General features: G+C 38.7%; 4 protein-coding genes and 1 non-coding gene across 5 annotated transcripts; 3 read left to right on the top strand and 2 right to left on the bottom strand.

Moving 5' to 3' along the window:
• Positions 1 to 17,609: 17,609 nt before the first annotated feature.
• On the bottom strand, positions 17,610 to 20,598 carry LOC115423354 (galectin-1-like). The gene is made up of 5 exons (XM_030140100.1): positions 20,503 to 20,598; positions 19,591 to 19,666; positions 19,351 to 19,430; positions 18,174 to 18,345; positions 17,610 to 17,955 (listed from the first exon to the last, which is right to left on the bottom strand). The coding sequence occupies exons 2-5, from the start codon at positions 19,597 to 19,599 to the stop codon at positions 17,809 to 17,811; spliced, it is 408 nt and encodes a 135-aa protein (XP_029995960.1). The 5' UTR covers positions 19,600 to 19,666; positions 20,503 to 20,598; the 3' UTR covers positions 17,610 to 17,808.
• Positions 20,599 to 21,949: 1,351 nt separating this feature from the next.
• Positions 21,950 to 33,726, top strand: pick1 (protein interacting with prkca 1). Its single transcript, XM_030140092.1, has 13 exons — positions 21,950 to 22,089; positions 23,495 to 23,559; positions 24,226 to 24,337; positions 24,432 to 24,560; positions 25,040 to 25,106; positions 25,652 to 25,741; positions 25,823 to 25,876; positions 27,449 to 27,511; positions 27,710 to 27,843; positions 27,936 to 28,028; positions 30,590 to 30,640; positions 30,819 to 30,963; positions 32,397 to 33,726. Exons 2-13 carry the CDS (start codon positions 23,519 to 23,521, stop codon positions 32,663 to 32,665), a joined length of 1,248 nt encoding a protein of 415 aa, XP_029995952.1. The 5' UTR covers positions 21,950 to 22,089; positions 23,495 to 23,518; the 3' UTR covers positions 32,666 to 33,726.
• A 968-nt stretch (positions 33,727 to 34,694) lies between these two features.
• On the top strand, positions 34,695 to 34,767 carry trnar-ccu (transfer RNA arginine (anticodon CCU)). The gene has a single exon. It is a non-coding gene; the product is annotated as a tRNA-Arg (tRNA).
• A 154-nt stretch (positions 34,768 to 34,921) lies between these two features.
• Positions 34,922 to 42,906, top strand: plbd1a (phospholipase B domain containing 1a). Its single transcript, XM_030140091.1, has 11 exons — positions 34,922 to 35,131; positions 35,682 to 35,904; positions 36,136 to 36,219; positions 36,503 to 36,644; positions 37,237 to 37,377; positions 39,992 to 40,136; positions 40,266 to 40,466; positions 41,449 to 41,589; positions 41,717 to 41,902; positions 41,993 to 42,099; positions 42,185 to 42,906. Exons 1-11 carry the CDS (start codon positions 35,062 to 35,064, stop codon positions 42,359 to 42,361), a joined length of 1,617 nt encoding a protein of 538 aa, XP_029995951.1. The 5' UTR covers positions 34,922 to 35,061; the 3' UTR covers positions 42,362 to 42,906.
• A 4,698-nt stretch (positions 42,907 to 47,604) lies between these two features.
• Positions 47,605 to 65,269, bottom strand: gucy2ca (guanylate cyclase 2Ca). Its single transcript, XM_030142251.1, has 27 exons — positions 65,059 to 65,269; positions 61,988 to 62,100; positions 61,748 to 61,815; positions 61,444 to 61,668; positions 61,239 to 61,357; positions 60,625 to 60,724; positions 60,204 to 60,309; positions 59,949 to 60,090; positions 57,925 to 58,010; positions 56,134 to 56,251; positions 55,883 to 55,964; positions 55,652 to 55,745; positions 55,373 to 55,435; positions 55,202 to 55,273; positions 54,844 to 54,948; positions 53,949 to 54,035; positions 53,664 to 53,796; positions 53,253 to 53,390; positions 52,966 to 53,054; positions 52,786 to 52,877; positions 51,354 to 51,512; positions 51,073 to 51,265; positions 50,767 to 50,941; positions 49,974 to 50,072; positions 49,750 to 49,844; positions 49,594 to 49,670; positions 47,605 to 47,835 (listed from the first exon to the last, which is right to left on the bottom strand). The coding sequence occupies exons 1-27, from the start codon at positions 65,267 to 65,269 to the stop codon at positions 47,628 to 47,630; spliced, it is 3,249 nt and encodes a 1,082-aa protein (XP_029998111.1). The 3' UTR covers positions 47,605 to 47,627.
• Between the last annotated feature and the right edge of the window lie 6,300 nt (positions 65,270 to 71,569).

Here is a 71,569-nt window from a genome sequence, read left to right as displayed (position 1 = left end):
TAAAAATGAGTTTATCTGATACTAAAATGCAAAATTAAGAGATAAATTGAAATTTAGAACTATTTTCTATTCTCAGAAAGCTTGTAAGTCTATGACTTAATTGTCACTCTGTCATATCAGTACTGGACTCTTGTATGTTTTGTCTGTCTTGTGTGTCACTTCCTGTTTTATTTTGTGGTTTCCCTCATGTTTCTCGTATGGTGTCTTTACTTCCTTTTTGTGTTCACCTTTTACCTGATTACCTTACTCCTCCCTGATTGTCTCCACCTGTGTCCAATTGTCTTCCCGCCCTCTTCTGTATTTAAACCCTGTGTTCCCCTCAGTTAGTCGCCAGTTCGTATTCCTTCCTTGTGTTGTGATTACTTACCAGTGATTCTCTGAACCTGTTCGTCTGTCTGTCCGTTCCTGACCCGGTTTGTCCTCGACTTCTGAGCCTGCCTGATCCCTTCCTGTACCTCTGCCTGATTCTGCCTCACTGGTTTTCAACTTTTGCCTGGACTCACGGTTAGTGCTTTGCTTTATCCCCATGTACCGTTGCCTGTTTTTTGGATCCTCTGTGTATGACCTGGTCTGTCCCCTGACTCTCCTCTGTTTCCTCCTAGTCGGGTTACCCTCGTGTGCTCCCGACCCCGGCAGAGAGTTTCCCTTGCTGGTCTCGGACGCCGTGACGAATTCACACAGTCTGACCTGCGAAGACTCCTTAACGAAACCTTTTTGTGAACTGTTAATTTTGTCCGTGTTTAATAAACACTCATTAACTTTATTCCTGTCTGTTGGTTGTGCATTTGGGTCCAAGTCTTGTGTCACTGGTTCTAACACACTCAGTCTACATGTTACACAAAACAAATATAAGAAAAAAAAATTATGACCCTCAGTTGTGCTCATGTGTTGTTTTCTTTTTGCACTTTGACGATGTGACTAAAATATTATGCAGTTAGAAACTCTCACTTTACTGATAGTACTATTTTGAGTAGGCCAATCTTCTGGACTATGGTAAGGCTGCTGTTGCTAGGATGCAAGTCAGTTATTTTTTCCATTCCCTTTTTAATAAGTAATAACACCTTGAGCCTTTTCTGTATTTTTTATTAACCTTTATTGAGAATAAAAATCTCTTTACAAGAGCGTCCTGGCCAAGATAAGCAGCAGCACAATTAAGCAGGTCACAGACAGGACACCAACCACACATACAGTACTGTGTAAAAGTCTAAAGCAGCCTGTAGCTTTGTTGTTTTTACATGACAGCACATATGCATTTCTCAGTCCTTGCAGTAATACAGTTGGAATATAATAATAGTAATAATAATAAATTGTATTTGTATAGCGCTTTTCATAGAACTCAGACACTTTACATGCAGCAGATAAAAACAAAACAGATTAAAAGCAGGTGCAAAAGGCAGGTATATGAAAATAAAACAGTTAAAGATTAAACATTAAGATTAAACATTAAAAGCAATCTTAAATAAATGAGTTTTTAAAAGGGATTTAAAGGTGTTGGGGTCAGAGCAGTGTTGGAGAGAAGGTAGGAGGGAGTTCCAGAGGGTTGGAGCTGCAATGGAGAAAGCTCTGTCCCCCCAGGTTTGGTGCCTGGCTTTTAATGGTGGGGCAAGGAGGTGAGCAGAGGAGGATCGGAGGGTACGGGTAGGGGCATGGGGCTGAAGTACATCGATGGGGTAGGGGGGACATGGTGATGGAGGCCTTTATGGGTGAGGAGGAGGATCTTGAATGTTATTCTGTGTTTGACAGGGAGCCAGTGGAGGTGTTGGAGGACGGGGGTGATGTCTTCGTGTGACCAGGTGTGGGTGAGGAGACGAGCGGCGGAGTTCTGAATGATCTGGAGTTTATTGAGGAGTTTTGAGGGTAAACTATAGAGTAGGTGAGTGATTTGTGTGTGTGCATGTGTGTGTTTCACTACTGTGTACATATTTCCTGCATCTTTCTTGAAATAAGACACACGGCCATTACAACAAAGCTAAAGACTTTTGCACAGTACTGTTAGACATACATACACAGACATATGAAATACAAAGCAAGTATAAAATGAGAAATGCAAAGAACTAGTTTAAATACTAAATATCAATGACTGGATATATGTTTACTGACAGTATCTCTATGGCTTTACTGTATTCATTACTACTTATTTATCTTCTTAATGTTAGCTACCTGTCCACTGTTACTGTGGATGTGCATTTTTCACCGTCATGCTCAGTTAGTGTTTGTGAATCAACTGAGTATACAGGGGGAGCAACCAACGTTTTTAAGAAATCCCACCATTCATAATAGGCCTCAACCACATGAGAAGTCACAAAGTACATGTTCAATTAGTTTGACATGTGCATTAAGTTGAAATATTTATTGATATTTTACTGTAAAAAATAATTTACTTTAAAAATTGAATGACACAGCTGCAAATGTATCCTGGAAAGAAAAACAAATAATTTCACGGGTTTATCATTTCAAAGCTCGATCTAAAAAACTATAACTTAAATCTTAGATTAAATACAAATAAACAGACGGCTAAAAATATATATAACAACTTAATTTAAAGGAGACCAACCACGGGAAAAAGCTATTGCAACCCAAGAGGAACCCCACGTGCATATGCATGTACATCAAGATCAACATGCACTGTAAAATGTACAAGGTAAATCTGCAAAATACTGCAAAGTGGCCCTCCACCATGCATCAGTCCTGAGTGTCCCCTAGACTGGCTAGCAGCAAAAAGAACTGAGATAAAGCTACACAGGGATCACCAAGGGATTCAGATTTACACTGATGATATAAAAGTCCGGCATTAACAACAGGGATAAAATAACCACAATAAGTAAATAATACAATGTGAATGATAAAACCGTTTGTCACAACTACTCACAAACCTGACATCACCACACTACTACTTCTTCCTTACCCTCTCCCATATACTGTGTCACAGCAATCACACAATTTTGTTCCCTTTCCATTTAGTTTTTGTTTTGTTTTTTGACACGTAACTCCTCATGAATACATGGTGTGATTTCAACTATTCACACACTAACACTGCTGCTCATACAGACAGAGGTGGATAGTAGCCAGCTGGTGAATACCATCACCTTCCAACCATAATGTCCAGGCTTTGATCCAAGCCAGTGGGCAGTCCACCATGGTCAGCTCTTCAGCTAAATGAATAATAAGGCCACTTTAGCTAAACTCAGCTGCATTTCAGCAATTGTTGGGCTCACATGCCATCTCTTCAGAGATTGTAACTTCTCCTGGAATTTTATTGTTGATCACAAAACCACTTAAGTATGAGAGCAGATGAAACTATTACATTGTCTTAAGTAGTTTAAAAGTCTGTCACACATACCTTCAACAGTAAATATTAACCTGTTACTAAACCTTAAAGTTTCCTCCTACAACCAGTTGTAGCAAGAATAGGATACCAAATCATTTATTAATTGAGTGTTGATTTATTGATTAATTTAATTATAGATTTATAACTAAAATTAAACTTAAATCAACCCAAAACAATAATTTGGAAATCTTGCAAAGGCTGATAGTTCGTTGACTGCACAGTGAACCCAAGTGTGAAAATATACAGTACACAAGCACAACTGAGGCAATGGATTTATACACATATAAATAATTTATTAACTAAACTAAGACACACAAATAACATAGAGACAAGAGACAAATACGATAAAAGGAGCAGGAGATTATGGACAGGAGAATACGTAGATTAAGTTGGCAGATAGCTATATTCAAGATATTATAATGTTAGTGAGGTTACGTTGAGGTAAACCTACTTAAACTGGAATAACACCAACTCAGATAAATCAGGAGCAAGTTTTCTTACAAGTTAGAGGCCTTCTGAAGGATGCAGGCTGGAGAGGCCTTGACAGAGAACGGATGCAGTCTTCTGACGGAGTTCGAAGCAGGAACAGGCTGTGAAGTGATGTGCTTGCACTGGAGGCCTGAAGGTCTGGAGGTCTGAAGTTCTGCTGGCTGGAGGAGGTGCACAGCTGGCTCTGGCGGCTGGTTCTGGAAAGCTCGCCAGGAGAAGTGGAGAACAGCGAAGATGGTAAAGCTCTTGGAGAGCTCAGAAGGTGGAACAGCTCTTAGAGCCAAGGAGATGGTCAAGCTCTGTGAGAACCCAGAAGATGGACAAGACTCTGTCACTGAAGTTGAGAGCAGCGAAAGTGGAAAAGCTCAGCTCTGATGAAAAGTTGGTTTCATTTACTTTTATAGTTCTGTCCAAAAACCAACTCGGCACACCTCCCTTGTGCATATTGATGAGTCATCGATGCCTTTGGGCGTTGCCTTCTTTGTCTGTTTCGGCGGGAATCCAACGTCCTTGTGCATATTCACGAGTCGTTTGCATATCTCAGTATCACGTTTCTCTTCCCTCTTGGGAAGACAGAGGGGGAGAGGACAGCGTGCAGACTTGTAAGAAAACTTTGCATCCTTAAATAAGATCCTTAAAAAAGATCACTTAAACTTTATACATCACCTGTAACCTCACTTCAGCCTAAGTAAGACAACAGCATGATTCTCAGACATATTACAATCAGTAATACTCTTACTTTCAGTATAGTTCACTGTGAACATGATCAGGACACATATATATGAAACCACAGGTCAGGCAAATGGCTTAAGTATTACGTGCATAAAAGAGTTAACGTGCTGAGTTAATCAACATTAACACATAATGTAATACATTATTAACATGGTACATATAGTGATTTTGGTTATTCAGTCTATTTCTTCTTCTGGGTTCATCTTCACCTCTGGATAAACAACATAATAAAACACAGATGTTGAGAGGACAAAGTCAGCTAAGTGTAAACACAAGTTCCGGGGTGCTCTCAATTACCATGACGGGAAATGGCTCTTGATGAAGAACAGAAGACAATGGCTGAGGAAGTATTTTTTAAGTCCATTAGGCTCATTCCTTAAGATCATCTGTCTTCGTAAATGTCATTTGCAGAGGATGTCCGTGCATTGACCTGATAACCAACCAATCAGCATGGTTGTTCAGGAATTTGGTTTGACCCAGAGAGGAAGATAATATAATTTATAATTCTGTTTTCGACTCTGTTCACTCACTCCACCGTCGTGAGGCTACATTCCCCCCTTTTCAACACGATGGTCCCGCGTCCGTGGAGTGTCGTGGTGAAGTCCAAAGTCTGACGGGAGTTGAGGTGAACAGGTGCACTTGGGTCCAGATGTAGTGGAGACATGAAGGGTCGACGCAGACGCACCACGGGGCAGGTGCACCTGAAACAGTGGAAAACAGACACCACAGGACAGGAGCAGGTGTCCTCTGAGACAGCAGGAACCAGGAGTCCGGTGAGCCGGGAACTGGCGGGTCTGGAACCACAGCACACTCGACAACCATGCTTCTGACAGTACCTGAGTTGGTGTGTTTTCCTGTACTATTGGTACATAATTCTGGACGTCTGAATTAGTAGGTTAGCGTCACAGACAGAAAGAAAAGCATACACCTCCGGTGACAGAACACACACACATGCAGTACACTCTAATTTACCTAAGTAATTAGTAATGTCAGAGAAAGCAAAAAAACGAAGGTGTCTTGGTTGGACACGCGAGGGTGAGATTTTGGAATAAGGAACAGAGGTTTGGTTAAAATATAGATACATGGGTTAAATTTTGAGTGTTATTTCCTCTGTTCCTTGACTTAATTATTTGATTTATACAAGATTGTCTTCTAAGTCAAAAATATCATGGACTGGTTTCCTCGTGGCTGGGGACTCAGATGTCCCTTTTGTTTTACGGCAGAAGATTCGGGGGTACCATACTTTGAGCTTGGTTATGCTTTGTTTAAGTTGATAAGTTTTCCTATGAAGAAGATAAGCTAATTCGAAGGACAGTAAATATCCTAGGCTGATAAGCATGTGAGAGGAATTTCAGATATGTTAGTATCGGTATTAATTACATGCAGGGTAGCGTCTACGGTGGTAAGGTCAATGGTCTGAGTTCCCTTGGACTGAAGCTGTTGTTGAAATTTTGGGTCCACTTTGAATTTATATTGACTGAAGAATTGGGACACTTCAGTTTTGTTCTCATAAGCTTCAGATGGTAGATGATACCTGGGCGGAGCTTCAGCTCTACACCGAGCATTATCTGACATGGGTTTTTAAACCGCAAATCCCCTCCGTAACATCTCTAATGAACGGCTTGCTGGGGCACAGATAATGAATGTCTCTTGTCAAAGTACACATATGTAGGTTAGGAGCCAAATACGGCTAGGGTTGCTATCATGGTATGCAACCACCAATGGGATATTAATCCACACATAGGTGTCTTTCCTGCCAAGTGCCAACATTTACCACATCTTTTAAGCGGTAAAGGTTGTGGAAATTGATGAGAGGCAGGGTGACTAAAAAGCTACTTAACGGAACTCAGAGTTAACATATAACATCGTAGCGCTAACAAGAGAATAAGCCAAGAGGGCTTGGATAGGAACGATTGATTGGGCCTGATAGGGCATTTTCAGAATACCCTCGACCATGTAGAGAGGTACTAGGTAAGGGGAATTCTCCCATAGTTAGACTGTCTACTGTAAAGCTGATTTCACGCAGCATGTCGTTCATGAGCATGGAGACGACCTGGTTGTGAGTGTAGTCATTTTGTACTACGGAAAGAAAAGCATTCACAGGGTGCCTGGTTTGATTAAGGGTTGCACTGTGGGTGTTAACCAGATAGATAGTGCCTCTAAGGGTTTCGGGTCTTAATGATTAATAGTTTGTTTTAGCATGCCTTGGCGGATGAGTGAAATTTCAGCTTGTTATTCAGTTATTTGTTGTTTAACAGTATTAAGGCTAACAGCGTTAACAGTTGATGCTAAATAGGAAGCCTAAGGCAGCGGTAGCACCATCATTCTTTGAGGGCACAATACAGAGCATGATTAATTTTGTAAGTGGGTTACGAGTTACCCGTGGTTGAGGCTAACTCTGTAACGAACATTTTATGAGAACTTGAATCATAATTGTATTAGGATTAGTTTTAAGCTGTCGTATATTTTGTGGAAAGGGAAAAAAAACTGACAGTTACATGATACAGGTTATTTTGGATGACATTCGCTTCACCCCCCTTTAGTTACACTGACTAGTTTTGTGTAGTCGTGATGTCTTTTGATTTGGTTCTGGTCATATGCCACCACATCATTGTGTATGTGTGGCCAGTAAACGACTGCCGCAGGGTGTCAGATGTCGCTTTGACACCTCGGTGTCACGCGCAAGGTGCGTCATGAGCATATGCTACCATTACCCCCCTTTGGCTACGAGGAACCACGGACCGAGAAGGGGTGTGGTTCTCGGAGACACACACGAGCTGGTCTTTGACCAGACGCAGCTTGTGGTGAAGTGACCTGAAGTCTTTGAGGTCCGGGTCAGATGTCAGACAGTCAGGTGAAACCGGATTGGCTGTAGCATCAGAGAGCAACCGGATGACCCTGGAAAGGGTGGGTTGGGAGGGAAGTTACAAATCATTAAATTGTCATATCTAGGCCAGGGGTGCGTGGATGGCCCTGGACCTTTTTTTTTTTTGTGGTAGACAAAAGTCAAAGTTGCTTTGGAAGCATCAAGAAGAGGCGTGGCCTCTAAGGACAACCCAAGATTGCAAAACTCTGGTGAGGGTTGGAAAAAGGCAGGAATGCGTTGCCACCCGGTGTGATTGAATGTTGAGCCAGATGGGAATGTTTTTAGTTGATACTGGAGGAACAACATTATCTTCACTTATGATACCGCATGCATCAGGGACTGTTTGGCCTGACGTCGGGTTTTTTGGGTCTAGGGGGCATACATGGGTTTTAGCCCCTGCAAAGGACCAAGGTGCGATGGTTCCATCGAAGATTCAAGTTGCACACGCCTCTGGCGGTGCTAAAGTAGGAGACTCAGTGTTTAATGGAAAACGGAACGACTTAAGGATTAGCTGAAGGTCGTTTTGTGTCCGTTGAATGGTCTCAAAGAAGGTAAAACTGATAGCTGACTTGTCAGCCTAAAGTGTGAGGACGGCGTCCTCAGTTGTCACATTTTGGAGTAGGACTCCCCCCTTCGACCAGTGGATCATCTGGTGAACGGTGGGAGTGACAGATTAATTTGGTTCAGGGTGTAACCCTGAACCGAAGACTGTGAAGACGAAAGTGCTGGGAGAGGTCGTCGGACCTGTGCCCAGATGTGGAGCCACTGATAAACGATCACTGGCTTGAAACAGTTTAGTAGGTCTTGGCCTATAAGGAGCGGAATTAACTCAACAGAGGATATGTAAACTGGATGGACCAGTTGCATGGGACCGATGGTCCAATGTAGTAAAGCCATTGAATTTAAGGAAGTGGGCATAAGGGAGAAAACCTGTACGTCCAAAGAATAGCGTTGCAAGTGAAGCGTGCAACCAGCTTCCTAGGTCAAGGTTTGAAGCTGAATGAACAATGTTCTTGACATGACTGAAATGTCTGTTGTGGTGTCAACCATGGCTTCATAGGTTAACATACTTGGCAGTGAATGCGCCAAGAAGTTGTTGAGAAGAAGGACAATTATTAATGGCAGAAATGCCAATGCAGGTAGGTAAAGTGTTGGGATTTTCCCGAACTACTAAGACAGTGCTGTCGGGCACCGACAAAGGCTGTCAATTAATGTTGTTCTGGTCTAGAGTGGTCATTGCGTAAGTCATTTGTCTGGGCCTTGCCTAGTCATAATGATGGCTTCGGCCTTTTTTGTCATAGCCATGGTCACGAAGGACTTGGGCAAATATATTGAGTAGTTCATCGTCTCTTCTGGAGGAAACGTCTGGAGTGGTTGATTTTGTCCGAGGTTTCTCCGTGGGAGAGAATTTGTTCTTATGTTTGTCAGGTCGGTTAAAAGAATTTGGGTAGTCCCGACGCTGGTTAGTCTTTTGGTTAGACCGTGGTCGTAACCTTGGTTGGTTGTCTCGATAGAGTCCGTTCTGAAATGGCCGTCTTTGGTTAGACGGAAAAGAAGTCTGTCCCTTGTTTTTAGGGAAAGGTGTGGACTCTAGTCGTTGACCGTTGTCTAGACATGTTCGTGGACCCCCCTTTGGCTCTATGGCTGCATGGTGGGTCAAGTTAAACACAGCCAGATCGGAAGGTCGGTGTGCGGACTTTTTCAGTTTAGCAAAACCTTTGGCCGCTAACTCACACAGTTGTGAGCTGTTTAGCGTTTTGGGACAGGCCGCTACACCTAATTGATGGCTTGTGTTTGGATGGAGGTTCTCCACAAACAAGGCTTTAAAGGTTGGGTCTTCCTCCATTTCAGGCTCATTGCGAGCTCTGAAATATGTTTTCCTCAAACGTGTATAATACACTTGAGGAGGTTCTTGTCTGCCCTGTTTAATGGCCAAAGCTGCAGATAAACCAGTAGCTGCCTCTGGGTCCTCAAACTCCTTTGTCAGGGCTTGACAGAGGGCCTGGAAGTTTGATTGGACATGGGCAGGCTGGCGGTCTATGAAATTCTTCACTTCGCGACTAGATGTGATTTTAATTAAGTAAATTCTGTCTTGTAGTGTCGCGTTTGGGTACCTTTCAAGGTGGAAATCAATGTCTTTTAAGTATGCAGCTGTATCGTGAGACCTGTTGGGTCTGGGTTCAAAGCGTGAGATAATGCGAGCAATTGTGTCCAAGTCTTTTACAGACATGCTGGACTGAAGCTTGGGCTCGGTGAGAGCACTGACCCCTTGTGGAGTCGGGCTCGTGGGCGCATATGCAGCCTGGACCGTGGGGTTGACGGTCACAGGTAAGGAAGGCGGGGCTTCCCAGGAAGGTCCCGATTGGGACAGCCTACTAGGCTTGATTGTTTCGAGTGAGTCCACTAAAGCTGGACTAGGAGGGCTCCTAAGAGGAGTGTGGCTAGACTCTTCTAGCTTTAGCTGGCGGACTAATAGAAGCTCTTTTTGAGTTTTATTTAACTCATCTGCTTGTTGTTGGTTTTGTTGTTGCAACTGGTTGATGCTATCTTGAGCTGCTAACAACTGGGATTTGAGACTTACTATTTGGCTCAAATCTTGGGTTCGCTGTTGGTGGAATTGACTTACTTTATCATTGAGTCTTTGGATTTTAGTGTGAGCTTGTTCCAGTAGGGAGTTTGCTCTGTTGTGATCAAATTGGAGTTTAAGAAACTCTTCCAGAGGCGGTCGCTCAGCGACGTCAGCTAAGGTTATTTCTAGTTCAGCTATTTTTAGAGCGGCTGCTCGTAATTCCACATCCTTGTTGAGGATGGCTTCCTGACTTGCTTTGAGGGCTGTTATTAGTTTATGGATTTCTCCACTGGTTGCAATACCATGTTGGGAAGGAGTGAAACTCCTTAAGTCTGGTCCAGACTGGGCAGAGGAAGGTCTTGCTTCTTCTCCAGGCAGTTGAACTGACAGACCTCTCAGTCGTGACTCAGCGTCGGTGCGCTGAGCTTGGGCATTGAGCAGTTGTGCTTCCACTATTTGGAGACACTCAGTTACTTGAGTTAGCTGAGCTTTCAGTTGTGCTTGGTTGCTTTGTTCAGTGATTAGTTGTGCTTTCACCCAATCATAATCTTGGTCTATGATCTTTAATTGGGCAACCACATTGAAAAACATAGGTAGGAAATCTTCAGTTAGGGTATTGATGACTTGGGTCAAAGTACCAATATTGCCATACTGGCTTAGACTCTCGGCGTATTTTGCCGTTTTGAGAATTGAAGGCTTATTTGATTTTATTATATGCTGGATAGCTTTTGGAAAGTATAAGTAGTTAATGCGAAAAGGACAAAAAACAATAAAACACAAAAATAAAAAATTTAAAAGGATTAAAAACATTTTTTCTTTTTTTTATAAAAAAAAAATTCATTTTATAAAATAACTACTTACAAATTATTGTTATACCTAAAGGACTTGTTTATAAAGCGTATTATTGATAATCTAAACCTTTTGTTTTAGTTGAGTTGGTTTTATTTTGGGATTTAGATTTTAATTGTAATTAAGTTTAATTGAATTAAGCTATTGTTGTAAGCCCTATAAAATATGATTAAAATTGAAAATGTTAAATAAAGTTGTTAATGCATTTGTAAATAAAGGTGAAAGCACAAAAGTCCAAATTGTTTTAATTTTGATTTTCAATTTAAAAGAAAATTGTGTAAATTTGTAAAAAGAAGTGAATTAATTAATGAATCAATTAATTAATTTTGTTTTAATGTTGATTAAAGAGATTAAATGCATTGAGTTGCAGCTCATTAATGACTGTTAATCTGTTTGGTTCACTGCAGACTGTCGTTTATTTTTGTTATTCCACTTTGCGAACACTAGGGGCGCTGTTAAATTGTGACCACAGAGAAGAGCTTTGGCTACTTTGTTAGCCAAAGGAAGTTAGCATTACTGGGGTTCCAGAGGCTTTGCCCCAACCAAGATGGCGGGGGTACGTCACCAGAAATGACGAGGCTCTAGGTCAGTGATTACGTCACTAACAAGGTGGCAGATTACGCCCAACAAAGTTCACGCTAACGCTTTTAGCTTCAACAAACACATTTGAAACAGTGTTTAACAATGCACAAAAGTACGGTCAGGGTCTCGACACGTTACTTTACCACTCAGCACACAAGTACACGCCCTGTCTTGTGCCGCGGACACAAAGACACGCGTTTTACATGCACAACAAAGGAGTAGCTCAAGGCTACCAGTTAGCAAGAGCTAAAAACAAACCCTACTTTACTTCAGGCTTTACAAAGGAATCTCACAGTTTGTACAACTATTCCAACACTAGCGTACAGTGACTGGGATTCATTCCAATGCAATATTTAGCATGCGTGGATATTTTAATCAACCTCCGTTGTGTTGGACAACGTTTGAAACTTTCCCGTTAGCTACTCCGAAAGTTCAGAAGCGGTTATGTCAAAAGTTAGTTTCCAACTAGAATTCGTAGTCTGGATTAACTTTGACTTTAAGGCCTTTAACAAATGTGATGCGGAGAGATTCATCCACCACCACGCATGCAAAAACAAACATCAGCTTGTTCCCTTTAGATACAAGCTATTACACACACGGTCAGAGCCGTGAATATGTCAACATACAATTATCTAACGTTAACTCCGGCTAGAATTCGTAGCACGGGCTAACTTTAGACTTCAGGATCCTTAGACACATACGGTACAGAGAATTCGTCTGTTACCCAGTGTAATGCAACAACAAATAGCAGCTTTTCAGCAAAGGCACAAGCGCTATTACACACACGGTCGGAACCGTGGATAGGTCAACACACTCCTATTTAAACTCCGGTTACAACCGGGGTGTTACAAACTTCGTAAAATGAGTTACAGATCTGTTTAACTGTGTAGAAGTGTGTATCAGCTGTTCAGTAGCCTAGCAACGGCACCTCAAACGAAGAACCACGTGGTCAGAGCACACGCACACACAGACTCACAGCAGCGTCAGACAGAGAGAGAGAGAGAGAGAGAGCAGCTTCGAACGATCGTCAGAGAAAACAACAATAAACCTTAATACTTGTGTACTGTTTTTCACCACAGGTTATGAATTGTCAGCCTACCCAGGGACGCCAAATAACTGTAGCAAGAATAGGATACCAAATTATTTATTAATTGAGTGTTGATTTATTGATTAATTTAATTATAGATTTATAACTAAGATTAAACTTAAATCAACCCAAAACAATAATTTGGAAATCTTGCAAAGGCTGATAGTTCGTTGACTGCACAGTGAACCCAAGTGTGAAAATATACAGTACACAAGCACAACTGAGGCAATGGATTTATACACATATAAATAATTTATTAACTGAACTAAGACACACAAATAACATAGAGACAAGAGACAAATATGATAAAAGGAGCAGGAGATTATGGACAGGAGAATACGTAGATTAAGTTGGCAGATAGCTATATTCAAGATATTATAATGTTAGTGAGGTTACGTTGAGGTAAACCTACTTAAACTGGAATAACACCAACTCAGATAAATCAGGAGCAAGTTTTCTTACAAGTTAGAGGCCTTCTGAAGGATGCAGGCTGGAGAGGCCTTGACAGAGAACGGATGCAGTCTTCTGACGGAGTTCGAAGCAGGAACAGGCTGTGAAGTGATGTGCTTGCGCTGGAGGCCTGAAGGTCTGGAGGTCTGAAGTTCTGCTGGCTGGAGGAGGTGCACAGCTGGCTCTGGCGGCTGGTTCTGGAAAGCTCGCCAGGAGAAGTGGAGAACAGCGAAGATGGTAAAGCTCTTGGAGAGCTCAGAAGGTGGAACAGCTCTGAGAGCCAAGGAGATGGTCAAGCTCTGTGAGAACCCAGAAGATGGACAAGACTCATGTCGCTGAAGTTGAGAGCAGCGAGAGTAGAAAAGCTCAGCTCTGATGAAAAGTTGGTTTCATTTACTTTTATAGTTTTGCCAAAAACCAACTCGGCACACCTCCCTTGTGCATATTGATGAGTCATCGATGCCTTTGGGCGTTGCCTTCTTTGTCTGTTTCGGCGGGAATCCAACGTCCTCGTGCATATTCACGAGTCGTTTGCATATCTCAGTATCACGTTTCTCTTCCCTCTTGGGAAGACAGAGGGGGAGAGGACAGCGTGCAGACTTGTAAGAAAACTTTGCATCCTTAAATAAGATCCTTAAAAAAGATCACTTAAACTTTATACATCACCTGTAACCTCACTTCAGCCTAAGTAAGACAACAGCATGATTCTCAGACATATTACAATCAGTAATACTCTTACTTTCAGTATAGTTCACTGTGAACATGATCAGGACACATATATATGAAACCACAGGTCAGGCAAATGGCTTAAGTATTACGTGCATAAAAGAGTTAACGTGCTGAGTTAATCAACATTAACACATAATGTAATACATTATTAACATGGTACATATAGTGATTTTGGTTATTCAGTCTATTTCTTCTTCTGGGTTCATCTTCACCTCTGGATAACAACATAATAAAACACAGATGTTGAGAGGACAAAGTCGGCTCAGTGTAAACACAAGTTCCGGGGTGCTCTCAATTACCACGACGGGAAATGACTCTTGATGAAGAACAGAAGACAATGGCTGAGGAAGTATTTTTTAAGTCCATTAGGCTCATTCCTTAAGATCATCTGTCTTCGTAAATGTCATTTGCAGAGGATGTCCGTGCATTGACCTGATAACCAACCAATCAGCATGGTTGTTCAGGAATTTGGTTTGACCCAGAGAGGAAGATAATATAATTTATAATTCTGTTTTCGACTCTGTTCACTCACTCCACCGTCGTGAGGCTACACAGCCATCTTCTGTGTTGCCCTTTGGACCACCTTCATGGAGATACTGTGATAATGTACATGTTTTCTGAACTTGCCCAGACACGTGGGTAGAGGAGAGATCTTGTAGGTTTAAAGCAGGGGTCAGCCACCCTGGTCCTGGAGAGCCACTATCCTGCATTTTTTAGACGTTTCCCTCTTCCAGCACACCTGACGGTTGTTATCAGGCTTCTGCAGAGCTTGATGATAGGCTGATCATTTGAATCAGGTGTGTTGGAAGAAGGATACATCTAAAACATACAGGATAGTGGCTCTCCAGGACCAGGGCTGCTGACCTCTGGCTTAAAGGATAACTCACTTTATTTTCCCTGTAGGAAGTTCAGGCTCTGCATTTCAACCATCTTAACATACACACAGTACAATTAGCATTAGCATTAGCACACATTATAGAAGCAGTGAGCTGCCATTGAAGGTTCAGGGACCATCTCCAGCTCTTCTTCAGAACTGTGGTCAGGACCAGCGACAGGACAATTAACCAAGACTCATGGCAAAAAGTTTTGGGAATGACAGGTTTTGGTTCTGCAAAACGTACTTCCAAAATTTTTTCTGTTTTTTATTTTCTACATTAAAGGTCCCGTATTATGCTATTTTTCAGTCACGTCATATAGGTCTCAGAAGCCCAAAAACATAGTATTTAAGTTTGTTTGCCCCAAAATCATCCTTTTTTCGGAGTTTCAGCGGTCGAAAAAGTCCCTCTCACCAGCCCTCCTAAGAACAGTCTGTTTCTGGGCCTGCTTCCGGGTATGCAAATGAATGCATCTGTCCACGCCCACTCCCCCTCCCCTCTCTGGGAGAGGACGCGGCTTCCGCTAGCGGTACTACGCGCTAATGTTGACTGTGAAGCCATGGCTCTCTCGTCTACAATACACGTCTCAGACAGAACGTCTTTCCAAACACTGGCTTTCTTTGCCTTGAGGCGTGATTGAGCCCCGACGGAAAACGGCGGTGTTGTGTCGGGTTCGTGGACCTGACACGGAAAGACGCCTGCCGCTACTAATGCAGGCAGCTACTAACAAGCTTGATGCTAACTATACTGATGCCAACCACAAAAGGCCCGTGTTCAAAGTAGTTCTGTTGAATGTCTCTTGATATTATCAGCTCTTGCATGTTATCGGGGACGCAAACGTTAGCAGCAGTAACCGAGCTATGTTAGCTGCCATGCTAACGTTAGACGTACACATCAACACCCACCAGCTTATCCGTAATGTAGGGTTATGCAGTAAAGATACAAAAAAATGATAAGAACTTACATCTCCCACACTTGTACTTGGGTCACGAAGCGTTGGTACTGCGTCCTTCTGGATTCGGAGTCTTTGTGCTAAGCCGGAGCTGTATGGGCCCATGTTAAAAAACACTTGTCCGTGAAATGCCGGGGACACACATACAAGTGTTTGGGAATGTTGTTTGGTCCATGAGCATCACAGATAGAATCCAGCCACTTTTTACGGAGAGGCTCGGAAGTGGGGAGCAAAAATAAACTATGGTGTTGGTGTGTGCAGCCAACAACACCACAACTTGCGTGTCTCGCCTTCGCCATGTTTGTTGTCCAAGAGGTACTTTGCCAGGGCGGGGCTCGCTTTGCGAGGGTGGGGGCACAGTCAGGGGGAGGAGTTAAATCCGCTTATGTCGTCATAAACGGAGCCAACTCAAACTCGGCCGTTTGAGCAGGCATTTTAACAACATGTGGTGTTGCAAGGCAGGGAGGAAACAGACAGTTTTCAAATTCTAACCTCATAATGAGGCTACTGCAACACACACTACTGTAAGAAAACTGTCACAAAGTCAGATTTGCATAATACGGGACCTTTAATTGGTTTATTTACTTACTTTCGTCACATCCAGTGAAAAGGGGGAAACTGATGGAAGAAGATCGACTTTAATTTAACTAATAGTGTTTACACCAAAAAACTCTTCTTCAGTGGAACAGTTTAGACTCATTCATTGGTATCTGCACAGATTTTTTCATCACCTAAAATAAAGTTTTACATGTACCGCATTATGACAAATGACTCATGTGTTGTCTGCTGCCCTCGTGTGGTCATATTTGGAAACTGTATTTTTATTTAAATAAAGTTGGCGTTAATACTCATGACTCTGTACTTCCGGTTATTACTTTCAAAATAAAGGTTAATAATTTTGTGGCGAGTTGAGCACTACAATGAAAAACTTCATACTGTCAGCAAATGAATGAATTAGTTTCAAAGAAATTTAATGACAAATAAATCACATTTAAAAATTCATTGGTGTCATTCTCAAAACCTTTGGCCACGACTGTATGCGTATTTGTATTTTTCCTGGAGCATCAAAAAAAAACCTGCATGGTGTGGAGAGAATAGAAAAGGATCCAGTCCAGCTGAGAGCTGACCCCTAAACCTTCCTCCTGTGAGGTGGAAGAGCCAACCACTGCCACCAGCAGTGACACTCTGAACCCAAGCTGGAAAAAAAAAACTAAGCTATCAAGTTAACCTCATAAAGCACCGCAGTTTTAAAATGCAAGAAGTACTGTACTGATGTAGTTACCAGCATAATTCAGTCAACACAACTCACAACACCAGGTTTGTGACTTAAATAGGTTACGTTTTTCATTAGATTAGAGTTTTTGTCGTCAACCTCTCATTTAACTGAGTGATGGTAATGGGTCTTCTCTTACTTTTATTGAACTCTCAGAGGTCAGAGTTGACATCACAAGGTGAGACTTTGTTGTGTTACCATTTTTTTTTTCTACTGTAAAAAACAGTAATTCTGATTGAGGTTCTTGTGGTTTTAACTGTTCACATTGATGAACATAATTTACAGTTACAGTACATGGATTTCTTATATTATTTCATAAAATAAACCTTTTTCTAGCTTCAGTGGTAATTTGCATTTAAAAATCATGTAAAATCTCAGTTTTAAGATCAATCTGCTCAATTTTATTTGAAACAAGGCTTTGAGAATATGTTTGTAAAATATACACAGATTTACACTGTTTACACTGTGTCGTCTTCCCTCTCTTACTAATTCTCCAACTTCAATGCAAAAGAAATCTACAAACTCAGATCTTGATAGGGAAGAAAAAGTGAAAATCCAGCACACCAGAACATCTCATGAATCCTCAAAGCATTTCCTTAAAGTTTTCTTCATCTTTTGCACACATGCAGCTGTAGATCTTCACTGTAGAACTTGATCCACTGTTGTGGTTTCTGGTGGATGGAAGGTAAGGTTTGGTCCTGCTAAACTTCTCCCAAAAATGGTGTCATTTCAAAAGTTATATTTATTCACTTTGAGCACAATCTTATGTAGTACTGAAGGCATGTTTTAATGGACCAAACAAAGACATTGACTAAAAAATTTGCTTTTCGTCAACATATTTATTATTTTTTCAAGCATTGAAATCCAGTTCTAGTCTGTTTTTAATAGAGGCCGTTAAGGCTACAGATGATTCAGGTCCAACAACTGTTTAAGACTAATTTTTTTAACAGTCATAGTTAATATCATTAATACTTCTGACACTGATTTTAATCAAACTGATGAACACAGTACGAGTCCAGAAAGTCTCTCAGCAGATCTTGAAGGATGTGAGCTTTAAGTCTCCTTTAACTCTGATGTAGTTGATAACATCCATGTCTGCCCGGTTTGGGAATCTGACTTCTTGTCCATCAGGAAGCTCCACCTCAAACATGTCTCCAGTTAGTTTTAATACAATCTGACAGAGAAAAGGAAAGATGATTTGAGATAACATAGATGATACATAAACCTATAGAACATGAGCTACTGATACTTATGGGTGTGAGTATAAACTATTATATCCAGTATATACTAGTGAAGGCAGGTCTCTAAGCCTCTGGTCCTTTAGTCAAACCCTCCACATCACTTTTCACAGACTGTGTAACATCTTTTCTTCCTTCAGACAAGTTTTCTCACCTTGACATCAGTGCCTTTGTGTAGGGGGTTGTGTATTTCTCTTTTCTCGTCACCCCAGCAGCCTGCGGTCTTTGAGTTGCACACGAGAACAGTTCCATCAATGTCATCATTAAAACGAGGGTTGAAGTGCAGAGCCAGGTCCTCTGGGTCACAGCCGAGGTCGATCTGGAATCTGAGTGGATCACATATTAATAAGCCTGAGTGTGACTGCAAGCTCTTCTACGTCTCATACATTTCACTGCAGCAATAAACTACAAAGTACAGTCTACTCTCGTTAAACCGCCCGCCGTTATACCGCCATTTCCGCTTATCGCCATCCGCCAGCCCAGTTCCATGCACAAACAGCACTTACACAGTCTACTGTCGTTATACCGCCAACTTCCGTTCACGGCCAAATTGGCGGTATAGCGAAAATGGCGTTACAACGGGTTGCGTCCATAATGTGCATGTCTTTACTATATGATGTCTATGCTGCCTCCGTTAACCCGTTCTAATTGCGTTTCTAAATAAATCTTGATTCTGTTATGTTGTAAGGCAGGGATCGGCAACCTTTAACACTCAAAGAGCCATTTCGACCCGGTTTCCACGGAAAAGACAACACTGGGAGCCGCACCTCGGAGGTGCCACGGTGGCGCACCTCGGAGGTGCCGCGCCGCGCCGCTGGCGGTATAACGGTCGGGAAATCAATGGTATAAGTGTTGTTTGTGCATGGAACTGGGCTGGCGGATGGCGATAAGCGGAAATGGCGGTATAACGGCGGGCGGTTTAACGAGAGTAGACTGTACCATTGATTTCCCGACTGTTATACCGCCAGCGTCGCGGCGCGGCACCTCCGAGGTGCGGCTCCCAGTGTTGTCTTTTCCGTGGAAACCGGGTCGAAATGGCTCTTTGAGTGTTAAAGGTTGCCGATCCCTGCTTTACAACATAACAGAATCAAGATTTATTTAGAAACGCAATTAGAACGGGTTAACGGAGGCAGCATAGACATCATATAGTAAAGACATGCACATTATGGACGCAACCCGTTGTAACGCCATTTTCGCTATACCGCCAATTTGGCCGTGAACGGAAGTTGGCGGTATAACGAGAGTAGACTGTACCTACATTTATATCAGAACATAAATTGTCTTCACTGAATAAATTAAACAAACTAAATATGAGCTTTTGATTATTTTACCTCTCAGCATCATGCAGAATAATGCCCTTTACTTTGAGCTGATCTCCAGCTCTCAGAGCCACATTCTTCAGTTCAAGTTCCTGCAAAACAGTCAAGGATCAATCATAAAATTTGCTTTAACTGTTCATTTCAATGGTAACAATCAAATAATTATTTCTGACAGGATTTTTAAACACAAACAATTCGGATTATTAAAATCTATAATCTCTGCAGAGATATAAAACCAAAGGAACACCATACCATGCTCATGTTTGGTGCTGGCTTTGGTGAAAAGTCCTCAAAGTGATGGATGACGGTCCTGACTCAGTCTTCTCTCCTGGGAAGAAAAAAGGAGTACGACAGGGAAGTTTCCTTCAGTTTATAGAAGGACGCAGAATCATTAAGAGGATTTGGCAGTAGTCATATGGTCCTCCTTCCCTCTGTGATCACTGAGTGTGTTTATCAGCTCTGTAGTAATACACTCAAGTGTTAAAATACTTGAATGCATTTAAGGACCTGTTTCAGTCTGTTCATGCTGATCTAATCATTCAGTGTTTTTTATTGACACTTTGAGATGACATTCTTCTGTTTCTGATGTCTTTATCTGTGGATACACATCACTATAGTGTCACCTCTATTTTGATCCACGCAGTGATGATCCTTTATGAGTTTGGATAAGATAAGGTTAACATTGAGACCAATATCTTAAAATAGAGATAGAGACCCTCATTTATCAACCCATGACAGGAACGTGCGCAGAAATCATATTCCAACTACGTTCACGTGCACAAAAAAAATCCGATTTCGCCAATTACATCTGGCGTGTAACAGCTGAAAACAATCATCTTATCATCACGCGCCTGCTCATTCTGCTCCTGCCCCTTGAGTTTACGACAGAGAGATGCGGAATACGACTGACTGAGAAAACTTCTGTGATCTCTAAATAGAAAATATTACATAAAGCTGAACCAATAAGCCTGGAGAATGACATCAAAGTAAGTCAGTAAATTACAGTATGGAAATAAATCATTGCTACTAAACTCCAGCTGAGGTTAGAATATTTATTTTATACACCCGTAGCCTACTCTGCATGTAATAGTAGGTTTAATTTAAGAACCTATTCTGCAGTTCTTCATAAATAGGTGAAGGAAAATGGTCTGACCAGAAACATACCATTAAATAGTGTTTTTTGGAAGAGAGCAGCCGGATCCCAGTCTAGTACTGATTCAGACTAAATATTTAGCCCATTTGTACCTGATCCGCTTCAATAGCGGACATGACGCAGTGTGTTTCAGTTGGATAATGTAAAAAAACTAAAAAGCAGCTGTTATTTTATTTAGACTTTATTCTATCCATATTTACTATAGTTTGAATACTGGACTAAAGTGATGACTTAGATGCTGTTTCTTTGTAAGTTGCTTTGATGGATGCTGATCTCCGCACAGTTGCATGTGGCAAAAGACACAAGTCATAATCATTTACCATATTCAACTATTTTAGGTGATAAACATAGGACTGAATATGTTTTCATGTCAATCAGAATATATCCAACTGGTTTATTTTGTTGCATTCATTCCAAACCTACGTAAATGAACTGAGACGTGACGTGAGATTTGAGTGGAGCCTCCAACTTTGCGTGGAAAGTACCGTGTGCCCACTTTTTTGTGGCACTTTCGTGAGGGTCATAGTGATTAAAATAATAATATCATTAACGTGTGAATAAATACACTTATGTCCGTTAAACAGCTGCCATATAAGGTTAAAAACCACGCCTAATGACAGCCCTGACCCTCCGAGCAAAATATATTACTTTATTTTGAAAGTAACAAAAGGAAGTTTAAATATAGTGTCTGCACCTACTCTAACTTTATCAAATGTGTTGCAGTACCTACATGTTACCGCAGAGAGGCAGCAGACGACATATGAATTGTTTATAATAAATGTAAAACCTTATTTTAGGTAATGAAATGTCTGCGTAGGTACCGACACGGTTACAGAAATAGACTTTGTCCTCTGTTTTCTTTGTTCTCTTTGTGATTTGTGATCTGGAACACTTTCACACTCGTTCAGGTTGGTTTCTCACCAGATTATCTTTGTAAACTCCTACATGCAATAATGTTAATGACTATGGTCAAGTTTGCCGTTTCATTGAGATGTACCGATAGGTTTATTTTCTATTGTATCTATTTTGTGTTTTCATTATGTTGTATTTTAATTAGATTTTTCAGTACTTTTATTCATTCGCTGACAGGATAAAACTAATTCAAAAATAGAAGTTTTTCATTGTGATGCTCGACTCAGTACACAAAATATTTACCTTAATTTTGAAAGTAATAACCTAAAGTTTAATCGTTAAATCTGTATTAACGCCACCTTTAAACATTCAGACATTAGATGCAGTTTCCAAATATGACCACACGAGGGCAGCAGACCATATGAGTCGTTTATCATAATGTGGTAAATGTTGTTAAACTTTATTTTAGGTGGTGAAAAAAATCTGCACAGATGCCGATTCTAGAATAAGTCTAAAATTTGCTATATCTGCCATGTTATTGTGTAAACAGTATTAATGAAATTAAAGTCGATCTTCTTTCATCAACTTCCCCCTTTTCACCGGATGTGACGAAATTAAGTAAATAGAGGAGCAGTGTCCAGAGAATAAGAAAATAGTGATAAAACAGCGATATTAAAATACACATTTTGCGGTTGGTTCATGCTGAAGAACATTTATATGATAACCAGCTCCGGGGTCTAACAAAGGTAAATCAGTATTTTCGTATTAAGTCTTCTTTTTCTCCACTGTTGAATGAATTCGCTGTTCCACCTGCTTCTAGCCTCAGGAGCTAACTGCTAACAATTCAGCGTCAGCTAGCACTTTCCATAATTTTGCTTCCTTTCGTTTATATACGTAAGGGTACGTTTGTATTATAGCACATTTAAAGATAAATGCATTCTTCTTGTCTTTGACTCCTTTAACTGATTCATGTAATTAAAGTATTTCACATGTATGGTGAGTTTCCAGCTGTTGATGTCAGTGTAGTCACTGCATTGACAGTGAAAGAATCAGACGAGGAAGCTGAAACTCATCTTCTCAGGTTATTTGTTGTGTCTGACTCAGTCTTATGAGCCACTGTGTAATACTTTTTCAGATACTTTATTCACAAATCAAGTCTTTACTTCATAACGGATAAAGCAGCTCAGGCTGTCAGATATTTTACTTTTTTCAACAATGAGTTTTAACATAAATGCACAAATAATACAAAGAATTTAAAGTTCAAGGTAAATAAACTACCTGTAATCAGAAGGAAAATTAAAAATGAATACATATACATAAATAAATCGTCGTAACACGTAGGTAATTACAAAATGGAAAATACTGTAGTAAAATTAATGGTTTTAAGGAAAACTTGACACCTAGTAAGAGTTAAACTTACACCACATACAGTATGTACCCCACAAGTGTCACAAGAGGCACAATATGGGTAGTATGTACAGGGCTTGGACAAAATAATGGAAACACCTTCACCTCAAGATGATAATGCCCCAATCCATACAGCTAGAATTGTTAAAGAATGGCATGAGGAACATTCTAATGAAGTTGAGCATCTCGTATGGCCGGCACAGTCCCCAGACCTCAACATTATTGAGCATTTATGGTCAGTTTTAGAGATTCAAGTAAGACGTCGATTTCCACCGCCATCGTCTCTAAAAGAGTTGGAGGGTATTCTAACTGAAGAATGGCTTAAAATTCCTTTGGAAACAATTCACAAGTTGTATGAATCAATACCTCGGAGAATTGAGGCTGTAATTGCCGCAAAAGGCGGACCTACACCATATTAAATTATATTTGTTGATTTTTTAAGGTGTTTCCATTATTTTGTCCAACCCCTGTATGTAGGTAGGTGTGTATAAAGACTCTGGTATATAAGGGGAAAAAAGCACCCACATTCATCCCGCATTTGTGAGGGATCTTTGTCCTGTCAATAGTTTATAAATTGGTGCCAAATACTTTTCTAGTTTATCCTTGAGTCTATATGTAATCCTTTCCAAAGGTAAGCATGGGGACATTTCTTTAATCCATATAGATTTTATTTTTTATTTTAATACATCAGACACTCTGCCACAGTGATCTGGATGATTTGAGTTTTGTTTTTATCACTTACAGGTTTAAAGGTGACACTGTCCTGCAATGTTCACAGACATGGACTACGATCTGGAGGAGGACAAACTGTAAGTGAATGTTTGTAGTAGGGCTGTACAATTAGTCAAATTACAAGGGTATAATCACAAGACGTCCAGATTTAGGAGGATTCCGGCCATTCTAAATGGAGAAATAGGGAATAAATAAATCCTCCTGTATGGTGATTAATTGTATATGGAGTGAGACTGAGATATGTGCTGTGAAAAACATGCTTAAACCACTGCATTTCTGTAGCTTTTTGATTAGTTTAAGGTTTCAATTTTGTGTTGAAAATTAGTCATCTGTGTGGATTTTCCTTAACAAACAAGAAAGTGGAGTCAAATAGAAATTGCAGATTGCAGTTTTGCCCACAATAGTTCCAGTATGACTTTTCCCCCAAATCTAGAGCTTCAAAAAGTAATAGATCAATCAACCATTCAGTTAATATCCAACTATTTTGATACTTGATTTTGATGTGACTTATGATCTCTTTTGGTTTTTGACAGCAATGGATGTCATCCTGGGCATCTGGAAACACTTATTTGACATATTTGACATTCATCATTTCCTTTCATTTTATTAACCAAACACTGAATGCATTAATCAAGAAAATAGCCCACAGATCAGTCGGTAACAACAGTTGTTAGTTGCAGCTTTAAATGTGTAAAGGAACCTAAACACTGCAAATATAGTAAGGTGTTATTTCTCCTCCTCAGGGGGATACCGACAGTACCTGGGACTGTGTGTCTGAAGAAGGATGCTAATAACCTTATTGGAATCAGCATCGGGGGAGGGGCTCAGTACTGCCCTTGCCTCTACATTGTCCAGGTGGGGCTGTGGTCAAAGTGTAGCACTGGTAATAATCATTTAATATTTCAGTCATTGGTGGTACCTTTGAAACGCGTCGGCTGTTATCTTGCAGGTCTTTGACAACACACCAGCGGCTCTGGAGGGGACGCTGGCTGCAGGCGATGAAATCACAGGCGTTAACGGCAAACCAGTGAAGGGAAAGACAAAAGTGGAGGTGGCCAAGATGATTCAGGCTGTCCAGGTACAGAGTTATTTTAGTCCAGATATTTGGAAATTAACACTTACATGCAGACATACAAAGATTCTGAATCAATACTCACAGTTTGTTTCCTGCTGTGGATTTATTGGTGAACCTATAGGTCCAAACCCACCAGTGGACTGTGGTGAATAACTTTAGGGCCAGTCAAGCTTTGTCTCTAAAGAGGTTCAGACAATGGCCTGAAGCATTTGGCATTACGTCACCAATGCAGCGAGGCTGTGTTGTTTTTTTGGATCTTTTGTTCACACCCCAAAAAAATCCCATGACTTCCTGTGCGGTGGATTAAAAATGAGGGTCACTGTTGGAATGAAAGGATTAGATCTTGTTGTTGTTGCCCATTCAGTCCTAAAACTGCATGTGGATGTCACTGCTGGCATCACAAATTCACAAAATAATGCATATAATATGAATGTTGAGATTTTCATCAAAATTTCTTTTGTGGTTTTGGCTGGTTTTTACAGGGAGAAGCAACAATTCACTACAACAAACTACAGGCAGATCCGAAGCAGGGAAAGTCTCTGGATATAGGTTTGTTGACACAGAGTCCTTTTACATGCACACTAATACTCCAATCATTATCCAATTTCTGGCGTTAACAGATTATTCAAATGATCATGTAAACAGCAAAATCTGATATGCTTTATCAGATAACAGCGGTTATCTGATTACCAGAAATCAGATTAACACACCTGGATTTCTCCCCAGTACTCCAATGTCTTCCTGCATGTATATACATCTTAATCTGATTCATTTTGTTGTTTTACATCTGCGCATGTGTAAACACAATTAAAATCATAGAAAATAGAAGTTAAGTAGTAAAGCGTGAGCGGAAGACAACAGGAAGTTTGAGTCTACTATCACTATGTGTGTACATACTCCAAAAGAAATCCAATACTGGACTGGAGCGGCTAAACCAGGGTTTTTTGATTGAATTGTCTGAGTACTGCTAGTTATTGGATTTTATGGTCATGTAAACAAGGTCATTATTATGTGTTTCAGTGTTTTACAATCCATTCCTCCCTCATCACAATAACAACACAACAACAGATGTGTTATAAATGTGTGTGTTTTAGTGCTGAAAAAAGTCAAGCATCGCCTGGTGGAGAACATGAGTTCAGGCACCGCAGATGCTCTTGGACTCAGTCGAGCTATTTTATGCAATGGTAAGGGTCAAAGCAGGTGTCAGAATTGTATTTATATTTTGTAAATATATTCACATTTAAATGAACTGTTTTGTTTTGCAGATGGTCTGGTTAAAAGACTGGAAGAGCTGGAGAAAACAGCAGAGCTTTACAAAGGTAAAGAGTCACTAAAATACTGTACAGTTGAATCACCTGTCTGTATTTTCTAGTGTGAGGTATCTCAATCATCCACCCCTTCTTTTATTACCTTTCACAATAAAAGTCCTAAACAGTTCAGCTGTCCTAGTGAACTTACCCCCTCAGAGTATGTCACTAAGATGTAACTCAGTGAAATCTTAAAGCCTCTAGAGTAATTCACATCATGTTTATTTACATACATTCGCATTTTATATTTCATTCAAGTGAAATAGCAGCAAATATTGTTAAAAATAAGTTTTGTAAAAAAAGAGATGATGCCAGTGTGTGCCCCGTGGGACCTAACTTCAGATAAAATACATACCATACTTAATGGCAAGAGACAAATAATGTTTTGATCCTTTTGGAACTGTATCAACATTGCATATTTTATGTTAGTGAGTTTAAAATATAATTTCATGAGTCAAAAAAGTCATGGCTTGTGGCAAAACTAGTAAAGAAACATCTTTGTATGTGTAACAGCTGAATGGAAGGCACACCTTATCACGTGATACACATCGCCAACACCAAAACAGGTGTTGGTATATTTCCCTGGTACATTTCATCCCAAACATTGAAAGTGAAGTGAAAACGCATTAAAAGAAGTGAAAATTGATTGATTTACTGTTTATTTCAAATATCAACATTTAAAACTAATACACCAAGAAAAATCAATATAAAAAATAAAACATAATGGAAAAGGAGCAGGATGAAGTTCATCTTATATACTCCCGCTCCACTCCTTACCCTATCATTTTACTGACCATAAATTCCCATGTCAGCTCTCATAAGTAAGCTTAATAAATCTCATACATATCAAAATAAATTCTAACTAAGCCTCCACAATCCCGAAACACGACAGTCAGGTCATGCTGAGGCCTCAGAGACAGTTACAGTGTTGTCACTGCTACAACTTTCAGGTGTGTAATCTTTATGTATTTTCACAGTCAGATACTTAAACAGTTTTACCACAAACTGCAATCACACTGAAGATAATGTCACAGTATATTTACATTGTGTCACTATGACAACCAGCCATGTCCCTTACCATACCTGCAGTGGACCTGCAGCGTACTGTTGCAAAAACGAAGTTAAATAATATGCCACATTTCAGCTGAAATGTGGTATATTGTGTAATTAATATCTGTCACTTAAAAAAAAAATATTTACAAAAGTTGCAGTTAAGTATCAATATATATACACTTCACTTTACTTTTTACTTTTTCCCCAAGTACTATCCACATGTAAAACTCTGATTCTGGCATCATTTCTTTTTCAGTATTTTCCAGTAAATATTATTTGTGTTATACTTGTGGAGTAAAGTCAGCCAGTCAAAGTGAACCCACAGTACAAGTCACATCAAAGTGACTGATGACATCTAAAGTTAATACAAGCTTCAACACACTGAGAACACTTGAGAATGTCACAACAGGCTTTGGTGGCTGGGGTATTAATCATTCTACTGAGCTGGACCATGTCAGGATGGATGTTTTGTAGGTTTATTTGTTACTGCAGTGCCGTAAATGTACTGTTTTTGTTTTTTTTTTCACACAGGGCTCATGGAACACACAAAGAGGCTGCTCAGAGCTTTCTTTGAACTTTCTCAAACTCATAGAGGTCAGTTTCTGCCACTCCAACTGATCTGTCAAGTGTTTGACTCATTGAATATTTGGATGTTAAAAATAGTCATAAGAGTACCTCACCAATGGCTCAAAACCAAAAGATCTTTACTGATTGTGAAATTACTTAAAAAGAGAAGATATTTGCATGTTGGATTCTACTACATTGACTAAAAGCCGTGATTTGTCCTCACAGCATTCGGAGACGTCTTTTCAGTCATCGGGGTCCGAGAGCCCCAGGCAGCGGCCAGTGAGGCCTTTGTGAAGTTTGCCGACGCTCACCGCAACATTGAGAAATACGGCATTCAGCTGCTCAAGACTATCAAACCTGTGGGTCCATTTAAACTAAACACTCTGTGTGTGTGTGGATTGAATAACTTATTCCAATCATATGCTTTTTGTTTTTTTCTTTTTTAATGCAGATGCTCCATGACCTGAACACGTACCTCCACAAGGCCATCCCAGACACGAAGCTCACCATCCGAAAGTACCTGGACGTCAAGTTTGAGTATTTGGTGAGGCTGCATCACAGAGCTCTGACAGAAGCTGAGAACCACTTTGCATATAGTTATTTTATTAATGCCATTTTCTCAAGATCACAACTTAATTATGTCAAAATCTCAAGGTAATAGGGCTCATTTTCTTATGTACACTGGCTGATTCATTTTGTTGTCTCAAAATAACAATCAACCAGTTATGGTAAAGCAAATGTCTGTCAGAGATCAGACTCAGTGTGCATAGGTAGTATCTAAGTGATTTAATTGGTAAAATCAAGTAGTAGCCATCACGAATCATCATATCAGACTGTTTTAATCAGTGTCTAACACAGGCAAAAAATTTCATTGTGCCTCTCTGTTAGAGATAATATTCAGATTATTCCTTATTGGCAAGAGTTTATCTCCAGATAGTGACATAATTACCAGAAGATCTCAACATAATGGCATCAAAGATGCATGAATGTGTGCTCATGTGATGGTGCTGGTCCTTTGTGATATTAGGAGTAATGCACAGTGTATATGCTGTAGAGAAGCAGTAGTCAGGTTTGCTGGATGTATGCTCCCAGAGTAAGGATCTGTGTTTCCATCTTGCAGTGACAGGATTATTATTGTCCTAAAGGCTACTTATGCATTATTGGTTTGACAGTCCCTCTCGCTACATAAAAAAACCTCTGAACTGTACCTACACCCCAAAAAAACAAGTTTTAATCCCACAATGCTCCTCAGCATGCACACATATTTCATCATAACAGCTGCTCTCCAAACACCATTTTACAAATGTTCTGTCACTGCATCCAAGATCTAGCAAAACCATCTAGATAACTATTAGACAGTGGCAGAGTTGTCAAAAGTATTCACATTCATTACTCTGTTAGATACTAGGATTTAAAGAGACTTCTGTAGAAGTTGAAGTATCAACTCAAGCTTTTTACTCAAGTAAAAGTGTAAAAGTACTGGTTTCAAAACTACTTAAAGTATGAAAGTAAATGTAAGGGTAAAAAATGCCATTAGGACAAAAGCCCAGGTCACACCACATGGGCCTATAGTGCACTACCCCACCTTCCCAAAAAACATTTTTCTAAAGGCCATAATGACTATAATGTTATATTAAAATGTTAATGTTGAAAAATTTGGGATGCACGAGGCTACCTGTTTCAGCTGCATATGTAAACGCATTTTAGCACAATACAAATTGAACCATGTACAGGGTGGGGAAGCAAAATTTACAATATTTTGAGGCAGGGATTGAAAGACAGTGTATGACCAGTTAGTTTATTGAAAGTCATGAGAATTTATTTGCCACCAGAAAATTTCCATAATAGAAAATGTTTTTATTCTATGTGTCCTCCTTCTTTCTCAATAACTGCCTTCACACGCTTCCTGAAACTTGCGCAAGTGTTCCTCAAATATTCGGGTGACAACTTCTCCCATTCTTCTTTAATAGTATCTTCCAGACTTTCTCGTAATAGTTTTGCTCATAGTCATTCTCTTCTTTACATTATAAACAGCCTTTATGGACACTCCGAAATCTCCTTTGGTGTGACGAGTGCATTCAGCAAATCACACACTCTTTGACGTTTGCTTTCCTGATTACTCATATGGGCAAAAGTTTCTGAAAAGGTATGGATAATAGTGTTAGGTATGATTATGACATCAATATATGTTTGGTTTCAAAACAATTGATGTAGTGCCTGCTGAGAAAAAACAACTAAATGTTCATTGTAAATTTTGCTTCCCCACCCTGTATGTGCCCTACTGAGCATTAACATGGAGCAGAAGATATGATGACTAGTTGCCTATAAGTATTATAATGGTGCAAAAAGTCAGGTGCAATGGATCACTTACAAACCAACAAGGTGTCGGAATGGTATATGTTTATACTTCTCATCCAACCACAATCAAAATGACTCTATCTGGATAGCGTGATTGATCTGGAAAGTCTTTCTTAATTATTTGAATGATGACAAGCCAGAATGAAAACAAGCCCAAATGAAATAGGAGTAACGAGGCTATTTCTATAATGTAAGGAGTAGAAGGTACAGATAATTGAGTGAAAATGTAACGAGTAGAAGTAAAAAGTCAGCTGAAAAATAATTACTCCAGTAAAGTGTAGATAACCAAAATTTTTACTTAAGTCAGGTAACAAAGTATTTGTACTTTGTTACTTGACACCTCTGGATAGTGGACATACCTACAACACTAGTAGAGTACCAACACAATATGGAGGTAGGTTTTGCAATGCAAGAGGAGTGGACCAGAGCAGAGGCACTGGAAGAGCAGAGAAAGAAGCAGAACAGCAGCAGAACAGAAGCAGAGAAAATGAACATGGGTCTCCTACATAGGGATCAGTATAGAAACTGTATGAGAGATGTAGACAGGTTAGACAATCAGGAAAGTTGCCAGTTTTTAAGGTACATTAAAATGCATTCACACTTTGGAAATAAAGTGATTGCCACTTATAAATTTCATGTTACCTATTGTGCCTTGAAAATAACTGCATGCTCAGCCGTCCTCAACTTCTGCAGTGCTTACCGTCAAGCTGTGAAGCAGAATAAAAGTATGGTTCTGTTGTGTTTCAGTCTTACTGCCTGAAGGTGAAGGAAATGGATGATGAAGAATACAGCAGTATTGTGAGTAGCCTTTTCATTCTATTGTTAGGAATTAAATCAACAATACAGAAGACTGTTGAGCACAGTGTTTTATGATTGATACATGAGGACATTTTCCTTAAGGGAGGAAATTCCCTTGTTATAATTACAGATAAACTTGTCTAACCTGAAGCTGTGAGTAATGTTTTTCTTCCCACAGGCCATGGGAGAGCCCTTGTATCGCGTCAGCACCGGTAACTACGAGTACCGCTTGGTGCTGCGGTGTCGGCAGGAGGCTCGTGCCCGCTTTGCCAAGATGAGGAAGGATGTTCTGGAGAAGATAGAGCTGCTTGATCAGAAACACGGTTTGTCTTTTTTCACTTATAATTCATGTGATATTTGATTCAACATCTGGGGCCTCATGTATAAAGCGTGCGTACGCACAAAAACCTGGCGTATGCCCTTTTCCACACTCACGTTCAGATGTATAAAGAGTGAAATGACCGTGGAAATGTGCGGTCCTCCACGCCAAGTCCATAGCTGGCATACGCACATTTCTAGTGCTTTGGAACCTTTGGCGACACTTAGAGGTGACACTGAGAACCCGTTAATAATGTGAAAAAGGTCATTCCTCCGATTGATGGGCACATCAGAGATACACAGATGAACAATGAACACACTGACACGTCATCCTACTGTCAGAGCAGCACATCCACGACCAGAACCAGAACCAACCAGACCAACCCTGGACCCATCAAAGCCAATGCTGCATGGGAGGACATTCTGCAACAACCATATAGAGACAAGGACACAAAATTCACTGGTTGATAAATGCGTTTAATGTAGTGTTCATGTCTGTGAGAACATTTATTAGTCAGTCCAGTCGCTCATAGACACCGCCGATTGTCCTCTCGATGTCCTCTGGTGACTCAGGTCAGCACAGACCCGTGCAGGTGTCTACAGAACACCGGTCGGACGGGCATCAGCAGTGGGCTGTGGTGGACCGGAGGACCGGCTAACGCCGAGGAGTCAATACGAAGCCTCTGTGACAGGAGGCTGATACTGTGTCGCACCGTCTTCTGTCTCATATTTAGAAAATAATAATTTGAGTGATTAAACATGAGTCAAAGTCTTTGATTTCCTCTTTGATATCCTGACATGATTACGCATGAACCTTTATCTAGTTTGGCTGTGATCAGACTGTGTATGACCCATAGAATGAACTAATGTGTGACTTGCACAAATACTAAATATATATTTACCTTGGGGATGATCCGAGTCAGCCCTGTGAGAAACGTGTCACCTAAAATATCGTCGACTTTCTGCTCAAACAGGCTCAGTTCGTCTCTTTTCTTCTTCCGCCTGTTTTGGCCTCCACTTCGCGTCCACCTTGACATCATCATCTGATCACGCAAAGAGGGGAATCTCAGAGGGAATCCCACCTGCAGACCTTGTTTATACTAATTTGCATATTTAAATGTGGGAGTGTAGAGGGAGGAGTCTGGTACTCCAACATATGCGCTCAATTCCACGCTGATTGAGATGTATAAAGGAAATGTACGTGGATTCGGGCATACGCTCAGTTTTATACATCTGGATTTTTTTGTGCGCAAGGACTTTTCTGGATTTGGGCGTATGCCAGGTTTCAGTATGAAATCCACGCAAGTCTTTATACATGAGGCCCCTGGTGTTTTGAATAGGATGTTACAGGTGGAGGGATGGGATACTTGCAGGACACATTCAAGCTGAACATTATCATAAAGCTGTGAAAATGAATGTGGATCTTCTCTGCCCACAGTCCAGGACATCGTGTTCCAGCTGCAGCGCTTCGTCTCAGGCATGTCGCATTACTACGACGATTGCTACGCCGTGCTGAAGGAGGCGGATGTCTTCCCGATCGAAGTGGACCTGTCCCGCACTATGATCAACTACAGCAGCCAATCGTACTCCTACACAGACGAAGACGAGGAGGAAGGAGGGGGAGGAGGCGGTGGCGGACAGGAGGGAGGGAGCAGCACAGGCAGACAAACAGAGAACGGAGCAGAGAAACTGATCGATGACGATTGAGTGTGTGTATTGTACATGTGTGCTGTGTTGTTGCTGAGATCAGGTCCAGCCCTCTGTCACAACTTCACTTGCAGTTCACTGCTTTTTGATGTGGAAAACCCTTCACTTAAAACCATCCTCATCAAGCCACTGCTGAATGAGTGTAAGAGACTGAATTCATTTAAATGCTGCAGATCATGAGCTATACGCATAGAGGTGTGCCTTCTTGACTTGTGGGTTTGGGCTGTGCTTTAATGTGCATGTTGTGGTTTGTTAAATCTGTACCTTAATAGTTACATTTTTATTTTCTGATTTTCTTTGCTACAGTCTTGTCAAATCCAGAACAAGGGTTCAGACATCATTCTTTTTATTCCTGGAGGGTTTGTTACATGCATTTTTCCTGTTTTCATCTCAGCACATTTTTTGTTGTGTAATGGATTACTCACTCCCTCTCATGTTTTTCAGGATTATATTAGTGTCTCCCTCGAGGTTAATATACAGGACACTTACAGAGCTTTAATATACCATGTATATGGTTTGGAAAAATGGAAACACTACATGTAAATAAGTCTAAAAGGAAATTGTCACAGCTTTGTTTTTGCATATCCACTGTATTTATTCTTTGGTCAAAATTATATTTAAAGATTTTTATGGCTAAGTATACACTACAAGATAAACTCTATAGTGATTATTCATAATAATCCACCAGCGTGACTCTGGTCAGGATTTCTGCTGTCATTCCTTATGTTTATGGGAAATAAAATGATTGTGTATTTTCATCATGTACTGGAGGGGGCAGCATTGAATCACACTGTCCTGCATTCACAGTACTATGTGCTTTTTGTGTTGAAATACATTATTTGTTGGATTTTTTTGTTGTTTTTTTTTTTGTTTTTCTGGACATCTAAAGTGGAATTGATCAAAGGGACCCATTTGTTTTTGCTATGACATATTTCGACCATTACAGCTACAGCACATTGAAGCTAGTAGTAGAAGTATTTGGAAGAAAATTGACGTGAACCTAAAAAGGGGGTTAAAAAATGGTTTTCTAGAATAAATAAAAATAAATAATCGTCACTAAAGCCTTTCTGTCTTTCTCTTTGAACCTGAATTAACAGAATTGCGTGATCAAAAGACAAGCTAACTGCTACTTTTAGCTAGTTGTAGTGTATTGTGCCGTAGTTTGATGCAATGTTTTGATTTGAAAAAAAAAAAAAAATGTGTTAAAGGTAGAGATGGGACTTGTGGCTCTTTGAAGGGAGCTGTTCAAAAGATTGGCTCTTTTATGTTTTTTTGCATTATTTTGAAACACCAATGTTTTAATGACTAAATAGGCTACATGTGATGATTGACATTACATTTTAAAGGTGTTTAATTGGCGCGGCAGTAAATATTATCTTACCATAAAAAAGAATAGTCAGTTCAAATGTGTGGGCTAAATACATGACATGAGAGGTGACATCAGGCAAATGGTGGAATTTGACAAGAAACATCACGGTACATTATATGGACTAGTCTGTAGCCTAAAAATGAAGAAGAAAATAAAACATTTTCTTATGAAATAACATTTTTCTTTGGCTTATTACTCACAGGTGGTCACTCACTCTTTCTCACACTTTTCTCTGGTTTACGCCAGTCTTCTAGCTCCGCCTCCTCCAGTCTTCTAGCTCCGCCTCCTCCAGTATGCTCACCTCACACTTCAATCTGTTGTTTTTTTTTGCTAATTTCTTGCCATGAGACATGCACAAGCACTCTTTTTTTTCTGCTCGAACATTCTCCTCCTGCCCAGTGCCTCCCCAGTGACGTTAAATTGACAGGCAATCGGACAATCCGTCCTTAAAGAAAATAAATACAAATAAATGAACGGCTCTTTACAAAGACTCGGTTCCCATCGTTCATTTCAAAGAGCCGTTCAAAAGACTCGATTCGTTGAAGAACGTCACATCATTAGTTAAAGGCAAAAACTGATAAAATCTGAAGAAATTTGTCCCGACAGTTAATATGAAGATTTCTTTCAAATAGACAGATATGATATTGGTCGCTTGTCATAGCCCCAGTGGCCTAATGGATAAGGCACTGGCCTCCTAAGCCAGGGATTGTGGGTTCGAGTCCCATCTGGGGTGATTCGTTTTGTCCTTCTTATTAAGATAATACTGTTAAACCACAAATGAAGGCAAGTACTTTATGTAACACTACGTATAAATCCAGTTCTGCTCATATTTTGGTCTCTCTACAGCTCCTGTCGTGCGGTGTTCCCCTTTCCTTATCTCGGCAGCCAATCAGGGAACGCTCCGCTCTGTCTTGGACTTTCCCTCCGTCATGAGTAAAACCGGATTTTCTCTCCACTTGATCCACTTTTTATTAATCCACGTCTCCATTCTGCACTTCGTGATTGTTCTACCTCCATCCGAAGCGCTATGCTTTTACTAAACAGGCTCTGTGTGTGCCTTTTACTTCTGGTTCCTGCCACCTTCGCTTCTACAGACAGTAAGTAGGTCGACTTTATGACAAATCAGGAGCAGTTGTATAAGAATCTGATGGCGTTCATGGCTTGAGGAATAGTTCGATTAAAAACCAAACATGCTGTGGTTTATTCACACTCAGCTGTTGTGAAGTTGTGTTGAAGATCAGGGGTTTGTTTAGTTTATCTGTATCATACAAGGCAAAAGCCAAACTCAACAGCACACAGGTATTTGAGACACTGCGGGCTTTGACTTTCACTTTTATTTATATCCATTCATCCCTATTGATACAAGACAAGACAGCCATGCTTTATGAAGTGAAAAGCAATGGTCAGTCATACAAGAGTGAGAACTCAGATTTTTAGTGAATTGGATTATAATGGAACCCAGCTCTTGTTTTATGACCCCAAAATGCAATGGAAAGTGTTTACCAGTCCACCATCACACTAACCATGAAAAAGTAATATCAGTTTTAGCTTACTGTGCATGTATAGGACAGTTGGACACTTATGCATTAAGAGTCTTAACTATTTTCCTTAAAGTCACCAGTGTCATGGTGTTTGGCTTCTTTCCAGAGGTGACAGCTGCCACAGTGTACTGGGACTCCGAACACAAGAATGTTCTGCTGAAGGAAGGGGTTCTGGAGACAGAAGGAGATGCGTATGGGTTCCTGAATGACACCCTGCTGAGCACAGGCTGGAGCGTCCTGGAGATCCGAGCAGGGTACGGACAGACCAAGGAGACGGATGAGGTGACTTTCTTCCTGGCTGGTTATCTCGAAGGCTTCCTCACTGCTCAGTAAGTGTCAGGAATGTGCAGTCATGGCACTATTTTATAGCATCCTCATGATCTGTGTTGGCCCATTCACTTGGATAGTTTTGGTCTTTGACACCTTTAAGCATAGAAATTATGTTAACACGTTCAATGATACAGCATTGAAAAGCTCACCAAATATCAACATTACCTGATTGTTTTTACATTGTTATTATAAACACTTTCATTTATTATTCATACTTTCCGTCCCTATAGGCAGATGATGGACCACTACACAAACATGTACCCTCAGCTGATCCAAAACCCAAAGGTCCTCGCTAGAGTTCAGACTTTCATGAAGTGAGTGTCTTCTCTTTTCCTATTAAAATAAAGAAAAACACAGCAGCATACACTTTACAATCTGACACACACGTCATACTGATCATGTTTCATATCCTCTTCTCAGAGACATTCATGTGCAGCTCAATGTGTGATGTGGTCGATATGTTTAAAAGGCTTTCTATGTTCCAAGGGTCTTACTTTTCTTTGTTTCTACGAGTCCTCAGTTTTAATAAATTCAGTAAAATACATCTGTCTTTATTTTTAAGTATTTATTAATGAAGGAGTCAAATGGTTCTTTCAGGAAGCAAGATTCATGGGTCAGAGACCAGGTGAAACTGAACAAGACCACAGATCCTCTGTGGAAACACACAGGTTTCATCGTGGCCCAGATGGATGGTCTCCAAGCCGGCGTTGCATACTGGGCAAAGAAACTAGGGAAGAAGGTTTGGTAGCCATCTCACATGTCTGCCAAATGCAACTGTTTAGATTCAGGTTACAACAGTGTGTATGTAGAAATAAAACCGTAAAAGTTATATATTAAGGGGATGTTTATGATTTGTGCATATCTGAGTCAGAGACAAGCGCGGTTAGATGTTCATTATTTTTCTTTTTTGTCTTTGTTGTTTCATCTCACTGGTTCATCTAAATCCTACTGCATCAGTTAAAATGTAAAATGAGGAACCTCCAGTCCAAACCACACTTGTGATCATACATCACAGTTTGTCACTCTAATATTTAAAGAGACATGTTCTTTATTTAAGTCTGTGGATGAAATGTGGACATATTTAAGATAAGACATGCCTTTATTAGTCCCACAAGGGGAAATTTCAGTTCATTCATTTATATACACATATGTATGTTTCAAGTGCTGCAACTTAGATAGAGCGTATTTGCATTGAAAGGTGATCAATCGCCTAATTTCAGTGGTTTTAAGGTGCCTCTTTCTTAGTTAGTCAGTAGTTTTGTCTGATCAAATCAACACTGTTTGTTGACATTTGCCGACTCACAGCTGTTTATCTGCTGTCCTTTCCACAGCCGCTGTCGCTGTTTGATATCCAGTTCCTGAATGCTGTGGGAGACCTGCTGGATCTGATCCCTGCCCTAGTCCCAAACTCCAACCCTCCACTCAGAGACTATAAACTGCCAGGAATGGGACACTGCTCTGCACTCATCAAGGTCAGAGGTCATTGATACATAGTGTAGTGAGAGTATAAGACCTGCTCAGCAGTGTGCAATGTAAATGGTGTAACTGCACCACAAAATATGTCCAAAATCCAAATGCACTTCAGCTCATACATCCACTAGGGTGCCTCATTTTCTCAAAAGTTGGAAAAACAATCTGTCCTCATTCTAAAATCATGCCAATGTCTAAAATATGGCACTCTGTAAAATATCTTGTCAAAAAAATTATGTTAAATGGGTCCACCTCAGGGATGAATATTGTGAATATTTGACCAGAATCGGCCATCATCTACGATTGACACCAACTATTTGATTTGATTAGAAGTTGTTTTTTTTACAATTACCTCTTAGCACATTTAGTTTTCATATAATTGAAGACTATTAAACTCTTATACTTGAAAGCAGTATAACCCCCAACTATATCTATGTGTGATTTGATAAAGGTTTAGTTCATTGATCCAGTTCTAGGAAACCCCACCCTGGGCTATAGTCAGCATATACTGTATACAAGATGATGTCATCCGATCATCTGGAATTTCGTTTTCTTTGTAGCAAAAGCTGTTAAAACTACTTGCAGTGTGTGTGCAATTTTATAGTTACTCAGCATTTTATTGAACTGCCACCAGTCTCTGAACACATCCATATCTGGCTTACAGCAAGTGAAAGAAAAGCACACATCTGAGCTCAAAAACAAAAAATCTGGTCTCACACAGACATTTCATTTGACAGTACAAAATGGAAACTGAAGATAACAAACAGTGTAGTGCTCCATTTCCAGATTTAGGAGCTGTAGCTGAGTCCAATGAAACAAGCAATTCAGAATCTGGGGCTACACCAAGCACAAGACCACGTGTGACCAGACAGTCTTCATCAGTGTTGGGCCTAGGAGAAGAAATAACAGACATTGACACTATAATCACTGGTTCCAGGCTGCCAACATGTTGTCAAGTCTTGAGATGCGTGATGTGGCATGTACAAGATGGTACCACAGAGAAAGGAGAAAAGTGGGATCTTGCAAAGTTGGTTTTCGGGAAAATATTGGAGTTCTACGAAAAGGCAAATAAATATATAATAAATATTTCAGAGCGAAAGGCCTGTGAAAAAATTATTAAACTTTTCGATGACAATGCAAAGCTCCGAGCTACACCCAAGAATCGTAGATCAGCGCCATCTACAACAAAACAGATTGAGGAAATGGACACACAATTAGAACAGACTTTTCGTTTGTGGCCCATGAATGCTGAGGACTTGATAAAGAATCCTGAGGACTGCCAATTTCTCCAGTCCATGAAGACTGACCAAAAAGCAGCATTTGGTTCATTTGACTTTGCACTTGCTAATGAAACTGGATGATACCTTCCTCACCTCAAATCCAGAGGCCTGGCCAACAGACGAAGCTTATCGAGGATGCATTGCCAAACTCCAAGCACTCAATATTGTAAACGACTGTGCCAAGCGAGGTGTCAAATTGAGTTCAGACTTCCTGGTAGCGTCAAAAAGTGAGGAACATTACCAAGATGTACTGCAAGTCGTTGAACAAGACCGAAAAAGTCATCCCAGTCTTCGAAAAAGGAAAAGCATTCTGCACCACAAAGCTGCAAAAGACTCGTCTGATGGCTCGAATGACAATGCCGCTAAGTAGTGACATGAATTGTTACCGAATAGACTTGTGATGCATAACTGATTTTATTATTCCAACACTAGTTGTGGATTTATTTGCAAGAGTTTATAGTTAAGTCACTATATATGTGTTTCACTATGTCATGTGGATTGTTATAAAATTGCAATAAAATCTCAAATTAACACATTTTCTTGTTTGATTCTTCATCAGTAAAATTTTCATTTGCATGGTGGACCCATTAGATAATGTCAGAATAGCTTTAAATTTGGTCATAAACTTTAGGAGCTGCATTGGAACTAATTTAGAATAGGGACAAATTGATTTTTGGAAATGAATTTTTTGGCTTGGGGAATGATGCACCCTAACATCCACTGCAGATGACTCCCATGGGTGTACTAAATGACAAAAACCAAATAAGCTCTTTTTACATTCACATCTGTCTTTTTTTTTCCTTATTTCACCTATTGTGTGTCTTACCTTTAATAAATGGGGTAGCCACCCTTCAGATTTGCTGTCCCCCCTCTGCCTGGAATACTCTTCAGTCTGAGCTAAAAATACCAGAACTCATCTCACTACAAGCTTTTCGTCCCATCTTACTGACTAGACAGCGAGAATCCTTTGGACAGTACCTATGTTTTTAAATCGTTTGCTGATTGCAACCAAATCTTGCTCTTCAAAAAATTGCTGGTGACCTAAATTATATTGCACTTTAAAAATTCTGTCAAACCTTTGTTATTACTTTATGTTATTACTTATCACCAATCTTTTAACCTGTTTGTCATCATGGTGTGTGCATCTGACTTCTTGGCCAGGTCACCCTTGTAAAAGAGATCTTCCTTTCAGTGGGACTTTATCTGGTTTAAATAAAGGTTAAAAAAAATAATAATACAGTATATATAATACAGTATCTGATTTACTAACTAAAGCCAGTGTTCTCACTGTTTCCTTCAAAATGCAACAAATGTCTTTACTGTTCACTGTCCTCAGATGCTGCCTGGCTATGAGAACCTCCTGTTTTCTCACTCCAGCTGGTACACGTACGCTGCCACAATGCGGATCTATAAGCACTGGGATTTCCACATCACTGAGCCAAACACAGCCACAGGGAAACTGTCCTTCAGCAGCTACCCAGGCAGGCGCCCCTCACCCGTCTCATGGATTCACCTTTCTTATAGACACATACACACTCTTTCCTCTGTTGAAGAAAATGAATTCCAGGTCTGATATGTGACTCGTGTGAAGATACGTTTCCTCTTTTCAGGTTTCCTGGTGTCTCTTGATGACTTCTACCTCCTAGGCAGTGGGCTGATGATGACCCAGACCACCAACAACGTCTTCAACTCATCACTTTTTGATATAATTACCCCCAACAGCCTTCTGGCCTGGCAGAGGGTCAGGTTGGCTCACAGCCTAGCAAAGACTGGAAAGGAGTGGGCCACAACGTTCTCCATGTACAACTCAGGTGTGGTGGGAACAGCAGCAAGACATAAAACACACATCAAACCTATATATATCCACTCTAGTATGAAAATGAACTTAGAGAAAATTAAAACTTAAAAAGTGAGACTGGACTGTGATCGCCAGTCATAAATCAGGACCATCGGGTCCAGTATTAAGTCAATGAGGACCAGATTCCAATGCACTAAACAAAAAGTATATTTGGGACAATGTGGGATACGTTACACAAGTTAAACCTTAAAGACCTACAACTATTTTTATAGTGACTTCCAAATGATTTTCTCTATGTTTAACCTTTTCAAAGTGATTTATCATCATTTATTATCATATTAAACTCTGCATTTTGTAATTTTATTGAAAATCAGGTATTTTCTTACATTTAATTCACTGACCATGTAGATGTTCATAAAAGCTCAGAATAAACTCTATATAATAACTAAAGGTCATTTTATCAAACCTGAAGAAAAAGTGATTTTTTTCAACAGAAAAACAAGCGTCAACAACCACTGCCATTTGTCAAAATAGATCATTTTTATTAGTGAATCAGTACAGCAGAATATGACAAATAAGCCCGTTTGCATAACCATAAAACTATGATAACTGTGTTTAGCAACTTTTTGCATAAATGGTTTATATTTGATGCAAAGAAAAAATGCTTATATTTGAATCAATCAAATAGAGAAACTTTTCACGGAGACTCATTTTGTGTGAGAGGTCCAGTGTGTATGACTTTGGCAGATTCAGCAGGATGTAATGACAGAAATGGAGCATAATTAATTCATATTACCATATTTTCATGCAAAGAGTCGTTTATAGATCAGACTTCCTCTTCCCCTTTGTCTTGTTTTATAGCAGGTGGCATCTGGTGTTAATGTCCATTGCTGTCACCTCCTGTTTGAGACTGGACCACAGTTATTTTGCACTTAACTATAAAACCCAGAACAGATGAAACTGACTCCAACCCCCTCCATCATGAACACCTGTAGGCACCTACAACAACCAGTACATGGTGTTGGACCGGAGCAAAGTGAAACTGGGCCACAGCGTTGATGATGGTGCTCTGACTGTGGTGGAGCAGATCCCAGGACTGGTGGAGTACTCTGACCAGAGTCAGGCTCTGCGCAGAGGTAATAACACATATCTGTCAACAACTGAGTCAAACTGAACCAGGATCACACTTCTGACCTGGGAATCTAACATCCGTCCGCTGAATCTGAAGAGCTTACCTTTCCCTCTACTTCTAACATGACACAGGTTACTGGCCGTCTTACAACATTCCCTTCCACAAGAAGATTTACATGCTGAGTGGGTACCCTCAAATGTGGGAGGAGTATGGAGAGGATTTTTCTTATGATCTTTGTCCCAGAGCCAAGATCTTCAGACGTGATCAAGCGGATGTCAAAGACCTGGACTCCTTGAAGCACATCATGAGATTCAACGGTTTGTGAACACTTCAGTTTATATGATTCATCTTTTGTTACAGCTCAAAATACTCAAATCTGGGTTTTTTTTTTACTGATTTGTCTTCAGACTACAAGACAGATCCATATTCCAAGGGAGACCCCTGCAAGTCCATCTGCTGCCGCAATGACCTCAGATCAGAGAGGCCTTCACCTGGGGGTTGCTACGACACTAAGGTCAGTCCCCACACTCATCTTGGATTCTGTCACTGTGTATGAAGTGCTTTTTAGCTCTACTCAGATTTTGTTGTTCTCCACCCAGGTAACAGATTTTAACATGGCTGGGGACTTCAGTGCGGAGGCAGTGAACGGACCTACGACACAGGATGGACTCACGCCGTTCCTTTGGGATAAGTTCAGCAACATCAGCCACCAGGGTCTGCCACAGTTTTACAATTTCTCCTTCGTCAAGATGCAGCCTGTTCTCTTCAAACCTTAAAGGGTTTATGTTGAAAGAAATAAGAGGCTTTCAGTGTACTGATGTCAGAGGAACACACAGTTTCACAAAGTTGGAATTCTAACTGTTGTTGGTCTCGCATCAACATGTGCAAACTGCCGATCAGCCTTTAAATCTGAGTCTCAGGGTTTTATCAAGGCTTCACTCCAGAATACAGAGAAAACGTTTTTATATCTGCTGCCACTTGTGTCTTTAAACTGATAATAATTGCATGATTTTAATAATGACTCTCTTTATGATTGCCATTTTAATTAACTTTTTATCTTTTTGTGACTGCTGAGACTTTAAATGCTTGAATGTCTTTATATGTGTAAACATTATGGTTTTATTGGAAAATGCAAACAATCAATGCAATGTAATACTCAGGGCTGTTGATCTTTGATGCTACAATTTATCTGGATCTTTTTCTTGTGCTGTGCACAGTGAAAATGTCACAGGTTTGTATTTCTGTATAAACTTGTGCTTGTGTTTTCTGTTTGTCTGTTTCTGTTTTATTCTTTATTAAAGGCTTCTAGTTGTAGCAGTGCTGCCATTTTCTTGTGTCCTCAATAGTGACTGTTCTGGAGAGGTTTTGGAAATCATATGACCCAGTTTGTTTATGTCCTGACAGCTGAGTAGCTGTGTGGCGAAGTGTCACTTCAGATGAAACTGCATACATTATTCAACAACTACTTACAGACTAATAGTTAGATTGAGTAATTTTATTTTGGAAAAAGGGAAAGTTTAAAATCTCTTGTCCCAGTTTATCTCATCATCTATGACAGTGAATTGAGTATTTTTGTTTGGCGGAACAAGAGACAATGTTGTTTTGGCCCTTGGAAAGACTTTTTTACTGTTTTCTGATATGACTCAAATAATCAAATCAACAACCACTAATGATGAAAATAATAATAACTATGGAAATAAATGGGACATTTATTTGGAGGCAAATATGATGCTGTAATAGAAGTTTAAGGTGGTTGTACAAAATATCATGTGGGATATTTTTTGGGTGGTTCGGGCAGTGTATATTTTTATTAGTTGGAACCTCGTCACAAGGTTCATCACTTTATTAGGCTATTGACATTGTCAGACTTCTGAATTACATTGGTGAGGGCACTTTGAGCTTAAGATCCTGACCTCACCCTCCTTTCTCTTGCCATGCAGTGTATTATCCAGACAGTATGTAGGTGATAAGAAGTACTTTGTTTTTGAACAGATACACATTAGACCCTGTCTTAACCCCTGGGGACACATGTTGTGATTCACTCTTTCCTATGAAATGCAGGAAGTGAAACGTCTGTTAGGCACGCAGTATTCATTTCATAAATCTTCTTGTCACTTCATCTCACAGTTTTCTGTTTTCAGTTGCTTTTTTTGTTTTGTTTCTTTAGGGTCGCTAACAGAACTGTAGTGGAGGGTAAAACAGCAGCAGCTCATTACCTTTCCTGGTTTAGTTATGGCAAAGAAGAACTGTCCTGACGGCAGCCGCTGGGACATCCTCATCAAATACTGCCTCCCCATAAACAACATCGAACCAAAACCAACAACAGGTAAGCAACACTGAATCTGCCTTGATGTTGTTTTTTGCTTCTTAGTATCAGAACTTCTTTAGATTTTTTTTAGTTCAGACTATGACAGATTTTCCCAAACATAAATTATTGATTTTCTCCTTTGTTGTGAAAACCACATCCAGTAAAACTAGTAATGAGCTTTAAATGTTTCAGCATTTGACAAAAATGCATATTTGTCATTTAAAAGGGAAGGTGCTGACACTTTTTTAACAAATGTGCTCTTCATTTCAGTCCTTTTACATAAAAATGTAGATTTTTAGAGATGTTAAGAGTGTAAATTGCCTCTTCTAAGGCTTTTAATCTCTCTTCCATTAGAGCAGCCCCTCCCTGCAGCAGCTGAACGGACCAACACAAACCCGCCTCCGCAGAGTCCAGCTCTGTGGATCTATGTGTCCATGGTCACACTGGGGTCCATGCTGGCTCTGGCAGTCTGGTTTATCATATACAGACGACACACAAGGCCCAGAAGGGCTTCAGGTAACGATAACAGATATCATGTACTTGTTCAGTTTTGATTTCTTCTATTTCTGTATACTGTATGCAGACAGTCTTCACATATAGGCCTGTATATCCTGTGTAATGACTGTCAGCAGCAAAAGATGTTGAGTATTTGATCAGTTCACATGAGGGTTTCTCTGCATTTGCATCAGTCTGAGTGCCTGTGTTTTCCCAGCAATGATTGAAAGGAAATATTGACATCTGATCATGTGAGATCTGCAGCACTTGCCACGTTTAGTTAAATATAAATCATTGCAGCCACTGATGCCAAAGATTATGGTACCATAAAATGGATTAAAGCTCCATTCACTTTATGTTAAACCAGCCTTTAGTTTTTCAAGTAGCCATCCAACGGTGACCATTAGTTGCACTTTAAGAGGGGGCTCTGACATGCAGAGTGAGCATCTGTGGGAAGTGTGGGGGAAGTGGGGCTGCAGGCAGATAGGTGATGAAGTGTGACGTTCATCACACTAGAAACTCCACAGTATCTGTTCTCTTCTTGTCAGGCGTCCCATGGGTCAGCCAGGCCTCTTACCAGCTATTCTGGTCTCAACACACATCCGTTGATAAGGCAGGATAAATTAGACCCATGTGCAACCTTGAAAACACATAAACAGACTAAACGCAGCAAAGTTTATGATCAGCAACCTTGTTGCGGTAATAGAGCCTATATTAGACGAAAAGATAAATTATGTGAAATGTTTGAGTCTTGTGGAATGCTGGATCAGTGCAGGCGGAAAGTAACAACATTAAAATGCTACGGCTAAGGACTTGCAGTCACCTCTTTAACAGGAAGATGCCCTGCATGCGTTAGTCCTCGCTGACTAAATTATCTGTCAAAAAGACCTTTATCTACAGGAGGAGGAATGTAAATAACTAGATTAGTGAGGTATTGCTAGTTGCTGCAAAATGTAGTACATCATTGTTTTACATGTGGTCTAATGCAGAAACCTGATAATGTTTTAAGGATGTTTTCCGAACTTACAAAAAACATTTTATTCTGTTATTGTTTTTGTGAAAGAAACAATGACAAATTAAAACACTGAATCTATTTGGAGTAATATCTATGGATGCCTCATACATATGAGTAGTCACTGACAGGATTTGATAAGAGTGAAAATGATGTGAAACATATGCTGTGTCCGTCACACCTGATCCTAACCCAACTGAACACTGATGGGAGTGTTTCGACTGATAAGTTGGACACAGCCCTCCATCGCCATCAACAAAACACCAAAGGAGGGAATGCCTCTTGGAGGGATGGTGTTTGTGCCTCAAGACTCATCCGCTACCAAAACATCCTTACACCCTGGAAGATTTTAGAGTTCTTTAATGAAACTATATCGTCTTGCATTAAACAAAAATAACCAAACAAAAATAAAAACATCTTCCAGTGGGTACTTTTGCTAGAACAAAAGACACAGAAAAAAAGCTTATATAACGAAGCAAAATGCCAAAATTTGTTTGTTATTAAAGAGTTTGAGATTTCAGACAGACTTAATACTAATAAACTGAAATCATGATAACAATCTTGTTCCTCTGCTGGATTATAATGTATATAGCTTGTTGCCGCTTAAAGAAACTGAGATATTTTTCTTATGAAAAACAAGAGTAAGTAAGTAAGACTCATTGCCCAGAAACAAGGCTTCATTTAAACTTTCTTGAAATTTCGTTTGTGTCATGCAAAATCACCCAGAATCAAAAGTAACATATGCCATAAATCTAACAACATGTTATGTGGTTAGAACTGAAGCTCCATTTGAGGTCCAAGGTGTTGTAGAGGATCTCATGACACAGTATTTAATATTTGCATCAGTTTCAGTCACAGTCATGTTATGGTGTGTGTTTTGCAGTGGAGGAAGGACCAGCTCAGCAGCCTCTTCAGAAAACAGAAAAAGAGCACGCGCTCCCTGTAGAAAGCAACGGCCAGGCAGAGGGAGCAGCAGGGGCCTCTTCGCTCTGCAGACACCTGCACCTTGGGGTCCAAACCGGCTTTAGGTCAGAGGAGGGCTTCACTGCATGCAGAGACCCCATAAAGCATGTCGGGAGAGGGGGGAGCGAAGGGTTGCCCACATGTAGCGCAGTGAGAGAACACACAATCCCACTTCCTGCCACAGAGCTGGGGGGCACTGCCTTAGTGACAACGAAAACTGTGTAGCGATCTGTGTGGGTGTGTGGTGGGTTTTCCAGTCTGTTGTTTTGGATACATTTATTTTTCAAACATGTTTGTTTTTTTGGTTTTTTTTTTGCATAATATTAGACTTTAGACTGTTGAAGATAATGTGCACAACTTTGTATTTTATACCATTAAATACTCCAAAGGTACAAGCCAAAGAAACCACTCAGAATTTTATGCCATCATTTAATAAAACAAAAAAAGTCACGTCATAGTAAATATTTCTGGTGCTCTGAAAACAAGGTAGCCTTCTTCTACTATGAGGGAGAAATGTTGTCAGAGCTCCTAAATATATTGACTATATAATATAATGCCTTTTTATGGAATATAATATTCACTGTCTTAGCAGCAGAAAAGGCTATTTACACGGTAAATAATTTTGTCAAATGTCTTGATCAATGAGCTTTCCACAGACAGCATTGAGACACAAATGGAGAACTGTTCACAGTAAAATCAAGCCAATACCTTCTCTCACTATTTGAGTCACTCTCAGATGGATGTAAAACATGGACAGACTATATGATGTGGCTTCATCATACATTGCAAAAAAAGTCGTGTACTGACATCCACATGGTTTCAGCGTCCAAAGGTCAGGGGTGGGTCATCAATTATGTTCTTACAAATTACAATAAGTTATGTTGTATTAAAAGTCAATACCATTTTTATCTGAGGAAATTATAAATGAAAATCCACCCAAAAATAGTTCCAGTTACAGTATTTACTAGTACTCTTCTGAAAATCTGCAGTATTTCATATCCTGTTTTAATGATGGTGGATTTTTCTTTTATCAAACTAAAAAACAAGCAGATTAATGTTGTAATATATGGAGCTCATGTAGTTCAATGTGTAAAGATAGGGCTTCAGAACATGTAGCAGGCATATTTGTCATTATATTAACATTAGAAGATGCATGACTGTCCCACTGCTGCTCTACTGTCCCTCTTCACCATGAATGGACTCAGCAGTCCTCTCTCTCAGGTTCTGCTGTACTTCTATATTGTACAGAAAGCTCCTCTATGAATCACAGGTAGGTAGTGGGGTTGTCAGTGACAGCCAGGTGGAAGTACTCTGGTGGACCATCCCTCTGCAGGCTACTGTTAGTGTCCCTCCGACGCACTCTGGTGGACAGGGTCTTCCTCTTTTCAAAGCCCTCTGTGCCCTCCCCGCGTTTTACTAAACTGGACACGATCATCTCTGCCAAGTCCTGCTGAAGCCGCTGGAAGTTTTCTCTGATGAAATGAATAGAATATTAATTTTAGAATGTGGATGTAGACATGACAGCATGCATGAAAAGCTGTAATTAACAACAGCTAAATGGTTTCAAGACTGTTGTATAGGTTAAAACTCTATCATGCAAGGAAGAAGTCATATGTGAACATAATCCAGAAACACAAAGGTCATTTAAAATGGAAAACTGTTCTGAGGTCAGACAAATCAAAATGTAATATTCTTTTTGGAAACCATAGGCACCACATCCTCCAGACTTAAGTGGAAAGGGTCCAATCAGCTTTCATCTCTGACGGTATGGGGGTGCACTAGTGTCTATGGAATGGACAGCTTTCACATTTGGAAAGGAACCATCAAAGCTGAAGGTATACAACGGTTTTAAAGCAACACCTGCTCCATTCCAGATGACCTTTTTTCCATCAAAAGCCTGGGATATTCCAATAAGGCAGTGCTAAACCATAGTGCAGCTATTACAACAGCATGTCTTCACAGTAGAGGAGTACGGGTGCTGAACTGGCCTGACTGCAGTCCAAACCATTAACCAATTGAAAATATTAAAAACATGAAAAGAAAAACACTCAGACTGCTGGGCAGTTCAAATTCAATATCAAATGAGAGTGGGACAACATGCTTTTGTCAAAACTCCAATAAATGGTCTTCTCAGTTCCAGATATTTATTGATGGAACTGAAAAAGGGGATTCGACATAGAGGTAAACATGGCCATGTCCCAACTATTTGGAGACACATTGCTGCCATTAACTTAACAATTATCTTTTTTTTTTTTTCTTAACATGGCACATTTTCTCATTTTAAACATTTGACATGTTTTCTGTGTTTGATTTTGAATAAAATGTATGAGATTTGCAAATCATTGCATTCTATCTGTTTTTCCATGTTCCAACATTTTTGTAATGTGGTTTGCAAGAATCAAGTGAGCATGTCAAGAACAGGAACATTGTGCAAACTAAAATTGTAGAGGTGCACAATTACAGTGTGTGGTGGTCGAGTCCTTCTCCAAGGGAAAAAAGAAATATAATTATGCAATTTTGTATAATTTGACATATGAAAATATGGGAAAATTAGGTGGCCACTCTAAATTTCCAGATCTGAATCTCACTGATAACCAGTGAAATGTGATAAAATTACCAAACAATAGAAGTTTAAAGACAATCAACAAAGAGAAAGACTGATGGAGACGCCAAACACTGATTCTCAAACTGCTCATAAAGTAAAACATTAGACCATGTTAGATTTTTTAAAAATATTTGTGTATATGTTTTTTTGTCATTTTTGAGCAATTTTCATTTTTCTGCAATTATATATTCTAAATTATTATATTTTTATTTGGGGAAACGTTGTCAGTTGTTCCTAGAATAAACAAAAATGTTAATTTTACTCAAAAAACATACCTAGAAATACTATTTCTAGGTAAAACTAGTGGTGTTTTCTTTTCCATTTTTTGAGGAGAGGATTATTTTCATCATGTCACTTAATTAGTGACATGATTTTAAAAGCCAAATAATTTCTCACTTAATACCATATATTTATTTTGAGATTTTCCTCTCAATATTTTGTAGCTACTGATTTTTTGTGTTGCTTTTTATTCAAATACAGTCTCACCAAACCATACATTTCCACCTCCAGTTGTTTTGAGGCTGAAGCACACAGTTCACCTCATATATTGTATAAAATTTTATAAGTATGACAGGATGTGCGTTCTTTTGATGTAAATCTACATGTCATTCTCTTTATTACTTACGCTGTTGGTGGTGTTGGTAGGTTGTATCTTCCTCCACTTACTCCAGTTAACCAGTATGTCATCTCTTTTCCTTTGCCCTGTGGATCAGAAAATGAAATATGAAGGCACTGTACTTATGTTATCGACATAAAAAGCCTTTATGTGCTTTCAACTCACCTTGAGATACGTCTCTCCTCTCTTTTCATACTCAAACTTACAGTTTGTCCTCTTTAGGATGTTGATGGTGGACTGGCTCGCATGAATTCTCAGAGCTGAGATGACGACATGAAACAGATCAGTCAGATTCAAATCCACACTTCAGTTTCACTCAGATATCACTTGCCGTACCTTGGTGGCCAGGATTATGATTGAACAATAATAATCTATATGGGGTGTCTTACGTAGGCCTGTGGACTCCATGCGTGACGCTGTGTTAACTGTGTCACCAAAAAGACAGTATCGTGGCATCTTGTTCCCTACCACTCCAGCTGCACAAGGTCCTACAAACACATTCACATGTTTACAAAAGATTAATCATACATTTGTCAGTTTTACTCTCCTGTGCATCTCCTTTATTTCATTTGCATCCCACTATATAAATTATTATTTGGATATTCCACGTGCTGTAAAACATTATGCATGATATTTTAAGAGCTTTATTTGCAGTAAGTATTTTTTATGTCAAGAGGTACATCATACAGAAGACTTTAGCATACATATACATGGACATGGACAAAGCTATAAAGACATAAAATACCATACAACAAAAACAAATAAATACAATTTATAAAGAAAATTAGAGAATAACAAAAAGGTTGTAATGTCCTCATAATTGTTTACCTTCCCAACTTCTTTATTATTGATGGCTATCTTTTGTTTTTGCTGTACCGTATATATTTTCAAGTGCATAAAATAATGCACCTCCAAGAGAGGGGTTAGCATTACTGCATAAGGTTTATAACTGGTGAAAATTGAAAAGTCCATGCATGGTCATATTTCTGATCACTGTGAAACATGTGCCTACTTTTTGCCACTAGATGTCAGTAACGTCACAGGAAAGAGGTAAAACGGAAACAAAATTTCCAAAATGGAAACCAGATCACTGTAACCTAAGGGAAACTGAAAAAGTGAGGGGCTAAGGAGGAGGCTAATATATTTAGAATCACAAAAAAAAAAAGAGAGAAAAAAAGTTACCTGAATGGACACCGATGCGAATCCACAGTGGAATACCAGGCAAATGCTGCAGCTGAAAAGTCCCGACAAATGCCAGGATGTCCAGGGCCATGTGGGCAATGTCCACTGCATGCCTGTCACCATTGCGTTTGGGCAAACCTGATGCAACCATATAAGCATCTCCTATTGTCTCAACCTGACACACAATGAATGAATAGAACAATTAGTAAAAACCAGCCAATTATACCAACCTTACCAAACTTCAGGCCTCTGACCTTATTGACTACAACAGTGAACACTGATGTCTTATTATAATGTATTCAGTACCTTGTACACATCATGGTGATCGAGGATGCTGTCAAAGTTCTTGTAGATGTCATTTAGCATGTCCACCACCTCCATAGGGGTACTGTAGTGGCAGAGGGTGGTGAATCCCACAATGTCACTGAAGTAGATGGTCACCTCCTCAAACAGCTCTGGCTCCACTCGGCCCGTCTCCTTCAGTGAACGCACCACTGGCCTGAGAAGACACAGGGGACACTATTACACTTACATTTACTTAGAAAGGCATGGTAATATACTATACTATAATACGTTAACACATGTACCCAGGAAGAAGCATAAAGTTAAGGCGATCAGCTCTGTCTCGCTCAGCTTTGTATAAAGCTGTCCTCTCTGCCACCAGGTTCTCCAGAGTCTTGGAATACATCTGCAGCCGACGGATCAGGTTGTCCATGTATGTCTCACTGGCTTGGTTGTGCAGGTTACTGTTTCACAGGAAAAATACATCATCATCATTATTTTTTACTATGTTTTACATGAATCAGTCATTATATAAAAGAACTGAAATTTTAAAAAAAACGTGAAATATGTGGATGCCACAGTCTGTACACGTGGTCTTTTTATTGTTTGTGCTTTAAAACTTTCATATTAATGGACATATAGATAGCTAAACAAACCTGATTTTTACAGTCCAGTATTTCAGAGGAGTCAAAAGTATTCACATGCATTACTCAGGTAGAAGTATAAATACTAGGGTTTAAAAAGACCTCTGTAGAAGTTGAAGCATCAACTCAAGCTTTTTTACTCCAGTAAAAGTGTGAAAGTACTGGTTTCAAAACGACTTAAAGTATAAAAGTAAATGTAAGGTGGGAAAATGGCATTAGGACAAAAGCTTAGGCCACACCACAGGGGCCTATAGTGCACTACCCCACCTCCCCAAATAACATTTTTCTAAAGGCCATAATGACAATAATGTTATATTAAAATGTTAATGTTGAAAATTTGGGATGCACTAGGCTACTTGTTTCAGCTACATATATGACCACTGAAAATGAACGCATTTTAGTACAATGCAAATGTATTAAAGAACCATATATGTGCACTACTGAGCATGAACATGTGTTTCATGGAGCGGAAGATATGGTGACTAGCTGCCTATAAGTATTGTAATAGTGCAAAAAGTGTGATGGATCGCTTACAAACCAATAGGGTGTAGGAATGGTATATGTTTATACTTCTCATCCAACCACAATCATATTCACTCTATCTGGATGGCACGATTCATCTGAATAGTTTTCTTTTTTTATTTGAACGATGACAAGCCGGAATGAAAGAGGAGTAACAAGGCTATTTTAAAATGTAAGGAGTTGAAAGTACAGATAATTGCGTGAAAATATAAGGAGTAGAAGTAAAAAGTCGGCTGAAAAATAATTTCTCCAGAAAAGCATAGATAACCAAAATTTTGACTTAAGTAAGCTACACCTCTGCCAGTATTACAAATGAGATATAATAGTGAACTTTTAACTTTTCTCATTGTATGGCCAACTCCTGTCCCAGCCTTCAGTATGAGTAACCACCCTATTTAAAGCTGCTTAGACCAAATCAATCAATCAATCAATCAATCAAATGTTCTGTATTTTTAGTTATCTCATGACAATTTGCATTTAGAGCTGGTCTAAACCAGACTTAATAAGATAAAAAAATAAGAGTAAATCCCAACAAAATCTTTTGGAAATTGCAACGTTCATGTTGACATACCTGAAAATCTTACCCAGAGTCATCTCTATTTTTTTAAAATCTGGTCTCCGTTCTGGGTCTTCATCCCAGCAGTTTCTTATGAGCATATACAACTGTATAGGCACAAAAAATCAGAAGAAGAATCAGTGTTTATTCCCACTTGGAGCACTTTTACTTTTTGCTGTTTTGCGATTCTCGTACCTCTATCTCCCTCTCTAATGCACCATCAAAGTTGAGGTCAGGTCTGAAGATGCCCCTCTCACTTGGGAACTGAACTCTGTAGATCTTTTCTACAGGGATTGATATCGTTCACATAAGCACAGTAAGGAGCAGCCCAATCAGAGGATGCACGATTAAACTTAAAGCTTGGTAAACTCCATTTACTATACTACTGTTTTTCTTAAAATTGAATTACTGTGTACTTAATCTGAAAAAAGGCTCTTTTCTGCAGAAACAACTCAGTTCATCTTAGTAAATCATGTTCATACCTGTACGGTTAGAGCAAAACTGTGTGTAGAATGGACATCGCCTCGTAACAATCTCATGGGCAACGATGGCATAGCTGTACACATCACCTTTTTGAGACACGCCATTTATACGTAGATGCTCTGGGGCTGTCCACAGATCTGGAGAGAGGAGAGGAGAGGAGAGGAGAGGAGAGGAGAGGAGAGGAGAGGAGAGGAGAGGAGAGGAGAGGAGAGGAGAGGAGAGGAGAGGAGAGGAGAGGAGAGGAGAGGAGAGGAGAGGAGAGGAGAGGAGAGGAGAGGAGAGGAGAGGAGAGGAGAGGAGAGGAGAGGAGAGGAGATTTATGCCAACCATAATGTCATTTTTCCATGTTTTTCAGGTGTAGTTCTGGACTTAAGGCTGTTCATATGTTTTCAGGACAAACTCCGCCTCACCTCTGCCTGGGATTAGGATGGTGTGGCAGCCAAAATCAGTGATCTTAACAACCATGCGGTTGTCAACAACACAGTTTGTGGATTTGAGTCGGCCATGAACTCCTATGTTACTGGAGTGGAGATATGACATCCCCTATAGAATGTATAAACAAGGAGGAGAGTAATGATTGTGTAAGAGTGAAATCCCTTCTAATTTTACATAATATCAGTATTTTTTCCATGGTAAATGTACAATTAAATGACATACTTCCAAAAAAAAAAAATTGGATTCAAAACAAACAATACCTTTGCTATGTCATACATGACTGATATCTTGAACTCCATGTCCATGAAGGTTTCATCAGGATAGGAGATCCTGTCATTCAGAATGTACTATAAAAAAAAATAAGATGTTTATTACTTCTGGTACCCTGCTTAGATGTTGCACTCTGTTAATAATGAGTTAATCTGTGCGTGTGTGATTACACACGGACACTACTTCTATGTTCTTTAAACTACCCGGGCCTTATCTATCAAATGAACAGTAGAGTCATTGTGAGCAGTGAAGAAAGAACGTCACTTAACGCTGTCATAAAAAAACACGTTAGTCATGATCTTGTCTGGGGCAGTCATGGCAGCTGACACAAGATATGGGCACTGTCGCAATAAATGGAGAAATGTGCAGCAGAATCATAGCAACAGGTAAAAAAACAAACATTATAATAGAAAAGAACCAAATAAAGTCATAGACATATAATTACTATATTAATTACTCTCTGTTGGGTTTTAAAACATGATTTCACCAAATAAACAGAACTAACAGTTGTCGTGATAACAGAACTGAATAGTAGATCTGAAATAATAGAACTGATAAAAGACTGATTGAATGTGCTTGTAGGTTTGTGCACACACAGTGATGAATCTGTCTTCAAACACATATATGCAATAATATGAGGTATTATTTCTGTGAAGTGGTTCATAATAAAATAGAGCAAAAACATCCTAACCTTCCTAAGCAAGAAATAAATCCCTTATCCCTGCAAAGTAACAAACTTTATAAATTATACTGTATGAACAGATGCATAAGATCAAGGATCTCGGATTTAAAAAACATCCAGCATCTTCATTTCTTTACAAAAACACACAGTAAATATAATTTAATGGCTGTGGGATTGTGTGTTTTTTTGAGGGGGATGCTTACCCGAAGGGAGCCCCTCTGACAGAGCTCAAACACCCCAAAGACACCATATTCAAACTTGACTGTGCCGTAGAACTTGGTCAGGTTGTAGTAATCAATCCGTAGCAGCTGAAACATAAAGTCATGGGAGAGAAAAGGTAGAGACAGAGAACATTATAGAGGCAGCACTGGCATATGTTGTCAGGAGTAAACATTTGACAAGACAGATCCATCACATCCATTACAATTATCCTTACAATTTCATTGTACATATGTATAATGACAATAAAGGCATTCTATTCTATTCTATTGCATGTGTCTGTTATGACGTGACAGAGTTACACAACATTCATGCTACATCATAACACCAAGGTTGACTTACAGTATTGAGCTCAATCCTCTGGTCTTCACTGAAGTCTCCATCTGTGTGTTTCAGCTCTTTCAAGATCACAGGCTAATGAATACAAAACAAACATTCAATATTATGATCCATTATCTTTCTTGATCTCTGTCTTTTTACTAATTTATTGATTTATAGTGGAAATATTGTCACCTTCTTGTCATAGCGGCCTCGATGTGTCTGGTATGTGCTGTCCTTCCTCTTATCTTCATCAATCTGTTACACACCACATACACCACTGTGAGAACCTCTTTAAGCATCTATTTCATCCCTTTACTTCTTTTTCTAACTTCTTTGTCTCACTCTCTTTATTTTATTATCTAATGTTACGCTGCCATGTTAGTCTCATTTGATTCTTTATCAGCAGCTGGGTGAAAAGTTTGGATTTATATATTTAAAATGCATAAATAACTGATCGATAAGGCTCTGTACCTTCAGATAAACCTCTTTTTCATCCAGTGGACCTATCAAGTGAGGTTCAATGTGAGACCACTTCTTCTGCATGAGACGTTCTTTTCTGTTCTGCCTAATGGTTTATTAAACACACAGGATACACAAGCACAAAGGTTGATTGAGGTACAAATTGTTTTCAACATTTAGTCTGAAACATGGAAGATCAAAAGTTGGTCTTTATGATGTTTTATGATGTTGGGCATTGTTTACCTGTAGAAGATGAGGGCGATGGCTGTCACCACCACAACACTGACGCTCAGAACGATCAAAATCACATCCTGCAGATTAAGAACTGAAAACACACAACACCAACACACAAAGCTGCATTAACAGGAAAGTCCTTGGAGCTTTCACTCTATTTCTAAATTCATCTTATTTTTACTCTATCTGAAAGTTTTTCATTCTTGTAAAGACAAATCAGTCAGTGAATACAATGAAGTATAAATCACTACATTTGTTACCATTTCGATTTTCTGGTCTGTCAGAAGGCAGATGATTGTCTTTCCAGAACAGGACAGGATTTGTGTCTATCACTGTGGTTTCATTTATTGAAGTGTCAAACACGAAGAGGGTTTCATACTGGCAATAGACAGAGGCAAAGGCAAAATATGAGAATACAGGTTTACATTTACTCTGGCTCTTTTATGTACAAACCGTGTTTCCAGAAAAGTTGTGATATTTTCTAGATCACAGGTGTCAAACATGTGGCCCAGGAGCCAAAACTGGCCCGCCAAAGGTTCCAGTCCGGCCCTTGGGATAGATTTGCAAAGTGCAAGTTAGGGCATCAAACTAATAATAAACAAAATAATATCATTATAAGTTATAAATAATGACAACACCAATTTTTTCACTTTGATTTAGTGCAAAAAACATTAAATTATGAAAATGTTTATATTAACAAACTATCCTTTAACAATAACATGTGAATAACTTGAACAAAATGAAGAAATGAAGAAAATTAAGTGCAATTTTCACAATATTCTGCCTGTTACTAAATGTTTGTGCCTTTATAGATCTGATCTTTAATGCATATGTATAAATGATATGTCGAGGCATAATATTGATAAAATTGTACTTATATTTCTTAATAAATTTCATTTTTTTCAGGTTATTCACATCCTTTTTGTTTGGATAGTTTGTAAATGTAAATACTGGCATAACTGTTATTTTTTGCACTAAAATAATTTGGAGTTGTCATTATTTATTGGTTATTGTGCTATTATTTTACTGGTTCGGCCCACTTCAGATTAAATTGGGCAGAATGTGGCCCCCAGAAGAAAATGAGTTTGACACCCCTGTTCTAGATAAAATGTTAATTTGACTGAACCGTAACCTTGACTTAACTGTATTTAAAAATAAAAAAAAAAAGATTTAAAAAAAAAAAAAAAAAAAAAAAGAAGAAGAAGAAAAGACACCTTCACCACTCCCACAAAAGTTGGGACAGAGTCACAGTGACCTATTTTCAATCAGTTATGAACTTCAGACACAAATTGTCACACCTGTGGAATTTTGGTTCTTACACTTTATGTCTGCATAAAACTCCAATCTATGCCTTCATATCAGCGATCCCATCAGGTCAGCTATGGACATTGATGCAGTCACAGACCATCTCAGATGCTGCTTTTCTACCTTTCATTAGTAACAGGCTAAAACATGGATTCATCCGACCACACCACACATTCCCACTGTGTTTCAATTCATCTGACATGAGCTCAGGTCCAGGGAACTCTGCAAAGTTTCTATGCTGAATGTGGACAATGGGAAGTGACAACAGTTTTCCAAAGTCCTTCTGAGACCGAGTATTTAGATTCATGATGACCGTTTCTCATACAATGCTGCCTGAGGGTCAAAGGTCAGGCACATTCAACAGTGGTTTCCATCCATAACCTTTACACACTGGGATTGCCTCAGACTCAATCTTTTCACCATTCATTCATTCATTCATTCATTCATTTTCTGAACCCGCTTTATCCTATCTTTTCACCATATTATGTATAATTAATGGTTGAGCGTTGACATATTCTTTTTGAAGTGAATGATAATTCTCTCCCATTTACCCATCTTGGTAAAGAAAGATCCATTGGTGGATGCTCATTTATGGCTGATAATGAACTTTTCACTTGTTACTGACTGACCTGCTAATTGGAGAATCTTAGAAAATGTGAAAACTTTTCTAGGAATTGTGTTTGTACAAAAAGACAGCTGAAAAATATGTTAGTCCCAAAATATGAATGAATAAAAAGCTGCCTCACCTCAAAGGTGGCTTTTGATGTGTACATGATGGAGAAGTTGGCATCTCTGTCACCGTATTCATCGAGCACATAGTGTCCACCCATGCCTGGTTACAGCAAACACACATACAGTGCAAACAAACAAAACAAATGATGTACTTAGAATTTTCCAGAATTTGCATTTAAATCACATGGCACAAAAGTAAACTGTGGCCTTTATATTTTAACTAAGCTCAACTAAACTAAGCTGAATCTATAATTTCACGAATTTGAGAACATGAGCCCTACATGTTTTTAATCAAACATGTAGGGCTTCATTTAACAATCACTTTCATTATCAGCAGACATTTTTTTACAGAAGGTATACAGTACAGCACTGTGCAAAAGTCTTGGGTGACATTTAGCTATGTTGTTTTTGCAGGGTTGAAATTAGCATATATGTTTATTTCTCATTCTCTTTTTTTCCAGATACAACAAAAAAATACAGGGAATATGTGCCCAGCCTTAAAAGATGCTCAAAAACTGAACCAAATGAAAGGTAAAGGTTGAAGTCACTATTTAGTATGACCTCTGACCCCATGACAAGAAGCAACAGAAACATTTGACATGTGTTCAGTGAAACCTGGTATAAAACATCAGAGGGAGGCCACACTAAATACAACCACTTCAGTTTACAGATGCTGTTTTTTCCCTGAAGCTTTTGTTTTCACTGCTGTACATACCTTCCCATGTATCCAGATTGAATCTTAATACAGAGACTGAGAAATCCATATGTGGGGTCATTATAACTTTACAAAACCAACAAACTTAATGTTGGCCCAAAACTGAACAGTACTGTAATTTATAGTTAGTACAGTCAAAGATTATTTTAGTTTTAAGGTTCTATTTCTGCTTCATTTTTCATTCATTAACCTCTCGAAGCCTTTGTTCATATTGTTATAAGAAATGTCAACTGAAATCCATTCTTTTTGTCTGTAATGTCTAATTCAGTTTCATATGATGGAAGAAAAGCTAGCAAATTCTCACTTTGTATAATGGAGAAATGTATGTTTAATAACTTACTCTGACAAGTGTCCAAAGCCAAAGCCTTACAGGATAATTTACAGAGATTTTGGAGTTGCCTTTCACAAGTAAATCTAAAAAATGAACATTAAGTGTTCCTTCTTTCATTTTTTTGTTTTTTGTTTCTTTTCTTTGTACAATTCAGCTGATCTTACTATGACAGTCATATTTTGCTCTTGTGTACAGTAGAGCTTTCAAAGCAACTCATGAGTAGCCTAGATTACCAGGCAACAATAAAATGAACTATAAACAGAGGCAAGTAAATCTTCACTGTGATAGATAACCTATCTAAATCATCCTCTCTGACCGGTTGATTTCCATATGAAGCGATGGGAAATGGTTAAAAATCTTATTTTATTGTTGGTAAATATCTTGCTTGTATTAAAATGTGCAAAATCTACAAAAAGGATAAATGGTAAATGCCTAAACAGATTTCATAAATGTAACTCTTTTTGTCCTGCAGTTTTTTTCTAGACAGCAAATGTAAACTACAACGCTCATGTTGATGCCATCCCGTCTATTGTTCTGCACCTTTTTCAAAGCAGAAATTCCAGCTTGTTAAAGCAGAATGCACACAGCCATAATTTGCATCATTCTAAATGGCTGGATAACATCTAGATGTTACACTTTAAAGTCTTGGAATTGTTCATGTTGACCCACTTGAATCAAAAGGTCTCTGGAGAAACTAAATGGAATGGTCATTGTTAATGTTTTCAGGAACAGCTGTGCTTTACCTGCTGTGAAAAAAGCTCTGTTGGCCAGGTCATTAATGTCATATACATGTTAGTGGCCTTTCCTCAGTTTTAGCTATCTGTTCAGTCAGTACACAGCTGACCCACAGTAGCACTCAATGATCCAGGCAGTATCCTCTTCACCTCTGCTTATAGTTTGAGTGTTTGGTTAATGTTTGTAAACTTTCTTTTACATTATGATTCTACCTCCTATTGTCTTGCTAGCCTTGGGTTATCAGTGATCATACATACCATCAAAGGAGACATTTGCAAATGGGTTGTCACTCAGCGGAATATCAACAGACCCTTTGTTACGCTGACTGAGCATCCTCTCTCTTAACACTTTTCCAAACAGCAGAGCTCCATCATGATACCCAGCCACATAGTCATTTATCTGGCCATTAGATTGAAAAAAATAAATGAACAAAGAAAAAGATTCAGAGGGTAGATAAATCAGCAACCTGTTTTCCTTCATGATGCTGTGTATTCATCAGAGGTGCAGCTCACCGTGTCATTCCATGGACTTGGTCCATTGTAGTTTCTCTGTGGCAGAGTGATCACCAGGACGTTCTCCATTTCCCTCATGGATGTTTTATTGTCATAATACTCAGGGCTAAGGAAGATATCCAGAATTACTTCCACACATTCAAAATGTCATATTTCAATGTACATCCATCTGAGACACAGCAATGCATTTTTGTTCTCTGTAGTAGACAAGAGTTTCAGAGCTTTACTTAAAAAACAAAACAAAGAAACAGTCCATTGCAGCAGACATTCCATGAAAAAATGTATCTGAAAAAATTGTTGCATCATGCTGTTTCAAATCAAGGCAATTATGTTATGTAAAAAAGCCAAAACTTTTACTCACTGGGTCTCAGGAGGATGTTTTGGTTTGTTATTTGACAAAAAAAACATAGACAAGACTTACTTGTAGATATCAAGGAGGATGAAAATGATGTCTGGGTCGATTGGTCCGAATTCTTTCTTTATTGAAACTATGTCATTACTGCCCCCACATAGGATGAAAACTGAAATGAACAAATCACTTTATTGACTATATATAAAATGAGAAAGCTGGAGTTGATTCAGACAGTATTGTGTGTCCTTTAGAGTGAAGAAAAACTGGAAAGGTTTGGCATGCAACATGTTCATCATGTGAACCACTGTTCGTTTGCTTATTAAGCAAGTTTTATACAATGATATGTATTCTGACCTGATACTTGAATTAAAGTTAGACATTTTCCATGTTAACCACATCGAAGCACAACTAAAAAAAAGTCAATGGATTTTTTTTATTAAAGTCCTGAAGATGGAGAACATTGCCCAGTAACCACTTGTTCAAAACTTGTACTAAATGATATTCTAAATAAACTAGTATTTGGTCTTAGATTTGAGTTAAATAGGACCAAAATAGCTGAACATGTCAACATAAAAACCAGGGAATCAACTTGAAATCAGTAAGACAAGCTATAATATTTGACATACATATGCAACCAGGGAGGGTTTTGTCAATTCATGAAACTGTTTGAAGAAAATACCTACTGTTACTGTATCTTTTAGGATCACGTAGAGCTTTAAACAGTTCTTCCTCCCCACGCAGCATTTTTCTTTCTATATTTGATGCAAAGCTGGCAGATCCTGCTTCTAGTGCATTGATGTACCTGTGGCAAAAGCAAATGGATTAAATCAAAAAGGCCCATATGCCAGAGTGCTCTGTCAGTGTGACCTACAACTTGTGTGGTCTCACCAGAAACAGTCCTCAGATGCATTGGTCGACTTCTTGTAAACATTGACCTGCTGCCACTGGTGAGGTTTGACTGGATCTAAGGTTTCATTCATAAAATGGAGCAATAAGTCTGAGATCTTGCGCGCCGGAGGCAGGATTCGGGTCAGTTTGGGCTTATAGTTACACGAGAGACCAAAGCTTCCAGCAGAGATGACAGGAATACTCAGTTTCAGGCCAATTTCTTCACTGATAACAGGACATGAAAAGTCAAGAACAGTGTATTAAGGCATTGCATGTGATTAAATACACCTCGAGTTATACTTACTCTACTAACTGGAAGGTGGCATAAGTGCAGGAAGGACCAAGCATCACACATCCAACTTCTTCTTTTTCCTGCAGAAATAAACCATTATAGCGATTTCCCAGAATACTTCACATAATCTAAACCTGCTGCTTTTAGCTGTGGATGACAAAGGAAGTCCTAAAGCTTTTTTATTTGCAGTCATAAAATATATTTACGAGAACATCCCGTTACCATGTTTTCATATAATCTGGGCAGACTCACATGTAGTTTCTTGAGTATTGCCACACCCTCACAGCTACTGCTCCCACAGCCCTGCCGGTTGTACACGGTGGTGTTGAATCCATTGTAGTTAGCCGTCAAATTAAAGTTTAATCCTTGAGTCATGGAAAGAAGATAAGAGTTAATAATATTAAAAATAAACTCATTAATCTCTCTGTGCTGTTGAGATTAGATTAGACTCGTGGTGAAGAAATTAAAAGTTTCTAAAAATCTCTTAAACTAAAGTCATATTTTCATTTTCATTTCATTTTTTATTAATTTACTCATTCCAATCTAAATGACTGGAAAGGAGCAGGATGAAGAAAACTTATAATACCTGCCCCTTTCTTGAAACATCTGCTTACATCAGATAGGCTGTCGTTACAGCTATTACAGTAAACAGTTTACATGATAGTCCAAGCAAATAAAACAAATCCAAAATCCATAAGTTATATTATTTCATTACATGCTTTTATAAAGCTTCTCTATTCTTTAGTCCTTACCCTTTGCTGTTTAAAATTAAACCTCCTTCTATGTTTTTCATCCTGTGATACTAAAACAAATAATCTCAGCAAATTTGCAGGCAAAAGTCTGTTTCTCGCTCTAAACACAATCAGCAATGTCCTTAATTCAGCTAACTCTTTAAACTTCTTTAAATAATCCTGATTTAATAAAAAACTCATTTGTATGTTCCCTGAAATTAACATTATACATGATTCTTATTGCTCTTTTTTGTAATAAAAACAATGGCTTTGTGTTACTCATATATGTGTTGCCCCATGCTTCAATACAATAACTCAAACATGGCAGAATAAGTGAACCATATAAAATTCTCATTGCTTTATAATCCAAGACATATTTTGCGTTACTCAATAAAGAAATATTTTTAGACACCTTTTTTTTTTTTTTACATAAGCAATATGTGGCTTCCATGTTAATTTATCATCCACTATTACACCCAAAAAATGAATTTCTGAAACCTTCTGAATCGTAACACCATTAATAGACAATGAAATATGTTCTTCCTTTTTTCTATTTGTGAACACCATAAACTTAGTTTTATTCCAATTCACCGATAATTTGTTTATATCAAGCCATTTTTTGAGTTGAACTATCTCATTTTCTATTTTCTGTACTAACATTTTTAAATCATCTCCTGAACAAAGAAAGCTTGTATCATCCATAAACTGCATTATCTTTCATATATCACATATGTCATTAATATATAAATTTTAAAAATGTGGCCCCTGATCAGAGCCTTGTGGAACTCCACATTCAATTTTTAAACAATTAGACAATTTCCCAGCAAACTGTACATACTATTGTCTGCTGTGTAAATAACTTGTTAACCAATCTAAAACAACTCCTCTTATACCATATGAAAATAATTTTGAAATTAAAATGTTGTGATCTAACGTATCAAATGCTTTCTTTAAATCAATAAATACTCCTATAGTATATTTTTTGTTACCTGTTGCATTTGTGATTTCCTCTGTTATGTTCATTAATGCTAGAGCTGTGGAATGGTTACCTCAAAAGCCATATTGACTGTTATTTAACAAATTGTTTTTCTCAAGAAAAGAATCAAATTTTTGCACAAATAATTTTTCGAGTATTTTAGAAAATTGTGACAGCAAAGATACTGGTCTGTAATTAGTCAGGTTCTATTTATCTCCTGCTTTAAACTGGAATGACCTATGCCATCTTCATTCTTTCTGGAAAAACTCCTTTGCAAAAGGAAAGATTAAAAATATGGCTTAAAGGCTTCGTTATACAATCAATAGTCTTTTCTACGATAATCATGTCAATTCCATCACTGTCTTTAGAAGTCTTGTTTTTACTTTTTGGGACCACAGATCTAATATCCTCTTCACTCACCTCATCAAGGAACATGGACTGAGTTACTTTATTTCCTCCATTCCAACCAGTGGTTATTTGTTCATCCTGTTTCTATTCTGTATTTGCAAGATTGGGTCCAATATTTACAAAAAAAAGAATTAAATTCATTGGCTACTTCATTTGTATTCTCTGTAACATCCTTGCCATTAGCGAAATGCTTAGGCAGACTTGTAGATGCAAGTTTATTTCCTATTACTGTGTTTAAAATTTTCCACATTTCTTTTATATTACTTTTATTGCCCTCTAGCATTTTACTATGATAATCTTTTTTTGCTTGTCTCAAAACATTAAGGACAACATTCTTCTGTTTACTTTTTGAAAATTTTGCGTAGTATAAAGTTATGAGAATAAGTCAGACACTGATATTTACCTCCGCCAAGGAGGTTATGGTTTTGTCGGTGTTGGTTTGTCTGTTTGCCTGTCTGTCTGTTTGTCTGTGTGCAAGATAACTCAAAAAGTTATGGATGGATTTGGATGAAAATTTCAGGAAATGTTGATACTGGCACAAGGAACAAATGATTGAATTTTGGTGGTGATTGGGGGTGGGGGGGCCACTGATCTGCCTTTGAGGAGGTCTGCGCTCTCCAAGTGCTTCCAGTTTATGATATTTAATGAGTAGATCAAGCACTTTTTGATATTAGAGAACCTGCCACTTTATGATTTTAGATACAATTAATGGTTTATTGCTCTTTTATTACAATATGTACATTGAAATCTATCAAGTACCAAAACATGTCATTTTTATTTTATAAGTAAGTATCAAATGATTCAACCTGACAAGAGTAAGTGAGGGGAAAAATATGAATCAAAATTTAAGAGATACAATCCAGTATCTCTCTACAAGCTGTATTTAAGAAATGTAATTTTAGTTAACATTTAAATTTTTATTGGGGATCTCAGTTTGACCAAATTAGGTTAAATTAAATCTCACTCAGACATATGTTATACAGTAACAGGGCAGGGTTAAGAAAAACTCCCACAGTCATCCTGGCGTCTGTGGTTCTCTGTTCAATGCTTTTCTTTAAGCTTTTTTTTTTTCTTAGTTGATTAAACACACCTGGTCATGTCCTTAAAACTTCTTTCATTAAGAATCACAATAGAGCAACCTGACAGCCAGATATATGTTTTACATTTACTATCTATAGGATCCATACAATGTAATTTAGAAACCATACCAAGCGCAGCATTCTTCAGACTGTCCTCTGCTATAGCTTGTTTCACAGCTGCCTCCACAAAAGGCCGACTCCACGCATATGTGTTGTCCTCCAGCAGCACAACGTTCATAGAATACAGAGGTTTTTTTGTTATGCAGTCATCAAGCATCTTGTTGGCGACCACTGCCATTATCAGCACCCCCAAGTAAAGAAAACTGTGTGAGCTGTACATCTTGATTTTCAAGAAGTTCTTATTCTCTGAGAAATCTGTCTTTTCTGCAGTTTCTACATGACAAAAATATATAACTGAGTTCAGTTAAACAGAAAAACAGGTGTAGTTTGCTACATTTGTCTTTCTGAAGAGATAATCTCCATGGCAAAAACAGAAAACAGAAAAAACAGAAGTGAAAAAAGCTCCTTGGTGACTGAGCAGTGAGTGAATTTGTCTCCTGAATGATGGTCCAAAATCCAGAAAAACAAAACTAAATGTTAACAACAATGACTTTTACTAAATACAAAAGAGAAGGCACAAAAATCAGAAATCAGTGTCTTCACAGCACTTGTTCCTGTACTGAAAGTGTGAGATCAATAATCCTCCACCTTGGTACAGGCTGGTCTACCTGTCCTCCATATGTTAATGAACAACTGCTAGGTGACAGCCAGTGAACCAGTCACAGGGAGGGCAGGGTTAAGAAAAACTCCCACAGTCCATCTGGACTAACGCTTCACTTAGAAACGTACTGAGGCCATAATTCATCCTGTTTGTAAACATGAAGTGGAGGTCTGTCTGAGCTTTATACCTCCTGTCTGAGTCTGAGCCAAAATCTTCTCCACGTCAGACAAAAAAACAACAAACACTGTATCTTCACAGACTGATGATAGGAAATTAACTGTAACTTTTGGATTGTTGACAAAAACCATATGTAGATGGTGGAAATGGCATGGTTGTTGTTATACAATCTGACATGTTCCAAACTGTGAAGGAAGATGAAGCTTCCATTGTGTGAGGGGCAAAGGTCACCAGAGGCCATAAAAGCAAAGGCTTGAGTGGAGCTGATAAATATTGTCTGCTATAAAAGCAGGGTGGATTAAGCCTGTAAAAGTCTTGACAAAACTTCTCGTAAACCACAGTCACTTCACTTGGAAAAAAAACTGACTGATCCTTTTTCATTTCTCTCAACCACAGAAAAACATGCATGTTAATGATGTTATGATATGACTAGGTCACATAGACCATCACATAGACACAAAAGTGATCATGGAAAAGGGTCAGAATCAATGAAAATCATGTTCTGATTAACCATTGTGTTGAACAATAAGCTGGCATTCTGTATTCCTCTTATCATTAGCAATTTGTATGAGATAATCAACAATGAACTGATTTATTTGTTCAGCTACATTTAGTTTATTCCACTACACTCTGGGTCATCGTTGTTAGATTACATGTGATCACCATTTTCTATTATCAACATGATATTATTCACTTACAACAAAACCACTATTTACCCTCGTAAGTAAGATATTTATTTTATTTTTTAAAGGGCTCCACAAAACACATTACAACCCCATTCTGAATGGATGCTGTACATATACCAACTCACACAGCCAAATTTACCATTTAAAAAAAACCCAAAGGGTCATCTTGAATTTCATGGCAGCAGCATGCCTCCAAAAAAGTTGGGATGTTGCTAACAAAAGGGTGGAAAGAAGCTGGCAGACGAATTTAATTTTAGTGGCAACTGGTCAGAAACATAACCTGGTACAAAAACATTATAATCTTATAGAGTCTTTCAGAGGAAAAGTTGGACAAAGTTTCACCAATCAAAAAAACACACTGTGGAAGAATTTCAGAATGATGTTCATCAATGTAAATTTGTGATGACTTTGAATGTCTCATTATTTACAGTATATAACACAATTGAAAGATTCCAAATATCTAGAGAAATCTCTTTGTGAAAGGGGAAAAGCAGGCAGCACTGCAATAAAATGAGGCATAATTCTGTGGAAATCATGAGCATGGGTTCAGAAACATTTGTAGAAGTCCTTGTTTGTGAACACAGTTCACTGTGCTGTCCACATATGCAGGATAAAGCTCTATCACGCAAAGAAAATTTACATGAGCCAGAGACGCAGCCGTCTTCTCTAAGAAAAGCTCATTAAAATGTACAGAGTCTTTGTGTAAAACTGTTCTGGGGTCAGACAAATTGCAATTTAAAATTCTTTTTGGAAACCTTGGACACTGGGTCTCTCTCTGGACTGAAAGAGGCTTGTTATTAGTTCTTGTTTAAAACACAGCTGCTGCTGAATGTGCAGCTCTGATGGTATGGGGGTGCATTAGTGCCTTCAATGGGCAATGGGCACATCAGTGTTGAAAGGTATACACATGTGTCCCCATGACACCTGGATGGAAGTATCCAGACATAACAGACATTCTGCATCTCAGAGTCCAGGTACTGAACTGACCTGATTGCAGTTCAGACCTTTCACCAGTTACAAACTTTTGGCCTATTATGAACCAAAAAATACAATAAAGATGACCCAGGACAGCTGAGCTGTTAGAATCCTACGTCTGACAAGAATGGGCCAGCGCTCCCCTTCCAAAACTCCAGTAATTGGTCTCCTCAGTTCCCAGACGCACACAGACTGTTGTTAAAAGAAGATGGAATCCTATACATTGGCGAACATGGCCCTCTCCTACCTTTTTGGAGGCTTTTGGCTGCTATCAAACTCAACATTACCTTATTTTTTTCAATGTAAAATGACCCATGTTTTCTGCGTTCATTTATGAATAAAATATTGACTTGTGAAATTGGCAAATTGCACTCTGTTTTGTTCAAACATCATCAAAACTTTTTTTTAGAATTGGATTTGAAAATTATTTCTGTAAATTTGTTGAGAGATGGATTATACAGCACTAGCTTTGATGTTTTTATGGTGTTTAAGATGAACAATATTTTTGTCTTATTCCCCAAGTGAAATTAAATTCCTTGAAATTGTTACTGGACGTCTCAACACATGGGCCTGAACCTGTTGAAATGTAGTCATCAAATAAATCATGTCTTATTGTATGAATTTTGTTGGAATGATTTGTTTTACTCTCATTATAAGTACTTACATAAACTAGTATCCACTTGAGTTTCATTAATAGTCTCCTTTCATTTTAATAAAAAGAGTGTAGTTTCATTGCCAATCCTAAATCTGGCTCACGTTCGACTCTTCTCTTATCTGTTTGTGATGGAATTATCATTGTCCTTCCCACTGTATTATACTTCTTGCTTCACAACTGATAAAAAATTATCCTCCTGATAAGAGCCATATATATCAGAGTCAGCCAATGTTAAATTAACTTTTTTTTGTGGAAAATGTCATGTACAGTTTTTGTTAGAAAAACAACTGTCATCTCTTTAACGGCTCTAATGTGTACTAGAAGAACACATGTCCATTATGCAGTGTGACAACACATTTGAGCTATGACTTAACATTTCCAGCCCAAACTTCTGCCCTAGTACATAATCACTTGTCTTCCTGTCCAATGACACCTCACAGGGTCGTAAACATCTTGAACAAACATGCACGTTTGACGTTGTAATAGCTCAGTTGGTTTGAGGGTCACAGTCATTTAGTCCATTACAGTTTCATGTGAAGAGGCTTTCTATCTCAATGCATTCCGGCCTATTATCAGGCAGAGGAAACAGGAACATGTTAAAAGGAACAAGTCTCTTTGTTTTATTGTCTCATCCGGGTTGTCAAATAGCAACTGAACATTGTTAACAGTGGCTGTTATTGTCAGTACAGGAAAATGGGTGAATGTTTTTCGCTCAGCGCTAAAACAGATAAGAGAGCTGCTTTAAAACCCCCAAACTGCTGGTACAGTATAAACTCTACATATGCATAAACAGAAATATTCACAAGAATCTTTTTAAATGATCCTTTACACAGCTAGTGTCTAGTAAGAATAAATAATAAATGATGATATTAAATATGGCAGTTTGTTCATTGTAACAACCATAAAAATGCTGTTGTGGAATTAGTTTATCACTCCATAGTCCAGTTGAGACAAGTGAAAGACGGATATGTGAAACTGTCAAGCTGTTTTTTTTAATCTGTACTAAACGAAACTAAGTTGTTAGGTAACTTGACTGTTGATCCATGAAATTTCTGTAAAAAAAAAATCTGATTTAGTAAAAGAAGTACTGATTCTATTTCTTTACTGCAGTACTCAGTGTAAAAGTAAAAAGCAGGCGTTTGATGGACATGTCTGTGGCAAAGAATTGAAATGTGAAATTCTTTTCTTGAAACCATGGATTCTGTTTCCTCTGGACTAAAGAGGACAGCGATGACCACCCAGCTTGTTCTCAAAAATCTACATCTCTGATGGTATGGGGGTGTATTAGTGCCTATGGAATGGGCAGCTTGCTCTACAACCATATTTTTAACATAATAAATACAAATAAATATGAGAAACTATAATGAAGCTTAAATGAATTTTTAATGTCAGCAACAGAAAAAAATCTGAAATCTTATGTCATTTTTTAACTCATTGTTCATTATTTTTGGGGTTCATTGAGTTACATCATTTATGCTTCTCATCTTGTTGCATCTTTGCATTATTTTTGACTTACGTCTTTAATGTTTTCATTTTGCTACATTTCTTGTGTGTAATATGCACCAACATACAACAGGCATGTAATATGCCATATTATGTGTTACTGTATTAATGTATATTCGGTATATACCAGGGAACTGTCATGTCTTTGTGTGATTGCTCACTTCATTTAAGTTAAACTCAGTCTTGATAATGAGAAGGCACACAATGATGCAAAAGAATGTTAGAGTATCCACAACAGCATTAAATGTAAAGTAACAAGGCTGTTTTGAAAAGTAAAATGTATATGTTTTTGTGTCAGATGTAGGGAGTAAAAGTAAAATGTCATTAGAAAAATAGATAGTCAGAATAGGCAAAAAACTAAATATTTGTTTTTTATCACCTCTGAAAATAGTCCTGGTGTAACAGGCCAAAGCATACCTCCAACTGGAATAGGCCTAGGCTGGATTATACCCTGGGTATATTCTACAGAAGAGATCCACTTCCATGGACGGACAGGCTGTAGACGAAACCAAGACTGATGGACATCCATTTACGGGTGTAGTTCCAGTCTGTAAAGATGCAGTAGGGTGGGGGCACATGAGGGGGTACATCCAGACAGGTGAAATAGAATAGAATAGAATAGAATAGAATAGAATAGAATAGAATAGAATAGAATAGAATAGAATAGAATAGAATAGAATAGAATAGAATAGAAGGCCAGTTTGGCCTGGGCCAGTTTAAGGGCAGAATATTCCCTGGGTATAGTCGAGCACAGCCTACTCTCCGGCCTGGGGTATACTTTGGCCTGTTATACCTGCTAAGTGAACTATTTACTCTTCCCTAAGTGATGTTTTCCAAAACCTCCAGTCCCTCATGAAACAAATTACCTTTTTTTTTAAGGATTTGTGACATATTAGAATTTTCCGTCAGTATGATAAACTAGGCTTAAGGTAGTGAACAATACAAGGACAATAGTATTGGGTTTGACTTTTATAGCTGTATCTTTGTCCGACATAAACAGAAAAATTGCAGCCTTGTCCTTTGAATAAAGGTTAAAGCTAAAAACCGTGTCTACAGGTACGGAATTGGGGTCAAAGTCAGATAAGGAGGCATGTTAATATATACAGAAGCTAATGATTAGTCTGTTTATGATAAGACCGTGCCCTCTGCCACCTGCTACACCATGTAGTTTGATCAGATTGATTGCCAAATTACTAATAAATCAGACACATAAATAAATGACTGACCTTGGTGGCTCCACATTGTTTGACTCTCACTGCACTAAAGGGACACCAAAATCTTTATGGAAACATCCCTAAGTGTGTATTTAAGGTAATTTAAGTCAAACAAAGTCAGAGCAAAGACATGATTATATGTAGGTGCCTTAAAAACACCAAAACATATCGTGTTATTGACCACAAGTCAAATCACTTAATTTGATCCTCCAATTCACGCTGTGGTGATTTATGATTGTTTTGAAATGCGGAAAGAACATATAATTAATTTATTGCGCCAGTGTTAAGCAGGGCAGCTGTAAAAATACTGCTGGTCAACAAGTCCAACAACTTTTGCACTGTGAAGTATTGAAGTTTTCATGTTTTTTTTTTCCCCTCTTCAAAAGCTATTAAAATGTAATGATGACTGGGCTAAAACTGTAATGCTGACATATTCTGTCCTTTTTTTCCAGTTTTTGTTGTTTTAAAACCTAAAGATATGAGACTTTCTTGAAAAGCATACTCTGCTGGGTGTTTAAACAAGTTAAAAAGATGAAAAGAAGTCCTCTTTTTTTCTTTGACTGACTTTGCCTTCCCTTCTTTGGCAAACATGCAAAGATAACCACTTGAATCCAGAGTGCAGTTAACTTCAGGTCTATTTGAGTAGAAATGGAGAGTAATTAGTTTAAAATCCTAACCACAGACAACTATAAAACTTAGGTCATGCCTC

The sequence above is a fragment of the Sphaeramia orbicularis genome, chromosome 8 (assembly GCF_902148855.1).
Source record: "Sphaeramia orbicularis chromosome 8, fSphaOr1.1, whole genome shotgun sequence".
Classification (NCBI taxonomy): domain Eukaryota; kingdom Metazoa; phylum Chordata; class Actinopteri; order Kurtiformes; family Apogonidae; genus Sphaeramia; species Sphaeramia orbicularis.
The sequence above is the reverse complement of the archived record's forward strand: the minus strand, read 5'-3'. Positions and strand labels throughout refer to the sequence as shown.

What these genes read in the sequence shown, in the direction of transcription:
- gucy2ca (XM_030142251.1), bottom strand. Translation starts at nt 65,269, where the DNA reads ATGTACAGCTCACACAGTTTTCTTTACTTGGGGGTGCTGATAATGGCA. An exon ending in AAAAAGAGGTTTATCTGAAG is followed by an intron (nt 55,436 to 55,651) that starts GTACAGAGCCTT and finishes GGTGTGTAACAG; the next exon opens with ATTGATGAAGATAAGAGGAA. An exon ending in GAGGCCGCTATGACAAGAAG is followed by an intron (nt 55,274 to 55,372) that starts GTGACAATATTT and finishes TGTATTCATTAG; the next exon opens with CCTGTGATCTTGAAAGAGCT.
- LOC115423354 (XM_030140100.1), bottom strand. An exon ending in ATTCTGCATGATGCTGAGAG is followed by an intron (nt 18,346 to 19,350) that starts GTAAAATAATCA and finishes TGATCCACTCAG; the next exon opens with ATTCCAGATCGACCTCGGCT. An exon ending in ACAAAGGCACTGATGTCAAG is followed by an intron (nt 17,956 to 18,173) that starts GTGAGAAAACTT and finishes TTTCTCTGTCAG; the next exon opens with ATTGTATTAAAACTAACTGG.
- plbd1a (XM_030140091.1), top strand. Translation starts at nt 35,062, where the DNA reads ATGCTTTTACTAAACAGGCTCTGTGTGTGCCTTTTACTTCTGGTTCCT. An exon ending in CAAAGAAACTAGGGAAGAAG is followed by an intron (nt 36,645 to 37,236) that starts GTTTGGTAGCCA and finishes TCCTTTCCACAG; the next exon opens with CCGCTGTCGCTGTTTGATAT. An exon ending in GGGGTTGCTACGACACTAAG is followed by an intron (nt 42,100 to 42,184) that starts GTCAGTCCCCAC and finishes TTCTCCACCCAG; the next exon opens with GTAACAGATTTTAACATGGC.
- pick1 (XM_030140092.1), top strand. Translation starts at nt 23,519, where the DNA reads ATGTTCACAGACATGGACTACGATCTGGAGGAGGACAAACT. An exon ending in GATCTGGAGGAGGACAAACT is followed by an intron (nt 23,560 to 24,225) that starts GTAAGTGAATGT and finishes TCTCCTCCTCAG; the next exon opens with GGGGATACCGACAGTACCTG. An exon ending in AGATGATTCAGGCTGTCCAG is followed by an intron (nt 24,561 to 25,039) that starts GTACAGAGTTAT and finishes TGGTTTTTACAG; the next exon opens with GGAGAAGCAACAATTCACTA.